The following is a 72,089-nucleotide window of genomic DNA, read 5'->3' on the forward strand; positions in this document are numbered from 1 at the left end:
ATCTAAGGTTTTGGTGGTAGATTTGGACATGAAAAAGAACGTTAACTCAAGACTTTCTATTGCTGCCTATTTTATCTTTAGATTTCAATTCTACAGAAAAAGCAGTCTGCCCCAGGGTGACGATCGCACTTTGCGCAGATATTACATTCTTCATTTCTAAACGATGTCTCATCGAAACGACACTAACGCATTGTTAATTAAACATAAAAGATGTGAAATACATCTGTAACAAATGTTGTAATGCGTGCTTTACTAAAGACTGGAGTCGTTCTCATCAGCAACATCTCCAACAATCGTATTTTTTTTTTTACCTCTTATTCTCTGAAGCGACTTGGTGAGATGCGCCGCTGTGGGAATACACAAATAGGACTGCAAATTACGGATTTTATTATTCTATTTTAATGTTATTAAGACCCGCGGCGCAGAAAATACACTTGTACGTTGTGTGTTCATTATACTTTTTCTGCGCATTTTTCCCGGTGTCTGCTCTTCTTGGGGAGCGTCAATGCTTTCTTCGAGACAGGTACCAAGTTCGCGCGGAGCTCAAAATCAGATAATCGACAGCCACGTCTACTGAAACGGAGAAAGCCCTGATGTTCGTCTTCTCTAAACTTAAAACAGTATGGCAGGTTTCATACAATTTCCAAGCGTCATTCATTAAAAAACCGAAAGTCAAACACACAGAAAGAGGTGCGTCAATTGTTGCCCAATGTACAAACATGACGCATGATCATAAATGAAAAGAGGTTACAAAGCCTATTGTTAAATGTTGAATGACAGAATATATTTAGATGACAACCAATATCGGATAAGAGACTAAAGAAGAGAGCAAATTTCTCTGATTAAAAGTGGTTTATTCTATATGGTTAGCAGACGTTACGTGTCCAAACATAAAAGTTTCGACAGTAGGCCTACTACGCCAAGTTACTTCTTGGTTACTTGAAAGAGGTTGTGTGGATGCAAAGTATACGTTAACTGATTGTCATTAAACATGAAAAGTAGAGGAGCTAACTTTGCATCCAAGTTTCGGTAATAGCCGTGGACATCATTCCAACATTGGTATTAGTGGCGTTACTTTTGTTTACGTCAGGATTTGTAATTTCCATACACATGTTCTACATTGACGTTATAAGACAAAAGTGCGACAAAAGTCGGGCCGATTCGGAAACATGTTGAACACTTACATCCAGGGAATAACGTTTACGATAATGTTGTGTTAATTCGTTACACTATTAAGGACACTGAATTAAAAGTTTTGTAGAATGCGCGTACAAAATTATGCTCGCTTTTTCCGATTGTCAGTAAGCGTCTTCAGCTTATACTACCAATCGTATCAACATTGACATGAAATAATAACAGTAAAAAGATTGCACAGCGACCCAGCGTGTATTGGAACATGTCTTTTTATCTGCCGGCAGGACTGCTCTTTTCTTACTGCAGAAATCATATGCAACTAACTGCAATATCTAAAAAGGACGTCCTATCAGCACATAGCAACATATCGGAGATATAATAAGACTTGGTGTACTGAAGATGTAAGTTTGCGAATTAGTCACAGCAGTCGAAAAAATTATCGGCATTTTTTCAGACGGGCTGTCAAGCTATATGCAGCGACTGTTATAGCTATTTATCATTTTGGCTCATGAGATGTTTGACTGCTTGTATCTAGCTACTCGCGTCTTAAGATGAAAAAAATTGGTCTAAAACTAAAAAGCAAAACAAGCAAAAATTAGGGAGTCAGTTTCTCACCCAGAATATCACGTTAAATCCAAATATGACATATTTCAGGCAACAGCTCACTTCACTTGTATCTCTTCTATATTTCCTAACGGGCATTTTGGCCACATTTAGAATACAAATAAGACACAATTTACGAAACAGTAACGATCAGCTGTTCACTTTCGCTAACAACGGCACTGCCATTGTCATCACACAACACTCACTCCGCACGTACACATACTGGGTACACAGCTACCACAAACAACACAAACTGGCGCTAGTTTAGCATTTCCACACCATATGCCGTGGCGCTGCAATCACCAAGCGCACTGAAAAAGGAAAAATGAAAATACGTCTGTGAATTTTACAGCGAAGATATTACAGTTCTTGTGGTAATGAGGTAACGGTGTTATTTTGATTCAGAAATAATAAGCTGAGGTCCCGGTCGTGTCCATAAACTCAGTTACGCGAGAAAACAGCACTGCAGGTGTTTGTGGTGAATGGTCACCTTTCTACTTAACTCAGCTGATTAGGAGGAATGTTACATCTTCGAGGTCAAAGAGTGTTGTGACTATGGCAGGGGCATATACAAAATGCGCTGATGTAAGATATATTCTGGAGTTATTATTTCTTCAGTGTCCGTTTAATTATTTTTCCCTGTAAATGTGTTTTATTGTAATGTCGTTAAGTATACTGTATGCAGCCAAGGCAGATATATGTTGACATAAATCTTAACCAACCTTTATTTCGATTTCTTAAAACTTAGTTCATCCGATTCTGAACTACGTTGTCGTAAACTGTGACGTTAGGTAATAGTTTTTAAGGTGACATATATACAGTAGAATTGTAGTGAATGCAGTTATTGACAGAAAAAGTTTTATGCCTTGGACGTTCCTTCCTAAGCATTGTTTTATGTAAACCGTTAGAGTGTATTGATATGAAAAGTAGTTGCATGTATAAGTCATTAATCAAAATCACGAGTGACGCGGGGAGAACGCCAATCACTTGTTTCATGATAATTCGTTACAGATTTTGAAGCCACGCCTAGTGGAAACGCTTGTACGCCAGACACAGTGTTATTTCCACATAACAGCAGCATGCGAAAGGGTGCAAGCAGGGCGATACAGAATTACACCAAAAAGAGACAGACCGTTGACCTACGAGATGGCCAATCCTCCGTATTACATTGGACATAGGAAGTCTTGGAATTCGTGGAACACTTGTGAGTGCAGTACTTCTGCTTGGCACTTATTTCAATGAAATTCCTAATTTCCTGTAGTGTGTTTCCTGTTTGCATTTGTCGTGTAGAAGTAGTATTTCTGCCTATTCACAACAGGATGTACTTGAAAGTAAGACTACTAATTTGAGATCTTGATAGTTATGTAAATTGTTCTCAGATAATTTCTAGCAAAACCTCATTCTCATATAGTAACCAGTACTAACATTGCTGTGTGTTGTATAAAATTACTGCTGATATTTAGGTCTGAGCTGTCCATGAAATAATTCAGAATAGGTGTAGATTTAAATTGCGTTACAGTGGGCTGGAAGTAGTGACCCATTCAGATGTGTTCAGTTTGGATTGGCATACATGGTGACAGTAGTAGGTGGGCATTGTAAAATCTATGTCACTTTATGCAAAACTCTAACACAAATTTCAGAAAATGCTACTGGGTTTTTTCTGTAGGGAGCAGTGAAGTACATTTCATATGTGTAATATGTTTGCTGTATTATGACTGTCGTGGTTGTTTGTCTGCTCTATTGTCTCTAGAAAAAGTGTTACCGGGAAACACCCCGTTTCTGTTGTTACTACTGAGCAGTGAGCAGTGGGGGTTAACTGAAACCACTGACAGTGCAGGCTTTGACCAATGACTTTGTGGGGACGAAGAACCCCTGGGTCTACCCTCCAATTGTATCGCTGCTCTACCACAGCAAGAACAATTGTATCTTTGCCAGATCAGTTCTCTGTAGTACGCACTCCATGCTAAATGCTTTGTGTCTACACTGCCAGAATAAAAGTATTCAAAAATTACAGTTATTTTCATAACACCACGTTCATTGGCTCCACCAGCTCTCACTAAACTGTCATCTTGCTAGCTACACTAGACCTTAGGCTGGACTACAAATTTGTTTGACAGCACAACTTGAGTTCCAGTCAATAACGTAGAAGCGAAGCAAATATTGTCAGTATTATTTTATTTCTTTCTGTGTACAATGACATCATATGTTGTACCCTATCATTATTTCGTGCTTCAAAGCAGTCATCTTGTATTGGTAGGTTCAGTTTACTTCCGCGAGGTGCCTGAAGAAACTGTTTAGACTCAATAGTACTTTAGTAATATTAGAATGCATGTTTCGGCTGAAGACATCTTAACTACTTTATACTACTTATGTCTTATGCTTGGGTTCAGTACATAGGCTATTTAGTCATCTTTTGAGAATTATTTGTAAGTTTGACACTATGACATGCGTACTAAATATGTGACAGCTTGTATATGTAAAATGTACTTCTGTAACATGCTTCTGGCATACGCACGCGCGCGCTCTCTCTCTCACACACACACATACACACACACACACACACACACACACACACACACACACACACACACACACACACACACATTTTGCACTATCAATGTTGACAAAATATATTAATGATTTTACCTCAAATGGAATGTGTGTTGCGATGACAGACTGATGTGTAGTGCAGCTGGAGGTCTAGATGTAAGGCGTTGGGTGTTGGTAACGATACAAATGTGAATGTGAAATGTAGGTTCTGGTGACACTGGTCTGTAGTGTAAAAAGCTGGTAGTTTCATTTTCCATTGTTTTCTGTTTACTTGCATTCAGAGTCCCGCAGTATAATCAAAAGTAGAAAAACAGCACAGCAGGAAACGAAAACTTCGTGTTCAACTGCTTACTATGTATGTTTTTGCCTCTACAAATGAAGTGTTTAACTCTAAAAATTCAGTTCAATCACATACTAGCACCCAGTGTGTTAAGATTGTTGATACATTAAATATTTCTTCAGCTGGCAACACAAAAATGTTTCGTCATTGACAATACAAATCTACATCTACATCTACATCTATACTCCGCGAGCCACCTTACGGTGTGTGGCGGAGGGTACTTATTGTACCACTATCTGATCCCCCCTTCCCTGTTCCATTCACGAATTGTGCGTGGAAAGAACGACTGCTTGTAAGTCTCCGTATTTGCTCTAATTTCTCGGATCTTTTCGTTGTGATCATTACGCGAGATATATGTGGGCGGTAGTAATATGTTGCCCATCTCTTCCCGGAATGTGCTCTCTCGTAATTTCGATAATAAACCTCTCCGTATTGCGTAACGCCTTTCTTGAAGTGTCCGCCACTGGAGCTTGTTCAGCATCTCCGTAACGCTCTCGCGCTGACTAAATGTCCCCATGACGAATCGCGCTGCTTTTCGCTGGATCATGTCTATCTCTTCTATTAATCCAACCTGGTAAGGGTCCCATACTGATGAGCAATACTCAAGAATCGGACGAACAAGCGTTTTGTAAGCTACTTCTTTCGTCGATGAGTCACATTTTCTTAGAATTCTTCCTATGAATCTCAACCTGGCGCCTGCTTTTCCCACTATTTGTTTTATGTGATCATTCCACTTCAGATCGCTCCGGATAGTAACTCCTAAGTATTTTACGGTCGTTACCGCTTCCAATGATTTACCACCTATGGCATAATCGTACTGGAATGGATTTCTGCCCCTATGTATGCGCATTATATTACATTTATCTACGTTTAGGGAAAGCTGCCAGCTGTCGCACCATGCATTAATCCTCTGCAGGTCCTCCTGGAGTACGTACGAGTCTTCTGATGTTGCTACTTTCTTGTAGACAACCGTGTCATCTGCAAATAGCCTCACGGAGCTACCGATGTTGTCAACTAAGTCATTTATGTATATTGTAAACAATAAAGGTCCTATCACGCTTCCCTGCGGTACTCCCGAAATTACCTCTACATCTGCAGATTTTGAACCGTTAAGAATGACATGTTGTGTTCTTTCTTCTAGGAAATCCTGAATCCAATCACAAACCTGGTCCGATATTCCGTAAGCTCGTATTTTTTTCACTAAACGTAAGTGCGGAACCGTATCAAATGCCTTCCTGAAGTCCAGGAATACGGCATCAATCTGCTCGCCAGTGTCTACGGCACTGTGAATTTCTTGGGCAAATAGGGCGAGCTGAGTTTCACATGATCTCTGTTTGCGGAATCCATGTTGGTTATGATGAAGGAGATTTGTATTATCTAAGAACGTCATAATACGAGAACACAAAACATGTTCCATTATTCTACAACAGATTGACGTAAGCGAAATAGGCCTATAATTATTCGCATCTGATTTATGACCCTTCTTGAAAATGGGAACGACCTGCGCTTTCTTCCAGTCGCTAGGTACTTTACGTTCTTCCAGCGATCTACGATAAATTGCTGATAGAAAGGGGGCAAGTTCTTTAGCATAATCACTGTAGAATCTTAAGGGTATCTCGTCTGGTCCGGATGCTTTTCCGCTACTAAGTGATAGCAGTTGTTTTTCAATTCCGATATCGTTTATTTCAATATTTTCCATTTTGGCGTCCGTGCGACGGCTGAAGTCAGGGACCGTGTTACGATTTTCCGCAGTGAAACAGTTTCGGAACACTGAATTCAGTATTTCTGCCTTTCTGCTCTCATAACTTTTAGTAATCCCACATGCATTACCAACATACACTTTCTTAGACAGTGAACAGCCCCTACTAAAGCTTGACCAACACAATTGTAAAGTTCCTGACAGGAAGTAGCATGCTGTGGTCAGATTGACCTGACCAGTTGTGATGTATGATACTAGGTTCTAGATGAGTGAGAGAACACATCACAGTTTCACTCTACAGTGAGTCTTCTCATTTCTCCAATTAAACAGAAATCAGTTTTTAGGAGCAAAATTAATTAATGTTACAAATAGATAAACTCTTCAGTAAATATAAACAAACAGGTGGTACACCAAACAACTAGAGCCGATATAAACTGACAGAGATACTGGACATTGAACGTAGCAAGAGGAAAGAACATAGTCTTTTCCACATCTGTTGCAGTTTTTGCATTTTCTTTATGATAATTTCCAATCACAGCTACTTCATTTCCATAGATGCAGAGTATCAGTACACGCCTTTGTATTTTAAGCCTGCTTTCTCCAGTACTCTGAATCTCTCGTGTCAGTTGTGTGCCTGGAGAGGCACATAGAGGTGTATTACACCCTACTTGTACTCCTTTTCTTTATTATTCTTTTAACTTTGGCAAATATTTGTCAGCATCTAAATAATCTTGATAGTACTACCACAAGAAGTCAATATTTTGTTTCGTCGGTTCAGCTCTGCCTGCGCTTCACTGCATATTCCGCATACCCCTCAAGAGGTGCTGTTTACCCCAATCTGTCTACTGTGCTTTACTTTGATAAATTTTTTTCCATCCAGCCTGCTGATAGATGATATAGGTAAATAGTAACTTACGGAGTGTCTTAAAGACAGTGACAATAACATGAGCCTTTCCAGTGGGGATGACATGGATGAGGATCCGTCATATATTGTGGAGGAATGTGACGTGGTGATGAAGAAGAAGCTGGACCAGTGCAAGTTTATCAGCCTAGAGGCTCTGGACTTCTGAATGTTTCAGTGAATTCATAGCAAATTAGAAATGGAGACATGTTGTTGTTGTTGTGGTGGTGGTCTTCAGTCCTGAGACTGGTTTGATGCAGCTCTCCATGCTACTCTATCCTGTGCAAGCTTCTTCATCTCCTAGTACTTACTGCAACCTACATCCTTCTGAATCTGCTTAGTGTATTCATCTCTTGGTCTCCCTCTACGATTTTTACCCTCCACACTGCCCTCCAATGCTAAATTTGTGATCCCTTGATGCCTCAGAACATGTCCTGCCAACCGGTCCCTTCTTCTAGTCAAGTTGTGCCAAAAGCTCCTCTTCTCCCCAATTCTATTCAATACCTCCTCATTAGTTATGTGATCTACCCATCTAATCTTCAGCATTCTTCTGTAGCACCACATTCCGAAAGCTTCTATTCTTGTCTAAACTGTTTATTGTCCATGTTTCACTTCCATACATGGCTACACTCCGTACAAATACCTTCAGAAAAGAAGTCCTGACACTAAATCTATACTCGATGTTAACAAATTTTTCTTCTTCAGAAACGATTTCCTTACCATTGCCAGTCTACATTTTATATCCTCTCTACTTCGACCATCATCAGTTATTTTACTCCCTAAATAGCAAAACTCCTTTACTACTTTAAGTGCCTCATTTCCTAATCTATTATCTTCAGCATCATCTGATTTACTTCGACTTCATTCCATTATACACGCTTTGCTTTTGTTGATGTTCATCTTATATCCTCCTTTAAGACACTGTCCATTCCATTCATTTGCTCTTCCAGGTCCTTTGCTGTCTCTGACAGAATTACAATGTTGTCAGTAAACCTCAAAGCTTTTATTTCTTCTCCATGGTCTTAAGTTCCTACTCCAAATTTTTCTTTATTTTCCTTTACTGCTTGCTGAATATACAAATTGAATAACATAGAGGATAGGCTACAACCCTGTCTCACTGCCTTCTCAACCGCTGCTTCCCTTTCATGCCCCTCGACCCTTACAACTGCCATCTGGTTTCTGTACAAATTGTAAATAGCCTTTCGCTCCCTGTATTTTACCCCTGCCACCTTTAGAATTTGATAAAGAGTATTCCAGTTAACATTGTCAAAAGCTTTCTCTAAGTCTACAAATGCTAGTAACGTAAGTTTGCCTTTCCGTAATCTATTTTCTAAGATAAGTCGTAGGGTCAGTATTGCCTCACGTGTTCCAACGTTTCCACGGAATCCAAACTGATCTTCCCCGAGGTTGGCTTCTACTAGTTTTTTCGTTAGTCTGTAAAGAATTCGAGTTGGTATTTTGCAGCTGTGACTTATTAAACTGATAGTTCGGTAAATTTCACATCTGTCAACACCTGCTTTCTTTGGGATTGGAATTATTATATTCTTCTTGAAGTCTGAGGGTATTTCGCCTGTCTCATACATCTTGCTCACCAGATGGTAGAGTTTTGTCAGGAGTGGCTCTCCCAAGGCCATCAGTAGTTCCAATGGAATATTGTCTACTCCCGGGGCCTTGTTTCTACTCAGGTCTTTCAGTGCTCTGTCAAACTCTTCACGCAATATCATATCTCCCATTTCATCTTCATCTACATCCTCTTCCATTTCCATAATATTGTCCTCAATTACATCGCCCTTGTATAGACCCTCTATATACTCCTTCCACCTTTCTGCCTTCCCTTCTTTGCTTGGAACTGGGTTTCCATCTGAGCTCTTGATATTCATACAACTGGCTGTCTTTCCTCCAAAGGTCTCTCTAATTTTCCTGTAGGCAGTATCTATCTTACCCCTAGCGAGAAATGCCTCTGCATCCTTACATTTGTCCTCTAGCCATCCCAGCTTAACCATCTTGCACTTCCTGTTGATCTCATTTTTGAGACGTTTGTATTCCTTTTTGCCTGCTTCATTTACTGCGTTTTTATATTTTCTCCTTTCATCAATAAAATTCAATATTTCTTCTGTTACCCAAGGATTTCTATTAGCCCTCACCTTTTTATCTTCTTGATCCTCTGCTGCCTTCACTACTTCATCCCTCAGAGCTACCCATTCTTCTTCTACTGTGTTTCTTTCCCCCATTCCTGTCAGGTGTTCCCTTATGCTCTCCCTGAAACTCTGTACAACCTCTGGTTCTTTCAGTTTATCCAGGTCCCATCTCCATAAATTCCCATCTTTTTGCAGTTTCTTCAGTTTTAATCTACAGTTCATAACCAGTAGATTGTGGTCAGAGTCCACAACTGCCCCTGGAAATGTCTTACAATTTAAAACCTGATTCCTAAATCTCTGTCTTACCATTATATAATCTATCTGAAATCTTCCAGTGTCTCCAGGCCTGTTCCACGTATACACCCTTCTTTCATGATTCTTAAACAAAGTGTTAGCTATGATTAAGTTATGCTATGTGCAAAATTCTACCAGGTGGCTTCCTCTTTCATTTCTTACCCCCAATCCATATTCACCTACTATGTTTCCTTCTCTCCCTTTTCCTACTCTCGAATTCCAGTCACCCATGACTATTAAATTTTTGTCTCCCTTCACTACCTGAATAATTTCTTTATCTCATCACACATTTCTTCAATTTCTTCGTCATCTGCAGAGCTAGTTTGCATATAAACTTGTACTACTGTAGTAGGCATTGGCTTCGTGTCTATCTTGGCCACAATAATGTGTTCACTATGCTGTTTGTAGTAGCTTACCAGCACTCCTATTTTTTTTATTCATTATTAAACCTACTCCTGCATTACCCCTATTTCATTTTGTATTTATAACCCTGTATTCACCTGACCAAAAGTCTTGTTCCTCCTGCCACTGAACTTCACTAATTCCCACTATATCTAACTTTAACCTGTCCAGTTTCCTTTTTAAATTTTCTAACCTACCTGCCCGATTAAGGGATCTGACATTCCACACTCCGATCTGTAGAACGCCAGTTTTCTTTCTCCTGATAACGACGTCCTCTTGAGTAGTCCGTGCCCGGAGATCCGAATGGGGGACTATTTTACCTTCGAAATATTTTACCCAAGAGGACGCCATCATCATTTAACCATACAGTAAAGCTGCATGCCCTCGGGAAAAATTACGGCTGTTGTTTCCCCTTGCTTTCAGCCGTTCGCAGTACCAGAACAGCAAGGCCGTTTTGGTTAGTGTCACAAGGCCAGATCAGTCAATCATCCAGACTGTTGCCCCTGCAACTACTGAAAAGGCTGCTGCCCCTCTTCAGGAACCACACATTTGTCTGGCCTCTGAACAGATACCCCTCCATTGTGGTTGCACCTATGTTACGGCCATCTGTATCGCTGAGGCACGCAAGCTTCCTCACAAACAGCAAGGTCCATGGCACATTGGGGGGAATGGAGACATATGGAGCAGAAAGTTGAGGCCAACCGTTAGCTAGGTATGTCGTAACTCATTTGCTAGGTGCCCAGAGACAGGGCAGAAATGTAGGTAGCCCATTTTAGTTATTGACCATACAGTTTTGCCAGCTATAGCAAGTGAAAGAAATGATGTAGCTGGAGTCCTTCAAGAAACTGGTGTCTGTCAAAGTTATCTTAATGACACTTCCGAAAGTGAGCTCTGACAGTCCTTAGCTTGATGTATTTGTCTTGAATGTAAAGAAACTTTCAAAGAAATTTAGAAGTTTCGGTCTGTCAGCTTCGGAAGTTCTATTTATGGAGCAACCATGTTGCTGAACAGATTAAAATTTTTAGGAGAATGTCTGAGATTCAATGACATGCAAACCAGCTAGGCTAGAAGAACCACAGCTTCAGTTTGTGATATTCAGGAAAAATTGAGAATTCAAAATACTTTCAAAGCTAATTCACACTGGCTATGTCACAGCAGAACGTTCAACAATACATTTCAAATGTCAGCATTCAAATAGAATGTCAACCGACCACCACACCATGTCGAAGTTTCTCTGGAAGAAAGTTTTGAAGGTGCTGTCATATGTGAAAATAAGGGGTTAACCAGTTTTAGCTGCTCTCACTCTTGTTATAGTAGTGGATTTTGTGTCTTCTTAATCTTTCTTTTATTATTATCATCATTATTTGCAGATAAACCCATTAGAACTATGCAAAGTAATTAGAGGCAGGCATTTGTCTTCCTTTTCTGCCCATATTTCAATCTCTTCCTGTGGGCTTTCTTCAGACCATGTGATCTCAGTTGTCTTCCTTTGTTTTTCCTCTTGGTCAGTTTGCCATTTGTGAATTTTGGACCTGAAGATTACTTGTTGTTTTTTTTTTTCATCTTGTGAATTAATTCCTGCCAGTTTCACATCAGTTGTGATCTCACCAATCCATTTTATTGTGTCCATTTTAGCTTTGCTCTTGTTGCCAAAAAAACTGAATATTTGTTTTATAACAATGAATATTGACAATGTAATTTAAGTAGATAGATAAAAAATCAACTCTCCAAGAAGCAGCAGCAGAGGAAAACACATCTCATCTCATCTGGTAAGTCTCCTTCATCTGGGGTTCTGGGTGACTTTTCTGCACTGTACCCCTTTCCCTACACTCCACTTCTTTCCCCTTTAACTCTTCTGCCAGAATAAGGAGCCAATGGCTTGCAAAAGTTAAACTCTTTTGTGTGTGTTCCCCTGCTGCTTCTGCTGCTGCTGCTTGGTGAGTAGATTTTTTATCTACCCATTTACATTGTATTGACTATTTGTTTCGTAAGTCTTTGTGAGTTCATTCTTATGATGTGTCCATGGAATCTTAAACCTGTGTTTACTAACGCCACTGTGGATGTTTGTGGATTGTATGATTTCCTGACTGCTTCAGAGTCAGTGTTGCTCACGTAAAATTTTCAATCTAGAATTTTTCTTCTGATTTTGTGTTTCTTTTACTCACTGTTTTTATTGTCAGTTTCCCTGTTAAAAATTAGTGATTCTGGTTTAATTATTGTATTGCAGTGTCGTAAATTTGTGTGCTTGGAATACATTTCTTGGTGTGCATATTTCATGCTGTTAAAAAAGTGCACTTTCATTCAAGAATGCGCTGAAATGTAGTTGCTACATCGGTTACTGCTGCTAAAATGGCAGTTTAACAAGATTTTAGTGAGTTTGAATGTTGTGTTATAGTTGGGACACAGCACCTCTGGGGTAGTGATGAAGTGGGGATTTTCCCGTACGACCATTTCACGAGTGTACCAGCAATATCAGAAATTCCATGAAACATCAAATCTCGGTGTGATCGGGAAAAGATCCTGTAAGAGCGGGACCAACGACAATTGAAGAGAAGTGTTTAGCATGACAGAAGTGAACACCTTCCTCAAATTTCTGCAGGTTTCAGTGCTGGGCCATCAACAAGTGTCAGTGTGTGAACCATTCAACGAAAAGTCATAGATATGGGCTTTCGAAGTCAAAAGCCCACTCGTGTACTTTTGATGACTGCACAACATAGATTTACACCTCGGCTGGGCCCGTCAACACCGACATTGGACTGTCGAGACAAGCTCATGAATCTGTGGACCTTGTATGTCAGCAGGGGACTGTTCAAGCTGGTGGAGGCTCTGCAGTTGTGTGGGGTGTGTGCAGTTGCAGTGATATGGGACCCCTGATAAGTCTGGATATGACATTGACAGGTGACACGTAAATAAGCTGCCTGTCTGGTCACCCGCACCCATTGAAGTCCATGCTTTCTGACAGATTTGGGCAATTCCAGCAGGACACCCCACACATCCAAAATTGTTAAAGAGTGGCTCTAGGAATGCTCTTTAGAGTTTAAACACTTCTGCTGGCCACCAAGCTCACGTGACATTAACATTATTGAGCATATCTGAGATGCCTTGCAAGGTCCTGTTCAGAAGAGATCTCCGCCCCCTGGTATTCTTCCAGAATTACGGAGTGCTCTGCAGATTTTGTTAGACATTAGTCGAGTAGAGCCCTATCAAGTTGTAGCACTTCTGCATGCTCACAGGGCCCTATATGAAACTAGGCAGATGTACCAGTTACTCTGGCTCTTCAGCGTATTTACAAAAGAAGTACATATCAAACTTTTCACTTTGATATTTTCTGGAATTTCTTATAGACATTTTATATGTTGTTTTGCAAGGTGCCTTGGTGGAGAAGAGTTTGTACCTCTTTAATTCTGGCGAACTCTGCGTGAGAACTGGACATGCACTCGACCCCCTCCTAACCTACCACCTTATTTATTATTTGCACAGTGGTAATGAAAGGAATTGATGGTGGACCCTGCTACTTGGTAAAATAAGGAATGCAGACTCACAATAATTTAATAAAAATCATTATCTACTCAGTAAAGGAAAAAAGAATTTTATCATAGTAAACGACAGAAAATTGGATTCTGCATCTATCTATTAAATAATATGCGGATTAAATATTACAATGTGATTTATTATAAGTCAAAACACAAAGGTGCTTCATTGTCAATACAAACAGTAGGCTAAAGGGTAGGTTATACTGAACTATTATGAGAATAAGAGTTGGCTCAAGAACAAGGGGCTCTTAATCTCTGTGATGCAATAGATCGACGATAATGACTGGAGGTCCTAATGAATCACATATTACTCTCTTGACTGTATTGCAGTATTGCGATTAGTAGTGAGAGCTCAAATGGGATCACATGGAGAAACAAGAAAGGTGGACTTGTATCAAAGCGAGCGTGCGTGCTACTGAGGACTTTAGTATAAAAATGATAGGTCCTACATTGCTGGAGCTGCAAAATGCTTTACTAGTCCTGAATCCTGCTGCATGTTGTCGGTAGGCAGCATTCTGATGATGTAGGCACCAACGTCTGCTTTGCAGCAACTGTTTCAACCCCTGGCCTCGAAGGCTGTCCGAGAATTCTAAGTTCTGGCAAAAAAGTGTGACTAAGTCACAAGACCGTCTGACTCCGACGAAGATCAGATCTTAGAATCATGAGAAGAGTCAGTCATTCAGTGCCAGCAGTCTTTGTTCCAGATGCGCCAGAATGGTAAACACACAAACTGCGGTGACGCTCAGATGGGCAGCATGTCATTTTGCCTTGCCTACAATAGGCGAAACTCAACTGAGGTCAGTCACTCGCCGGTCGCTCAAGACCATTGATGTATGACTCTCTCAGTATTCATGGAAGTGCAGCCCCCCACCGGAAACACAGTGTGCCGCGTCCTCTGCTACTCGCCTCGCGTGGGCCACCAAGGGAAGTAAGAGAGGAAACTGAAAGCAAGACCACGTACAGTTCCCAACATGCATAGCAATCAAGTGAAAAGTATTTTGAGCTCTCAGTATAAATACTCTCATTAGAATAACCTTATTCAGCCTGTTACCAGTGTGCAATGACATAAAACATTAATATAATTGATGAAAATGAGAGGCGACACGCAAAAGAGGGGATGGAACTTGTCAGTTTCTTTCAGAGTCTTTCTTGATTCCTTCTAGTTATGATTTTCATATTTCCTTTTATTCTTTAAGATTGATTTGGCTGTCTCTTTCCTCATTGTCAACAATATTTTGTAATTGTCTTCTATCTTATTGCTGTTCCTATTAGTGTTTGCACCTTATTGAGATTGAACTGTATAGTCACGTTCCTCATTCAACCGAAGGTGTTATTTTCTGTTTTGTAGAGGAATTAGTGTGTGTGCTGTTTCGTTCAATTTTCTTCTGTTGCCAATTGTTTGATTACTCTTTCTCTGGTTCTCCTGGTTGGATGCTGCTAGTGTCAAATTTAGAAATTTTTGTCTTCTTTTTTTGTGAACCTCTGAGGTTTGTTCTTGGCAGGCCATGGCCTAAGTCTGTGTTCGCATTCTGTAGATTGGTGCATTCATAATTTCTCTATGGTGTGATTAAGATATTGCTTCATCATCAATTTGAAATGCATCAGTAAGTGTGGTCGATGATCTCAATGTTGTGTGTTCTGATGGTTTCTTTTTGAAGTTTGTTGATGTGGCTAAAGATTGAATGTCTTGCAGAATTCAACTACTCTTCGTCCATTTCAGGTGGTCAGCTTATGTGCTAGATTTTTGGTGGTCTGTTTATGTGCTGGGAATTTTCCAGTTTTCCAGTCAATTTTTACATAGTTATAGTGCGTTGTTTTCCATGACAAATTCAAGATGTTCCACAAGTGTTTTTCTACAAGTGATGTCAGATATTTGAAAGCAAAAAATTATTTAGGTTTGACAATAACAGAACAGAGCTGATGCTTGCACTGTATGTAAATAAGAACATAAATTGATGAAGCAGTTTTCATTAAATAATATTTTAAGTGAAAAAGTCAGTTCTAATGAAGGAGAAAAATATAGCTGCATATGGCGCTATTAGTTATGTAAGGAAAAAGAAAAACAACTGGGAAAGGTAAACAGCCTCTATTTATTCCGTTATAAATATTGTTTGATATTGTGGGGTGTGCATATTTTTACTAGCAAGTAAAATGTCAGTGGGTTTGAAATGTTGTTTAAATTCTCACTATTTTGCCACAGAAAACTGACCAAGAATATATGGTACAACATTTGCTTTATCCATTAATAATCCTTATCGTTGTTAGTTCCACAATTCCAGTACTATACTCTGACTTTCTGTATCATGGATGGTAACTGATAACCTCACTTTTCATTGTTCGGTTCTGGGCTAAGTGAATTGACATAATGTGGACACCGTGAATGCACCCTGACTTTACATGATGCCCAGTGTGAATTGGCCTGATACTCCCTTGGAGTTCTGTGTATTGCCAAACAACTGCCGGGATCCGGGGTTTACGTGCGAAGTAAACATAAATATGGATAAAGATTGTTATAGTGAACGATTCGAAAACTTGCTTCATGCTTAATGCAGCACCATGTGCCAGTAATCTGAAACCATCTAATCATGGAACAAAATACTGTCATATTATCTGAGGACCTTGAGGTAACCAAGTCATGGCACCAATAGAAACATAAGTCAGTAATTGGCTTTCGTTGGTGCCCCTATACCACTAAATGGTTCAAGAGCATAAGATCAACAGTAGATGCTGTTCAGCAAAACAAGTGAGAATTGCCACATCCTTTATTGCCTAAAAGGCTGAAGACACTTCTTTGTTTTTGACACTCATTGTGTGTTAGTCTTGTACTCTCAAAAAAAAAAAAATAAAATGCTTTGATTGTATCCACAAGGCACTGCAGTTAGGAAGTGGAAAAAAAAAAGGCTACTTTGATGCTTTTGTGCAATGCAACTAAAAGATGATGATCATATTCAGTTGACACACACACACACACACACACACACACACACTCTGGTTGAGAAAAAACATAAAATTGCTGATCATTGTGAGTCTGGTGTGATATAATGAACCAAAGTGCTATAAATGAATGAAATTGTCATCTATAATATGAGGAATGAGAAACCAAAGATAAAAAGAAGAGCATTTCTGAAAGAATAGTTAGTGTCACTAGTGAAACCTTCTCTGCATGCACAAGTGAAAGTAGCTACTTTTAGATGTAGTCTTCGCACAATGATCTCAAATACATTGGTATCTTGCAATTAAACAGAACAAGCAGCAGAAGAAACAGGAAGCAAAGATGATGTGACTTCTGCCATCGCAACTGTGCCAGAAAAACATTGAATAGCTGCAATTCATGTCACAGAAGTGTACATAATGAACACAAGAGTTCAAATACACTTGAGTACATTGAGTGTAAAAAATTAGAATAAGAAACCATCTGGCTCAGACAGAGCTCTGTAAAAAGAACGAGTAAGACTTTTTGGTCATAAAATACTTTCATTTGTTGCTTGAGAATATAACAGTTTGCAAGGAATGCTATAAATCAGACTTAAACTGTCCACATAGACTTCAATAAAATATCCAACACATGAACTATATATAAGTGTAACTAACGATTATTTCAGTTTCTCCTTAAATTGAAGCAAAATTACTTTATGAAGCATAGCCTTACTGGTGAAAGTTAATGAATACAGTAATTAACTGATAAGACAGACTTTAGAAAATTACTTTATGAAGGCATAAAGCTTTCTGTAATGGAAAATCAACTAGTCTACTTTTAAAAAACTGGCCATTTTTTGAAAGAAATGTGTAATGTCCTGTCGTTCTCCACACAGCACTCTGCGTTCCGTTGCTTCATTGCAAAGATGATGATGAAACAGTAAGTCTGTTACTGACACACTATGGTGTTCAAAACATTGAAGGGCAGTTCTGAGAGCCTTTAGTCTCTCACTATGTGGTATTGTAGAGTCTTGTTGAACAGAATCCTCAATGTCAGCATCTTCATCATTTTTGTGAGTTTCCTTATTTATTGTGACAACATCGATAATTTTCCAATTGGACACATCTTGCTTGGCATCGTTCTGGAACCACTCTTTGACTTCATTTTCATTGGGTTCTTCATATCCAGGAACTTTGTTCTCGAGCTCGATGAAGTTCAAATTTTTTTCATCATAATGTTCAAGGAGCTTATTTCGCCGTGATCAAGTTTTTATCCCCCTGGAATGGACTAGTGTCAGTTCATTCCAGGAGTTCACCACACATCCATCAATATCTAACAGGTCAGATTTTTTTTACTTCTTGATCATCATCGGGAGCAGAAAGAAGAGATGATAACAGCTTGTGCCTGTATCTTCTGTTGAGACTAACCAAAACTTCTTGGTCCATGGGCTGGCATAAAGCTGTGATACTGCGTGGGAAAAACATTGCTTGTATGTTCTCATTTTTTAACTATTCAGTGAGCCGGTGCAAAGCCACATTGTTCAAGATCAGGATAAACTTCCTTGGCAGGTTTTTGGATGGTAAAATCTGCTCAACCAATGGAACAAATACTTCATGAAACTGTTCTTAAAAAAAATGCACTGCCCTTCCAGGGATCTACTGGTTTTTTGCACTAATTGGCATGCCCTTCTCTCTTTTTGGATTAAACATATGTCGTACTTTTTCTTTCTTTCAATGTTTCTGTGCAAATTTGCTTAAATGCACCAAGACTCAATTTCTGTCCATTTCCTCTTCCAGTCTCCAATTGTACTTTTGCCGACTCCCAAGTGCCTAGCCAATGCACCTACCTTTTCTCCCTTATCCAGTCACTTTAATGTGCTCAACCTTTGTTCTATAGCAAAAATTAATCTGCTTTCTTTTGACAGACAATGCCATCACAAGGTACTGTAAAGCACGCAGAAACTTTGAAAAAGCTCTGAACAGGAGTCTCTCGCATCAACTTGCGCATTTCATTTAAGAAACTGACTAACCATGGCAAAGGCTGCAGGTAGATTGAACAATTTCACACATTTGCCAGTATTCTTGATCAGTTTTGTGGGAACATTGTCATTTTATCTTCCGTTTTTAAACATTTAGTGTTCTGTTGTCTCTATCATCCTTCATTTCTCATATTTTCTATAGCTATGTCACTATTTCCTTCAGAAAGTTTTCTTTACTATTTTATCTTTGATATTGTTTCATAGTCTTCTGTAATTAACTTCCTCTTTTACATCAGTTGTGTGTTTTACATAGTCTGCTTTTTAATAAGCTGAACAACATTTCTCTTGTTTTTGGATTTAATTTTTCCAGGCTTCCACCTTCACTGCTTTGTATGTATCAAATTTGATTTGTTCTCATTTTCTTTTCTCTGCTCTGTGATAAATACATAGTGAAGTTGCCTGTTCTCTGTAGATAACTTTTGTAAACCACTTCTCTTTCAGCGTCTCTCTCCTCTGACGTGCATTGAAGTGGAACTATCGTGACTAATTTGTGACTTCTTTTTATATCTACAGCGGATAGCCCGCAGCATCCTTAACTGCGGGCACTTCATACACATGTTGAAAATAGCTGTCTTTGTGTTACCGAGGCAAACATATATTGAGCAGATACTTCCTGGCAGATTAAAACTGTGTGCCGGACCGAGACTCGAACTCGGGACCTTTGCCTTTCGCGGGCAAGTGCTCTACCGACTGAGCTACCCAAGCACGACTCACGCCCCGTCCTCACAGCTATACTTCTGCCAGTACCTCGTCTCCTACCTTCCAAACTTTACAGAAGCTCTCCTGCGAACCTTGCAGAACTAGTACTCCTGAAAGAAAGGATATTGTGGAGACATGGCTTAGCCACAGCCTGGGGGATGTTTCTAGAATGAAATTTTCACTCTACAGTGGAGTGTGCGCTGATATGAAACTTCCTTCCCCGCGAAAGGCAAAGGTCCCGAGTTCGAGTCTCGGTCCGGCACACAGTTTTAATCTGCCAGGAAGTTTCATATCAGTGCACACTCCGCTGTAGAGTGAAAATTTCATTCTAGATATATGAGCAGAATCACTATTTAATATTAGTTTAATTCAATGATGATAAAATAAACTTGCATTATATGAGCTAAACAATTTCAGTTAAACAGTTACGAAATAAACTCTATTGTATAACTCTCCGGCTGTTTGCAAGTATTACCCCATAGTAATGAATAACTCAACGAATTAAACAGCACAGTTGCTTCAGGTGACAACTCCTTATTTGATTACTAATTGTCTCATAGGCAACTGCCTCATTATGAGATTGTGCTGCTGGCTCGTAATCTGGGTTTCCTTCTCCCTTTTTCCCCTCTTGTGGTTCGCTGTTTATTTTGTTATTGCTACTCACTTGGACATATAACAATACAACTTACCACTGTGTTAGCTGACGCAGTAATGAAGCGAGTGGCATGGGCTCAAAATTGTTGAACAACAATGAAATGGAACAAGAAAATGTTATTTGTGGTTGGCACACTGTATACATTTAAGTTTCTGATGACAATCACGTTTTCATTTCCATTTGGGTATTTTATAACATGATAATGTGTGGAAAGTTGTGGTTGAGAGTTATGAATTATTTAAGAATAAAGGAGATAACTCACCGAAAGGCAGAAGTGCTGCATCATCGATAGGTACACAAACAAAAGCTACAAAGCTTGCTAGCTTTCGGAATGAATTTCCGCTTTCAAGCTTGTAGGACTCTCTCTCTCTCTCTCTCTCTCTCTCTCTCTCTCTCTCTCTCTCTCTCTCTCTCTCTCTTTTTCTCTTCATGTTTTGTCTACTGGGTTGGGGGGGGGGGGGGGGCAGCAAGTTACCTTGTTACCTTAGGTTTAGGCCAGGGATGTTACCAGAGTGTTGTAGGGATAGCTCCCATCTGTGTAGCTCAGAAAAGGTGGTGGTGGTGGTGGTGGTGGTGGTGGTGGTGGTGGTGGTGGCGGGGAGGGGAGGGGAGGGGAGGGGAGGGGAGGATCCAGATGGCTCGAGTTGTGAAGTAGCCATTGAAATCTTGCATGTTGTGCTCTGATGCATGTTGTGCTACCGGATGGTCCACCTTGTTTATGGCAACAGTTTGGCGATGGCCTTTCATCCCAGTTGACAGCTAATTGGTTGTCATACCACTATAAAATGCTGTGCAGTGATTGCAGCAGAGCCAGTATATAACGTGACTGCTTTCACGGGTGGCCTGGCCACTGGTGGGGTAGAATAAGCAGTGATGGAAGTGGAGTAAGTGCTGCTGGGTGGGTGTATTGGGCAGGTCTTGAATCTGGGTCTTCCACAAGGGTATGATCCCTGTGGTAGGGGATTGGGGATGGGAGGGGCATAGGGATGGACTAGGATTTTATGAAGGTTGGATGGGCAGCAGAACACCACTTCAGGAGGGGATGGAAGTATCTTGGGTAGGACTTATTTCTTTATGCAGTGCATAAAGCCACTCTTTTTTCTTGTGCACTTCTATTGTCACAGTGTTCTTCCCATTTAGTTAAGTTGAATTTATTTTACCCCAGAGCTAAATTGCATGCATCACTAACTGTGTTAGCCTATGTAGGCCTAGTTTCTTAAAGTAACTTCCACTTCTCCCAATCCCAGTTTCTGTTAAGCAGTTGTGGTGTGAATGGCTGCATTTTCCAAAGTATAAAGCTCCTGACTGGGGTCATAAAATCTTTAATAAGCCAAAGATGCACACTGCTGTTGTGAGACATTTCTTTGTGTTCCATTACTAGCAGCTGCAGTGGTAATTGTGGTGCAACTACTTTCTACAATATATCATTTGGCAGACTTCTGAATTTCTAGTTGCTCCATTTCAGATTTCTTATTTTGCTACAGTGTAGTGTGGGGTTCGAAGTGGCTTTTCTAAAATTGGACTCGATCATTTTCCTCATCTCATATTGCCTGCATCTTCAGCAGTCTCCACTTGGAAATGCAATAGGGTGTCTAGAGTAGCTCAGGAAAAGTTTCGCTGAAAATATGACAGATTCTTGGAGTATTAATGTATCTTTAATGTTGATATTTCTCCTTGCTCTCCATATCCTGTGCTACTCCACCTTCAAAAATTCTGTCATGCTGTGAGACACAACAGCATGGCCAAAATGAAACAAATTTTTCTGCTACATACAAGTGAATAGCAGTTGGGAAAGTAGGGACAAACATAGAAACCATCCAGGTACTGAAACGCCAGCCGTAGTGGCCAAGCGGTTCTAGGCACTACAGCCTGGAATCTCGCGATGGCTACAGTCGCAGGTTCGAATCCTGCCTCGGGCATGGATGTGGGTGATGTCCTTAAGTTAGTTAGGTTTCAGTAGTTCTAAGTTCTAGGGGACTCATGACCTTCGAAGTTAAGTCCCCTAGTGCTCAGAGCCATTTGAACCATTTTGAGGTACTGAAACAACAATATGTTGTTGACAATATGTATTAACACAATAGGAGAGTGCCTGCTACACTTTTCTTATAAGGAGGAGGACTCTAGTATACAGCAAAATGGATGCTTTGTCATGTGCACAAGTCGTGGCCTGCTGCAGTGACCCCTTGTGGTTGGGCTGCACAGGTGCTATTGGCCGAATATTCTAAGTGTAATGCACCAGGGGCCTGGTGCCACACCACATATTCAAGTACTACGTGCAGAGTTACAGCACCTTTCCCCTTTTGGGCAAAGGCTGCTCTCTCACCACAAAGTACCATAAGAGAAGACTGGTAACAAGGGCACAGGTTGTATGCTTGCGTCCAATTCCTGGATATGTTGGAACTGTGGTGATGGTGAAAGCACTGGCTGTTTGGTTGGGAATGCTGGGAATCCAGGTGTTGAAACATGCGAAGTCTCTGCCGCAGCCAGTGGTGGTGAATCATTGTAGGAAGGCCCAACAGCAGGCGCTGGGGGGGGGGGGGGGCTAGATCCTAGAGGAGAGGTAGAAGGTGGCAACATACGCAAGGAGAACCGGTCTGCCCCGCAGCATGGATGCTCCGTGAGGCCAGGACAGACACTAAGTTAGGAGATGGAGGTGGCAGTGGACTGCAGCCTCATCGCAGTGCAAGGCTACAACAGGTTGTGGTTTCGTGTCACCAGCCCATCACTGGTGCACACAATACAGAGATGACAGCCTTGGCAACTGTGGACCATGGACAGAATCCACTTCAGTCAGCTGTTAAACCCCAGCCCAGACTGTGGAGCCAGGAGCAAACCGTGATGAGGACTGAGCCGGTGAGTTTTGGAGGGGTGGTATGAACGTATGCAGGAGGTTGCGGAGAATGTTGGCCAGACTCTGAATCTCACTTGCATTATTCTGTATGAACTCGAGAAGCATGTTAGGATATCAAAATGTGGACTGTTGTCATAGGCATATAAGGCAGTCCTTGAATGGAAAAAATGTTGGAGCAAGCCAGAATCATAAGTGCAGCTGACGTCAAAGGACTAATGTATGGAAATTAAACCTGGGTGCGTGTAGCTCTTGCATGACTGTGGCTTCTGGCAGCTGAAGAGTCTTCCCTTTTCATAATACTGTTACAATTATGATTCCACTTGATCACACAAAGCCACTGGAATAGGGTGTGCAAGGAAAAAATGCGGACATGCCATAGCTTCCAGGGTAATGTAGGCTGCAAAATTAGTGGCACAACTTAACCCATCAGAGAAAAGAGACGAGAACTCGGAACACAGTGATTCCAACTGCTAGTAAGGGACCAAGTCAGAAACGAGGTGACCTGTATCTGAAATGGAAAAACCAAAACATTGACATCATCTACACCAGACACATTATCGCTGCCCACATCATCAACTAACAAAACAGTCAAGGAACAAACCACAGATTTATACATAGTGGGAGCTGTAAATTGACCCAAATTTGAAATATGCTGCTTGTTGTAACTCGCCAAACATGAGTCACTGGAGACATCACTGGAGATCCACATAAGTTTATAAATTCAGTAAGTCATGACTGCGCCCTTGTCCAGTTGTAGTCTGAGCGTTTTGCTCATCAAATCACACATCAGCAAACAATTTGATTCCTAACCACTAGACGGACAGTTAACATCCATGTTCATGTTCGAAGAAGGGGGTTGGGAATGACATGCAGATGCTGTATGTCCATCACTACAGTTGTTGCAAGTTGTCCAGTGCTTAGGAAATGTGGCCCTGTCTTGTTGTTGTTGGATCTGTCACTCTGCAGTGTGGCGCACAAAGTTTCAATTTGATCAGCAGCCACACGGAGACGTTGAAGAACTGAGAAATATTTATTGGTTCAGCCAAAAACAGATTCTCACACTATAATGTGTTGACGTGACTCCCTGTCAGAGTCATCCGAATGATGGTGTAACAGACTGTAGAATCAGGATAGGAAAGATGATGTATTGTGCCTGAGGCTGTGGAGTTCACCCACCCAAACCTGGCAGGACTGGCGGGGCTGTTCATGACAATGATAGAACTCCACACACTGCACTGACGTGTGTGCATTTACAGTGGTAATTTGACAACAAGTTAAACATTTTGTTGAAAGAAAGAGATGCAGGTTCCAGGAGTGGGACTAACTGGCACAACTGGCAGATCCGAGGAGAAATCCCAGAAAGAAACATGTTTCCATCAGTGACATGAACAGTGAGGGAGTGTTGCCAAAGCCATTTCTCGTAAGACTCCCCATCTTCGGGTGCATTTTCATAAGGGGGATTGGAGGACTGCCTCCGTGGACAGAAGAACTGAAGGATGAACAAAGTAGATTGAGCACATGGAACTGAATGACACACTGGTAGCCAGTTGTCGTACTGTAAGACATAAACAGCAAAAGACCACAATGAGCCAAACTTTATTCTTCTACATACAAGCAAACAATAGATGAGAATGTAGAGACAAACATAGAAACAATTCAGGTACTAATACAAGCAGATGCTGACAATAAGTACGATCACAGAGAGAGAGTGAGTGAGTGAGCGAGCGAGCGAGCATGCTGCAGTGTGCTTATAAAGGGGAGGGGTCCTCTAGAATGTTCAGATGATGCTGTGCCTTGTGCACAAGTCCTGTGGCCCCACCGTAGGTGGCCTCTGGTGGCTGGTCTGCGCAGATGCCATTGGCATAATATTAAAAATGTAGCACACTGGCAATCCTGTGCCGCGACGCATTATTATGTACAGAGGTAGAGCAGAAATGATTCCTTAGTTCCAAGGTGAGAAAGTGCCACCATAGTCACTCTTTGATTCATGTTTATGCTAGCCCTCAGATGAAGTGACATTGCCCATATCTACAGTGTGGAGATGTAGATCGAGATTGTAGAATCTCAATGGCATTTGATACATACCATTTACACCTTTAGAAGAATATGCCTAATACATGCTCCAGTATTCATTGTGGTATGGTATGGAAGCAAACAGGCACCGAATATCTTCACTGCCACATACAGGTAAGAATTCAGGGTCCCTTCAACAGTTAGAGATTGGAATCACTATTGTTTTCATATTAAATACCTCTCCACACCAGGGTTCCAAGTGCTGGAGAATTACGGCTCTCAAGAATGGCTGCTTCCTGCGATCTTTCATAAGGTCATCTATGGACAAGCTGGTGTCTGGGCTCACCACTGAACACCATTGAATGTGCTAGTTGGTTCTGACTCTACGGTCTACAAGTCTCTGTAGTCTGTGGTTTGATATTGGCAGTAAATGACACATGGCAACTCGAGATATCAACTTGGCTATTAGAAAACTGTTGCTAACTGTAGACACTCTGCCTCTAACCTCTGTCCAGATTTCAGCTGTTTTCATCTGTCAGCAGAGCCAACTGAACAAAGCTAAGACCTTCTCGTGGTGTAGTCATTCCAGAAGGACCTGTGTGTAGTCTTCTTGTCATATCGTCCCCGTGAGTCAGTCTCTGCAGTCAGTGCACAACGGCCCTCATGTGTCCTTATGGTGTGCTGATAGTAGAGATGGGCAATTAAAGAAGAAGAAGAAGAAGAAGAAGAACATACCAAAAAGCTTTTTTTAACAATATGTACACTTATACACTTAATAATTCAGATATACATATCTTTGAAGTGCTGTAGGTCATTTTGGTGCTAAGTTATATGCAATGACAGTAACGCTCTTAGTACAAAAAATTGTCTTGAGTGCAAATACAATGCGTTACATCTCTGACAGGTAGAAATACTTAATTGTGTCACGGCTATGTTGACATAATTTCTCTCAGCAGTTTCCTGCATTAAAGTTGACATTATTCTTTAGATACTGATTCTGGGCAAGGCTCTGCATGGGGCTGCTTAAAAATACATGCTGACCAGAGTCACAGGAAGTGAAATCATGAATTCAGCATTCTCTGGTGGCATGTATGCGTAGAACCCCTAATCACTGACAGTAGGCGATGGAAGCACAAATCAGCGGCACTCTGGTGGGAAGTTGATGCATAGGTGTGAGGGGTGCGGCATGCCAAGTGTGGTCGACGAAGAAGCCATTCATACTGCAGCTTAAGCCATCAACCTTCCTTGAAGTCAAAAAGTTAGCAATACACTGCATGTTCTTTTGTAATATTAACCTGAAATGTTGTACTAATGCTACACACACCATATAGCCATCATTTACTTACACCAGTCTCGATACGTGCCAATGTTTTTTTTTTTTTGTTTTTTTTTTTGTTTTTTTTTTACTGAAAATTAGCTCACATAAGGATGGAATTTTAATCTGTTTATCTCACAGGCATGGAAATATTGGAATATAAGGTTGGTAGCGTTCATGCTATTTGTGTATGGTGCAAAAATCAGGTGAATTTAATGTACACATTTGTGTACAACAGGTCCTTAATGGTGTAGAATAGGAAACGTAACCTAAAATTTGCCTCAGATGTATTTGCATGGCGATGGTAGTTATGTGTGGTATTTTTATCAGTAATTTCAATACTCTGAAAGCTATAATTGTGTGAATCTTTTTGTAGTGCCTATCGTGACTCAGCATCTCTGCTATATGGTGAGTACCAACTTTCCTTCTCAATATTATTACATTCCCTCCAGGATTTTCCACAGAGAGACAACACCAGACAGTATATTTTACTATGTAGTTCACTGACTGCTCGCAAGAGAGCAGCAGCTGCTGGAGCATGGCTAAAATAAACCTACACAAATGTGCACAGTGAGTTTTGATGCACCTGACATTTCTTGTCAGCGAATATTAGTGAACAAACTTTATGTACACAATTGTGACCACCAGGTCTGAAAGGGTTAAGGATGCATCTACTATTTTCATCATCCTATGACAGCAATGACACCCCAATCAGAGAGGTTCATATGGATTTCTGGCCTTGGTCAGACCATCGAGCAGCCTGGTGTAAGTAACACCACAAGATGAATTCAGTGTGTAATTGGGACTTGATTATGGACATAATTGAAAATGGTGACGTTTCTGACATTAGTTTGAGTGGAGATGAGGATGGCAGTGTACCACTTGTTGAAAGGCAAGCTCCACAAATAGTGAAACGTGTTGGAGCAGATAAAGTGGGAGTGAATGATGTGTGTAGAAACACCATATTTGAAGATGAAGATGACTGAGACGTGGTGGATGCTGAAATGAACTTTTCATGCAATGAAAACAACCCAGAATTGAGTAACCTGTGCGACAACATAATGGTGACACCTAAAGAATCAATAAAATGGAAATTCAAGCCTCTAAGTACCATGGCAGAAACATACAAAGCTCCAAATTTTGAAGAATCTGTCTTGTGTTCTCCAATACAATACTTCAAAAGATATATACCAGCTGATTTGTTCACTAGCATGACAGCACATACTAATATTTATGCATTCCAACAAGGCAAATCCTCATTCAAGCAGACAACTCAAGAACTAGAGGCGCTATTTGGTTTGCATATACTGACTGGCGCTTTGAAATTTCCCAGATTACGAATGTATTGGGATACAAGCGTGAAGGTAAATGTGGTTTGGAAAAACATGTCACGATACAGATCTTTAAAATTACGAACAAATTTACACTTGGTGAACAATCTGGAGAAGCCACCTGAAAATAAAGATAAACTTTGCAAAGTCAGGCCAATTTACACAGCCATTCAAAGTCGCTGCAGTGAACTTCCTATAGAAGAGAATGTTTGTGTGGATGAAGGAATTATCCCTTTCACTGGGAAGTTTTCTCCAAAGCAGTATGTCAAGGGGAAACAAGTTCATGGGGAATCAAAGTCTTCATGTTGTGTGGAAAGAGTGGAATAGGGCATGATTTCCTTTTGTATCAAGGTGATACAACTGAACTAAATACCACATGCTGTAAAAAATTTGGATTAGGTCCTGCTGTTGTTTTAGGATTTTCTGTTCCACTCTCAAAAGGTAAAGGTCATAAATTACACTTTTCATCTTATCATCTGTTTCAAGTTCTGAAATCTCAAGGCATCAATGCACGAGGTACTGTCCGTCAAAACAGATTTGGAAAGAACTTGCCTTTTTTAGATGATAAAACAATAATGAAACAAACCAGAGGTTACCGTGAAGAAATCACTGGTGCTGATGACATTACCATGTGTAAGTGGTTAGACAACTGGCCAGTTGTATTGTGTTCAAACTTTGTTGGTAAAGGCTCAGTGGATGAAGTATAGCGATGGGACAAAAAGCACCAGAAATATGTGAAAGTAGAAAGACCTGAAATAGTGAGAAGATATAATCATGCAATGGGTGGTGTGGAGCTATTTGATCAATTGATAAGCTACTACAAAGTTTTCATCAGATCTTGAAAATGGCCTTTGCGTATGACTTTTCACACTGTTGACTTTGCCATCGTGCAAAGTTGGTTGGAATACAGACGAGATGCAGACAACCTGTCTATCCCAAAGAAGAAGCAAATGGACCTTCTTTCCTTTCGTATCAGGGCAGCAGATGGATTGACACTGTGCCAAAAGAAAGTGACTGGAAAGAAGAGGGGGCATCCGTATGATGAAGGACTGGCTTCAGACATGAGAGTCATACAAAGAAAAAGAGGAGAATTACGACCAGCTACAGAGATACAGGTTGATTCCATTTCCAAAATTTACAGGACGTTCAAGAGTTCAGTGCAGAAAATGTAAAGTACATTTGTGTCTCCAAAAGGACAGAAATTGTTTTTTGCAGTTTCATACTAAACTTTAAAATCAAGTGTTGACCATTGTTGTTTAAACAAGAATGTAATATGGAATTATTTTTATTGTTTCCTCTGTTTTAAAGTGAAGTAAAGAGTGGCATAATTGATCCGTGCCGTTAACCTCCTTAATGTATGACATGAAGCTCGACACCTGATGAACACATTTGTGTACATTAAATATCTAGAAAAGTAGAGATCATACGAAATTTTTTCTTAGAAAAATGTTGCCAGGAGACTCACTGGAATGTAAAAATGATGTCAGACTTTTTTTTTTTTTTTTTACAAGTAAATAAAAAATCAGGTCGGAAAGGGTTAATGCCCATACGCTCACTTTTGATAGAGTGGTGCTTCCGTCCAAGATCAAAGCAGGCCCTGAAGTTATCACAGTCCGACCGTACATTTTGAACCCATTGTGCTGCTACCAGTTAATTATTTCGCCCACTCGAATGTCTTGGGAGCACCCAGCCAAATGTGTAATCTGTGGTAGGGATGCACCCGAGGGCGATCGTCTGCCTCCTTCTCAACACCGTATCAACTATCAACTGCGATGGCAACCATGCCACCCCCTCTCGAGATTGTTCCATGTATGTCGTTGAGTCGGCTATCAAGGAGATCTGGGTAAAGGAAAAAGTGCCTTAACTGGTCATTCGCAAGTTATTGGCTAGTATCAAACCCTGAATTCTACTGTCTGGCACTTGCAGTACTGTTCTTGCTACATCTCATTCAATGAAGGACATGGCCACGCACACATGCAACCTCAAATTCAGCACTCGGGTTGTGAAATCGCCCAGTGTCATGATAACATCACAGTCTCCTTGTCCAGCTATGCAACAAGCCACAAAACATTCACTTTAGGGGGTGAAGTCACCTGTTACACAACTGGCAAGCCAGAAAGGACAGAAGGAATAGTCTTGTGAAGACTTCCTTCATCCCTCCATCCAACAAACATCTGAGTCTTCCTCTGCCAACCGGAAAGAATCCAACAAGTCAAACAAAGGCAAACGGTCTTCTCCTTCATCAAATTGGAGATCCTCTTCAATGCTGTCACCACGCTATACCCTCGCCCAGCCGACCTCTGTGTCGCTGGAGCGCACCGCCAACCATATCCGTATACCAACAGAGGGAGAATGCTGATGCCTCTGTAGATATCATGGAGCAGGATTCCATGCTCTGCCCTTAGAAGCAGTGAGCCTTCAGAAAATGGCACTTGGCAGTCACCGAGATGACAACCCTGCATTTTTTTCCCTCCCCCTTTCTCCTCATCATGACTTCCTCCAATGGAATGTTCATGGTCTTAGATCCAAAAAAGAGAAATAATGTCTGCCTCCAGGAAACAAAATTGTATCCTCACGGCCACTTTGACCTCCTGCATTTCATTCTGGTCCGCTTTGACCTTTCCCCTGAGGACAGCATTCCATCTCCCGGGGGAGACATGCTTCTCAACTGGAAAATGACTTTCATAGTCAGACCATCTCCCTGACTACCCAGATTGAAGCTGTTGCAGTCCCCATTTTCCTTCCTCACTTCACCTTTTCAATTTTTATTGTTTACATTCCTCCATCATTCGGCGTCACCAGAGCAGACTTCTTCCAGCTTGTTGGGCAACTCCCTCACCCCTTTCTGCTGCTCGGTGACTTTCATGCGCACCATCCCCTTTGGGGTTCTCCCAGAACTTGTGCAAGAGGTGCCCTTTTGGCTGACCTTCTTAACCAACTTAACCTCTTCTGCTTTAACACAGAAGCACCCATGTTCCTTTCAAACGCCTTGCACACCTCTTCTTATTTGGACCTATCCTTCTGCATAGCCCAGCTTGTCCATCATCGTGAGTGGACCATTCTCTCTGGTGCATACTCGACCACCATTTCCCATGTGCTGTCTGTTTGCTGACTCCTACCTCACCTACGTGCACACACAAATGTCACCTACATGCACACGCAAATGGCAGCTTACTAAGGCCGACTGGAGACTTTACTCCTCCCTGGCAACCTTCAATGAACACCATTTCCCCAGTTGTAATGACCAGGTAGAATATCTTACAAACGTTCCTTACCACTGCAGAACATTCCATTCCGTGCATTTCCTCTTTACCTCACGGTGTCCTGGCCCCTTGGTGGACTGAGGCATGCCGTAATGCAATTCGCGTGAGGAGATGTGCTCTCCTCATTTTTAATCATCATCCTCATCCTATGATGGCAAACTGCATACATGATAAACAGTTAGTGCATAGTGTAGTTGTGTTCTTCGAGATAGCAAAAAAGGTAGCTGGAGTTCATTCATTAGTTCTTTTAACAGATTATGTCATGTGGGCCATCTCTGATGGCTCTCTGGGACCAAGTTCCATTCCCCAATTTCTAGCCTGACAGTGGCATAGGAAGCTTGGATGATACCCTTCTCTTCTCAGCATAGCGAGTGCTACAATGCCACCTGTACTGTAAGGGAGCATGGATCATGCTCTCACGTCATCCCAGTCTTCTGCCCCGGGGCCAGACAATGTTAACATTCAGGTGTTGCCGCACATTTCTCTTGGTGACAAGCACTTCTGCTTCATACGTTACCCAGATGCTGGTGTGAAGCCACCATTATACCCACACCTAAGCCTGGTAAGGACAAATGCGTTTCTTCTAGCTGCTACCCCATTTCTCTCACCAGCTGTGTTTGCAAGGTGATGGAATGTATGATTCTTGCCCAGCCGGTATGGTTGCTCAAATCTCGCAATTTACTAACCACTGCACCGTTTGGATTTCGACCTCTCCGTTCTGCAGTTGACCATCTCGTCACTTTGTCTACCATGCGATGAATGGTTTTCTGTGGAAATCCCAGACTGTGGCCATGTTTTCGATTTGGAGAAAGGCTGCGACACCTGCTGGAGGACTGGTATCCTCTGTACTCTCTACACATGCGCCTTCCATGGCCAACTGCCCTGTTCCCTTCACGAATTTTTAAAAGATCAAGTTTTCAGTGTACATGAGGGTTCTGCATTGTCAGACACCTCCATCCAGGAAAACTGTGCCTCAGGGTCCCATTCTGGGCGTCGTCTTCGTAGATATCGCCATTAACCCTATAATGGCCTGTCTCCCTCCAAGCATCTCGGACTCCCTTTTCGGTGGTGATTTTTGCAATCTATTGTAGTTCTTCACGTTGCCTTGATTGTCCTTGCTTGTGGAGCGTTGACGGGGGCTTTTGCTTTTCAATTGACCAAGCATTTTTTATGAGTTTCTGGTGCCACAATTTGTTCCTTCCACCATTGTTACATCTTTGGCCTGTTGCTCTTCCGTTTGTTGAATCTATAAAATTGATTTGACTCAGTTTCAGTAGGAAACTTCCTTGGTCACCCCCTCCCCCTCCCCAAACGTCTTACCTGGCAGCCTTCTGTATGTGGTCCCTTAATGTTCTGTGTGTCCTCAGTGGTACTTCCTGGGGAGCAGAACGTACTACCCTCCTCCGTTTGTACCAGTCAACTGTCCATTCTTAATTCGACTGAGTGTTTTGTTTAAGCATCTGCAAGTCTGTCCCTCTTACACCCTCTTAATACCATCCATTATCAGGGCATCCATTGGGCACTGAGAATCTGTATGAAGAAGCTGTTGAACAACTGCTGCCCTACCGCCATGACTTTCTCCTTGGCAGATGTGCATGCTGGTTGTCCGGCCGTGCCTCCTTCTTCAATGAGTCCTTTGACCACCAGTATGGGGCGCATCTCTCTTCTCTGTTACCTGCTGGAATTCACTTTTGGCTATTGCTTCAGTGGCTTAACCTGCCACTTTCCCAATGGGTGTGAACCCTTCCCCAACTTGGCTTCATATGCCAGCCAGTGTTCACTTTGGACTTCACTCTCCTTCTAAGGACACTACTCCAGTCTTGCTCTATCACTGTAAGGTTCTTGCCCCTCGCATGAAACTTCACGATAATGCCTTTGCGTACATTGATGGCTCTCGGACTGACCGTGGTGTCGGGTGTGCCTTCATCGATGTCACAGATGCTTTTTGGTATCAGTTTCCAGTCCACTGTTCAGTATTTACAGCGGAGCTCTTTGCCCTGTATCAGGCCATGCGATACATCTGGTGACACAGGCTTTTAAATTGTCATTTGCTCCAACTCTCTGTGTCATTCAGAGCCTCTGTATGCTGTACACTGTCCCCCCTTTAGTGCAATGGGTCCAGGAAAGCTATCACTTGCTCACTCTTGATGGAGCTCCTGTGATGCGTATGTGGGTCCATGGTCATGCTGGTCTGGCAGGCAGTGAGGCCGCTGACACTGCTGCCAAGGCTGCAGTCCTAGAACCTCGGCCTGCTAGTTCTTCCATTCCCTGAGATGACCTCAATAGCACACCTTAATTTAGGACATCCTAGGCCAGGTATGGAACTTATATACCATTTAGGTAATCTCTGTGCTACAGACGACACACACATTGAAGGTGACCATCCATCCCCCTTTTTTTTCATGACAATAAATATTTTTCTAGCTCTGTCCTGAATTTTTTCAAAAGTAATTTGGGACACCTATTTGTCCCGGATTTAACAATTATGAAACCATTTATCCTGAATTGTATGTTCATTTCACCTGTATCTGCATGCTCTTACTGAAAGGGTATTTTCCCAAATGAGGAGTTTATGGCGCAGTGACAAAACAGTTTGTTGTAGAAACTAAAAAAGCAATGTTAGTGACCACTGGGAATTATTATGAAGCTTGAGTTGAATGTTTTTGTAAGGCTGATGAAGAATAGAGACACACTGAAGAAAATTTACTGCACTGATAAATATTGTATACCTGCCTGCACTCCTACATCTTAGAAGGTACTAATAAAATATAAATTAATGTACTGTTTGTAGCAAATTAAAGTGATAGTTTGCATTTATTACATTCAGTTCGGACTTCTTTGTAATATCAAAATTATTTAATGTGTCCCAAACTTGACTTTAGAAAATATGGTCCCCCTTCACACAATGAACTCTATTAAGTGACTACTAGAACCTTATGTATGTATGAACATTATACCACAAACTGCACTTTTCTACATATCCCCATTTCTGAAATACATGTGTTAAAAGCTGTAAAGACAATTTTGGAACACCTTGTATTTTCCATACTTCTGTACTGAGACAATGAGAAACCACCGACAATGGTCAATTGCACAGACTGCAATGTCGCCCCATGCGCCATTCAGTTGAATTTCTTAAATGTCATTTGCCTTCTACTTACTGAGTTGTATAAAACTCATTTCGTTTACATTCATTTTCTGTACGGCAAATTAGTACTGTGTCTGAATATGAACATCTCTGTAAGGCATTTTAACAAATCCTTGTTAATCTCGCGTATGATTCATGTTAGCTGATCGGTAGGTGGTGCACGGTTGCTGCCATTGTTAGCACTGAAACACAAGTGAGGAAATACCCCCCCCCCCCCCCCCCCCCCTCTCATGTTTCCACTTCCCATGGCATGTCGTGACCATTGGCCAACTTATGTCTACAGAATTTTTGTGTCCAGGAAAATAATGATTTGACCCGCTCCAGGCGTTTTCAAAGTTTTTGTGTGGGGTTAGCAATTTAAGTGATGGTAGGCGTATCAGAATGATATGTCAGGCTAGTTAATTATGTGTTAATGGCACCTGGAACAATTTAATCCACAACAGTATAAGAATCAGTTTTAAATGATGAAAAGAAAAATTATTCCATTCAGCTCATAATTAAATGAACACGTATACTGCTTATGTTAACTTTGGCATACTCCTGAGATACTTCACTTACAACCACCCAGTGTCAGTACACTGTAGCACTGCTTTAGTTCAGCTGATTAAAGTATTGCAGGCTGGTTTCATTCAGAATAATGAATGAATAGCTAGATCATGTAAAACACTACAAGTAGTTTCAGTTAAAAGAATGAGTACGTGGTTCAACCGACGGAAGAACTACAGACTTGTTTTCACTTGAAAAGAAGGCATGAATATTTCAGTCAATACACAAAGTTACAATGATGTTGAATCTTTTCAGTCAGTTGTTCCCACTGTCTGTTATCACTCAAAAAAAAAAATCCAATCAACAGATAAAACTATAACTGACTGACATGATAATTTTCATTTGGTTGCTCTCACAAACTGGTCTCACTCAAAACAACGAATGACTTGTCTAGCTGATATGAGTGACCTGCTGTTCCTTTCTAACCTTTCCCGATGTATACCCTTTCCTCCGAGAGGAAGGAATTACTATTTCGAAAAACTATGATTAGTGCTCTCTTAACACAAAAAAAGAAAGATGCACCATGAAAGAATTATCCAAATGGGATGAAATTCATTAGATGTGTGCACATATACAGACAATCAAATGATGAGAATTTCAGAAAAATTTGATGGTCATTTGTTTGTCTGAACATGTAAATCACATCTACTGTTCAGTCTTGTTTGGGTAATTCCTTTGTGATGGTTTTTAGTAATTTTTGATTTTATTTTTTAAATTGTATTTCGACAATTAAGTGTGTGTGTGTGTGTGTGTGTGTGTGTGTGTGTGTGTGTGTGTGTGTCAGTAACTTGGCCAAATATTTAAATTTTCCTCTTTTTTTTTTGATAACACCTAATATTTCTCCAGTCGCATTCAATAATTTGACACCTATGTTTTTTATGGAACTAGTTATTTCTTAGTTTTATTTTGTGCTTTTGTCAGTAGTGGAGCACCATTTGTGATGTTGTTCTCACAAGTTCAGTTGATACCGTGCATTGTCGTAAGTTCTGGAGGGGGGGGGGGGGGGAATTAATCTATCTTCTTACAATTGGTAATTTTTGGTTTGAACTAAGCAATACCCCAAAGGGTTATGGAAATACATCCCAGCAATTGTTGCAGTAATACTGCGGATTAAGTGCAGTCTTCTAAATTAATTCAAATGTGACAGATTTTATTCGATTTGTGGGAGAGAAAACCTTGCAGTTTGATGTATTTTGGAAACTGCATAGTTTTTGGCATTTTATGCCTTTCTGTGTGAAGACTACACTTGTCCCCAATTTTCAAGTTTAGTACATGTTGCATATTGATGGATGCCAAATAATATGAAACTACGGTTATACCATTGGTAGGCAAGTTAGGACATGTGTGAGAAAAAAAATGGGAAGTTTTGTACCTTTGCATGGAGAGAAAGATAGAGATCACATAATTTGCACTTTTATTGCCACTTATCTTTGAAGCAGTGATACAAAACCTTCCATGTGGCACGAGTGTAAGAATTCCTCAGTTTCTCTCTCTATCACAGCAGTCACCTTATTATTGCTGGTGAAATGTAGTCCATCCAATGGTTCCTTTGGTTCTTGAAAGGTGAAGAAATTGCTATATCTTGTAAGAGGGATGTGGTAAGATTTCGTAGCTTAGGTGTGAATAAAGAGTCATGCATGATAATTCCTCAAGTGATGTGAGTGGGAACATTGTCGTGCAGGAGACAAACATCTTTCATAAGTATTAGTCACCTCTTCTGCTTGCTCAGACTGTGAATTGGTCAGATGATTCTGATAATAGTGCACCACAATGGTCTCATTTCTCTGGCTTAGTCAGTGAGGATGACTCCTTCATAATACCAAAAGGCAGATAGCATAAATCTTCCTAGAAGAAGATTGTTTCTTTGGGGAGGTGAATCTATGTTATATCAAAGGTTTGTTTCTTTCTTTCGTTAAAGGTTCTTAATGGTGGACCCAGCAGGTCATTGCTTATGTTATTGACACTGAGCCTACTCTAAATCTGACCCCTCTGACATTGGTTGGTAACGCACGTGCTGGTCAATACCAAAGCTTCCACCTATGTAATGAAGCATGATTACTCTAGTGGACATGGCCTTCTGCTTTAAGTGCATCTTCCAGATCTGTGTGATCTTGGTGAAAGTCTTTTGCACCTTTTCAGTTTCATATGCTGCTGTTGTTATCTTCCTTTGTGGAATTATTTCATAGATTTCCACTGCAAATGCAAATGATGAATTACTGCATATGCAGCTATGTTGCTGAACACCGTAGCAATCTGGGGTTTTTTAGCCACCAATGTGTCTCCAAAAGACACAACTTGGAAGGAATTGCTGCAGCAACAGAATAACAAACTGTGGTTCCAATGCATATAAGCAAAAAGAAATGTGCATACTAATTGCATAATATGAATGCAGCATCTGTTTATAGTAGCTTAATATATCCTTAGTAGTGTAATGAGTAAATGAAGAACTTTAGCAGTCATATTTTCTGAAAACAGTAGTTTGTTTAGAAACTGAGAATAAATGTAGGTTTTTATGACAGTATACTACTGTATTGATAATGTTGTGTGGACAAGACTAGGTAGTGCAGTCGTAAGAGATGGGACTCAGTTTTTTGTTTATGGCCATGAAAATCCCCATCCAGCCACACTGTTTTCCATGATTGCTTCTGAGTCATTTAAAGGCAAAATGCTAGGATGATTACTTTGAAAGGGTGCAATCTATTTCCTTCCCAGCTTGACTGTGTAGTCCATCTCCAATGACATCTTGGTCACTGACACGTTAAATCATAGTTTTCATTGCTTATTTGTAACACTGCAATTGATGTTAATTAATTGTTTCATAATAACATTCTTGTACTTTAGTATTCCTCATAGATGGTTACCATGAAAATTAAATAAATATCTTTGGCAGTTTACATTGATTAATTACTGTATTGATTTTTCCTGTTTGGCACTTCAGTGTGTCAATACAAAAGAAACATAGAATTTCATTGAAAAAGTAATGGAACACTATATTTATATGGAATTTTCTTCTGTGCAGCAAGCTTACTTGGAGGATTGCGTCCAGCAGAAACAGTTGTTGAAGATATGTTTATTCGAAGATTTGTGACTGGAACATGGCATAGTCTCTTTGTATCGGAAGTGATTATAAAACGACAACACAATTTGATTCGGATTGCTGGCATAGTACGTCAAGCAATTAGTCCTAGGAAGATGTACTTCCTTATTGGCTACACAGAGGAACTGCTAAGTTACTGGTTACAGTGCCCTGTAAAATTAGAACTGCAGTCAGTTGCTGATGCTAAAGACGTTGTACACAAATATATTTAAGCAGCATTGTGTGTGTTCGATAATAAAATTTTCATATTGTCAGTAATTTACTAATAAACCACCTCATTGTCTCAAACTTAGTGTGAGTCATTGGTAGGGTGATGTGAAACTGTCAAGTGTTAAGTTTTCTCCATTATGCATGAAAGACAAATTTTTGACTTGATAACGTTTATTACTGTGGCAACTAAGATTCAGCTCTTATTTGACAGCAATCAGTAACAGTTAAATATCAACAGTAAGTATAATGCTAAAAGGAAGCAAGACTTACACAATACCTTACCCACCATAGTAAAGCACAGGACAAGGTGAAGTATGCAACTGTAAGGATATTAGTCCATTTATGCAGAAATCTGATTAGCTTGACATAACAAAAATTATTTGAAGAAACCTGAGCAGAATGTTGTTCAAAACTGTGCCTGAACACTAGGGGTCATCCCTATATCGTCAGCATGGTGTGGCCAATGCCATACCTGTGGAGGGTACTTAAAGATTTGGAGAGTGAGCTGTTTGTGGAACCACACACCCAAGAAACGGGTCTCTTGGGCAAATCCTGTAACTCTCTAACAAATAAAGGGCTGACACTGTTGCTCTCAAACACTTCACCTTTTATGGATTTTATTGGCTACTATGTCTCATCTGCACGTAATATTCCTTGGAAAGGCCTCCATTATAGTTTTGTGATCAATTGTTTCTTCATAGACTGTGTATCTGCACGTTTAATTGGTTACTCTCAGTTTCGTATTATGCAATTGTACAGGCATTCCACACAGACTTGTTTCAGTAGAGGTTGGGTAATCTCACTGTTACTTTATTTGCTTGTCTTTTAAGTAAGTTCACAATAAATGAGTTGAACACTGATACAATGTTTGTTTGTGTGCGGGGAGGGGGAGGGGGGGGAGAAGAGAGAGAGAGAGAGAGAGAGAGAGAGAGAGAGAGAGAGAGAGAGAGAGAGAGAGGGGGGGGGGGGGAAGGAGGAGGGGGTTTCACAGGCAGTTTACTGTGTGACTCTCTGCAATGTTAAGCCTTGTAGCTGCTGAGTGGGGCAGTGGTCCACAGCAGCTGTGCCTCGCGCATCCCACAGCTGCCGCAGTCAAACTTGCTGTGTGGCTTTCATATGGCGGAGAGGTCTACCGCCTCATGACAAAGGGATTTTGAAGCGCTCTGCTCAAACAGGTGAGATGATGGTGCTGCTGTTTGTGCATGGCAAAAATGAACAACAAAATATGTCTTGACCTGATAGAGCTCTTTAAAGTAGAAGTGTTGTGGAACCCATGAACAAAATCTATCGCAACAAAAATACGCATGAAGATGCATGGAAAGATGTTAGCGGTAAATAGAGATGCCAATTGAAGAACTGAAAGAAAACTTATCCATTTCCTACAGAAGAGAGAAGTCCCAAATCAAGAACAATTGCAAGTCAGGTTTTGGTATGTACACATTTATTGTATTTCTAGAGTGTATACAGCTAGTATTATTTGCAGTTACATAATTGTGAAAATACACTTATAAGCACTGCAAACATATTTCTTCTACAAACTATTTACCCGAATTCAGTGAACATGGAATTTTTCCATCCAAACCTTTCTACACATCTGTGGGTACTTGTCTAAGTAATCTGTATAAAACCACCCAATAAAAGTTTGAATTCTATGCAGTTTTGTTGTTACAGTGTTTCATTACACGTACCTTCATATATTACTTCAGAGCCTCGATAATCGCATCACAAACCTCGTGCTCTATTTGTGATATAATTTGTTTGGAGACATGGAAAAGGTATAGCTAGCTTTAATAGGAGTCTCATGTGGGTAAGAATATCAAAGTAACTGTGAACCTCTCCCTCACAGTAATAACTACTCGAAACTGGGTGTTTATTTTTATTAATTTTGCTTTGATTATTTTGTTTAATTGTTCAAAATTATGTAACAACCACCAAGCAACATCAACATTTTTAATTTTTTTCTCCCACCAATTTGAAAGTCATGTGTTGCGAAATTCTGTTTCCATAGCTTATTCTTTGGGGCTACAACACTTCCATCTGCCATGCTCTTTTGATTTCATTGTTCACAATGTTAGACATCATTATGAAGGCAGCAGCTGCACATGAATTGTTCGTGGTGTCTTGCATGCACTGATTAACCAACAATCAGCAGTGAACATCCACCAAGGAGTGAAGTCACATATCGACTGAGCCTGACTGCCATATGTGAACATACACAGATTTGCCAACGCTTGAACTGTTACAGGTGGCACCTGTGCTCAATGAACAAGCAGCTTTATTTAGAATTAAGTTCATTTATCATCATCTGACAGCAGGTAGGTTTAAAGACAGTTGTATAAAAAGACAGCATGTGGCCGTGGAAGCACTAGGAATATTGCCTAATGTATTGACTGTGCAACATGCTAATACATTGCGTATAATAACGACCTTTGTGTGTGGTATATGGAATAACCAACATTTCCAGGATTGTGTCTGCACAGTTATGCAATTTGAATAAAAAAGTGGTAAAACAATTATGATTAGAATTGAAAAGAATAAGATAGTGTTTCACTTTAACCATTATCACAGATTGATAACTGTTTAATTATTTGATGTAGAAAGGAGGAAGGTAAGGGAACATAAAAGGTAAAGTATGAAAGAAGAATCGGTTAAAATCAAAGTATTGTAGGAAGTACCACATGAGACACCACATAGGGAGATCATCTAGTAAATGAGGCAGATTAGGCTCTGAGATGGGGTTGTGTAGAAAAACACAAAATTGGAATTTCTTTTGTCACTTTTCCTCTCATTGAGTAATGTTTGATTTGCCTGTAGCATTAGTGTTTTTTCTTTATAACCATTTCATTATTATGGTTATGAAAACTTATTTGATAACAAGAGTTTTCTCGAAATTTTAGAATCTGATGTACACATCTAGCCTCACTTGGAAGTGAATCCTACCAAAAATGCTTCTACTTCTGTTATATTTCCAGCAAGAAATTTCTAAAGGACAGGCTGATGACATTGATGAATGTATAAGTATCAGTCGTTTGCCATCTTACATAGAACTGATCAAATACTTGGGATAGTGCAGTAGAAAGATTTGGATAACAGCTCCTAGTGCTGATGCTGTCTCTGATGTTTCGTTCATTATTCTTGGTCTTCCTAAAAATTTTGCATGTGGTTCAAAATGGCAGTAACTTAGGGAGATCTTCAGGACACATAATCAGATTAGTTTTGTTTTCATTGTATGTAAAATTCTGCCGACAATGGAAGGCATGAAATTAGATTGTTTGTGGCTGGTGCTGTTGTGCACAGTAAAGTATCATTGTGAAACATCTCTAAGAAAATTTAAAACTCATTCTGCATGATTTCTTTTTGATGCAATAATAGTGAATAGTATTAAATTTGAATAACTGTGCACACTTAGAAAAAAGTCAGTCTGGCCATATGTTCTGAAGCCGATGTGCTGCTACCAGTGTCATCATTACAGTTATACTCGAATGTCCTGTCGAAACCTGGTCAAGTGTGTAATCTGTGGTAGAGATGCTCACTAGGAAGATGGTCCGCTTCCTTCTCCCCACTGCATCAGTTGCAATGTCAACCATGCAGCCTTCTTCCGAGGTTGCCCCGTGTATCTCGATGAGTGGGTTGTCCAGCAGATCCAGGTGAAGGAAAAGGTGCCTTATCCTATTGCTCGCAAGTTGTTGGATAGCCAGAAACCCTACGTTTTACCATCTCACACTTACAGTACTGTTCTTGCTACATCTCGCTCCATGAAGGACATGGCGAGGCACACATACACTCTCAAATCCAGCACAGCAGTTCTAAGATCTCCCAGTGTCACAGTAAAATTCCCATCTCCTTCTCCTCCAGCTGTGCAACAAATCACCAAACTTTCACCTCACAAGCCAAAGTCACCTGCTACACCACCAGATGGCTGGAAAGGACAAAAGGAATACTCCCACTATGACTTCTAATGTCCCTCCAGCCAACAAACATCTGAATCTTCCTCTGCCAACCAGAATGAATCCAAGAAGGCAAACAAAGGCAAACAGTCTTCTCCTTCACCAACTCGGAGATCCTCTTCAATGCTGTCACCACGCTATAGCATCACCCGGCCAACCTCCGTGTCGCCGGAGCGCACTGCCAACCATTTTTCTGCCCTGGGCTGCAGACTGACAGAGGGAGAATGCTGATGCCTCTGTAGATGTCATGGAGCAGGATTCTCCACCCTTCACCCTCTGCCCTCGGAAGCAGTGAGCCTTCAAAGACTGGCACTCGGCAGTCGCTGAGGTGACACCCCTCCATTTTTTTCCCTCCCCCTATTTTCTTCTCGTGACTCTCCTCCAATGGAATGTACATGGCCGTAGATCCAAGAAAAGGATAAAGTATGTCTTCTTTTGGAATCACAGTTTCAACATGTCCTCTGTCTCCAGGAAACAAAATTGTGTCCTCAAGGCCACTTTGATCCCCTGCATTTCATTCCGGTTTGCTTTGACCTTACCCCTGAGGATGGCATTCCATCTTCAGGGGAGACATGCTGCTCAACTGGAATGACTTTCATAGTCAGAGCATTTCCCTGACTACCCAGCTTAAACCTGTTGCAGTCCCCATTTTCCTTCCTCACTTCACCTTTTCACTTTGTACTATTCACATCTCTCCTTCATTTGGTGTGACCAGGGCTGATTTCATCCAGCTCTTTGGGCAACTACCTCACCCTTTTCTGCTGCACAGTGACCTTTATGTGCACTGTCCCCTTTGGGGTTCTCCCAGAACCTGTCCAAGAGGTGCCCTCTTGGCTGATCTTCTGTTCCTTTCAGACTCCATTCACACCTACTCCTATTTGGACCACTCCTGCACTGCCCAGCTTGCCCATCATCTTGAGTGGTCCATTCTCTCTGACACATACCTGAACGACAGTTTGTGTGCTGTCCGTTTGCGGACTCAACCCCACCTATGTGCACACCTAAATCAAAATTTTCTAAGGCCAACTGGAGACTTAACCCCTCCCTGGCGACCTTTGATGAACAACATTTCCCCACCTGTGATGACCAGATAGAATACTCATATCTTACAAACATTATCCTTGGTGCTGCGGAACGTTCCATTCTTTGCACTTCATTTTTACCTCACCATGTCCTGTTCCCTTGGTGGACTGAGGCAAGCTGTGACAATTTGGGGGCGGAGATGTGCTCTCCACATTTTTAACTGTCATCCTACAATGGCAAACTGCATTCATTATAAACAGTTGTTTGCTCAGTACCATTGCATTCTTTGGGATAGCAGAAAAGCTAGCTGGATGTAATTTAATAGTTCTTTTGACAGTTCCTCTCCCTCTTCCATCATGTGGGCCAACCTCTAGATATGGGCCAAGGTCCATTACCCAACTTCCGGCCTCACTGTAGCAGATGATATAGTGGATGCCTTCCTCCATTGGAAAAGAGTGGATGAGGCTCGGGTGCCACCCTTGTCTTCACAGAATCGTGACTGCTACAGTGCTGCTTTTACTATGAGGGAGCTAGATCATGCTTTCACTTCATCCCTATCCTCCATTCCAGGGCCAGACGATGTTAACATTCAGATGTTCCAGAAATGTTCTTCTGCAAGCAAGCACTTTCTCCTTCATGTGTACAATCACACCTTGGCAGAGGGCAGGTTTTCCAGATGCTGGCATGAAGCCACTGTCATACCCATACCTAAACCTGGTAAGTACAAACACCTTCATTGTAGCTACTGCCCCATTTCTGTCACCAGCTGTGCGTGCAAGGTGATACAACGTATGATACATGCCTGGCTGGTATGGTGGCTTGAGTCCCGCAATTTTCTGTCCATTGCACAATGTGGATTTAGGGCACACTGTTCAGCAGTTGACCATCTTGTCACTTTGTCAACCCATGTCATTAATGGTTTTCTGCAGAAATATCAGACTGTGGCAGTGTTTTATGGTTTGGAGAAAAAAATCCTGCAACACCTGGTGGAGGACTGGTATCCTCCGTACTACCTACATGTGGGTCTTTGATGGTCGACTGCCCTGTTTCCTTCATTGAATTAAAAAAAAAAAACCCAGAGCTTTTCAATGTATGTGAGGGTTCTACCTTGTCGGACACCTTCATCTGGTGTGCCTCAGGGTTCCGTTCTGAGAGTCGTCATCTTTGCTATTGCCATTAACCATAAAATGGCCTGCCTCCCATTGGACATTTCCAGCTCACTTTTCATTGACGATTTTGCCCTTTTTTTTTTTTTCTTTTTTTTTCCAGTTCTCTGTGGACTTGTCTCATTGAGCGACATCTTCAGCAATGTCTCGATCATCTTTACTCATCGAGCATAGACAATGGCTTTTGGTTTTCCACTGATAAATCTGTCTGTATGAATTTTTAGTGGCGCAGTTGGTTTCTTCCACTGTCTTTACATTGTGGGCCTGTTCATATTCCGTTCATTGAAACTATGAAATTTCTGGGGCTCATGTTCAATTGTCCTCCGATTGTGACTTTCTCCTTAGCAGATATGCATGTTGTTCGTCTGCCATGTGTGGCCACCCACCCTACGCCTCCTTCTTTGACAATTCCTTATGCGGCATGTGCCTTTTCTCTGTTACCTCCTGGAGTTCTGGGACTTCACTCACTTGCTAAGGACACTTCTCCAGCTTTGATCTATTGCTGTAATTTTCTCAACCTACGCACAGAACTTCGAGATAATGCCTTTGCTCCCACTGATTGCTCTCGGACTAACTGTGGTGTCGGGTGTGCCTTTGTCATTGGCACCGATGCCTTTTGGTATCTGCTTTTGGACCACTGCTCAGTATTTAGAGTGGAGCTCTGTGCCTTGTATGAGGCCTGCAGTAAATCCGGTGACACAGACTTTTAAATCGTGTTATTTGTGCTGACTCTCTCAGTGCCATTCAGACCATCTGTGTGCTGTACACTGTCCAACCCTTAGTGCAAAGGATCCAGGGAAGCTTTCACTTGCTCACTCTTGATGGAGCTGCTGTGATGTGTATGTGGGTCCTTGGTTATGCTGGTCTGATGGGCAATGAGGTCACTGACACTGCTGCCAAGGCTGCAGTCCGTGTACCTTGACCCACTAGATCTCTCATTTCCTCGAATGATGTCTGTGTTGCTCTCTGTCAGCAGGTGGTGTCACTTTGGCATCACAACTGGTCTTCCCTCCATTCGAGCAATCTCTGGGGATTTAAACCTCTTCCAGTGGCTTGGCTGATCTCCTTTTGACCCACTCGCTGTGAGGATGCCGCTGTCAACCACGTTTAGCAATATGGCGAAGAACATTTAATCTTTAGTTTAGGACCTTCATTGTCTCTGTGGAGTTTGGACCTTTCTCTGAGTCAGTGTTTGTAGCTGCCTTTCCTTCCATTGATTGGGCTTAATGTGTAGTCGTTTTTAACCTCTTTCTCATCTTTGTGTTCTACCATTCTGACATGGGTGTGTATGACCCTAGTTGTTTTTGTGCCCCAAAACAAAACAAAAAGAAATTTGTGTTTCAATATTGTAAAGAGTTTTATTAATTTATTCTGTAAGAACTGCCAGTGTGGATTGTGCAATTAATTTGCTGCTGTGGGTAGAACAGACCTCCGTGTTTTTGACATGTTGCCATCTGAATGTTTGTCAAATGCAGAACACAGTGTTGTAAAAGTTTTAGTTTATTAAAATATGTAATATAAAATGAAACTGATATTATTTTGAATGATACATGTGCGGAGAGAGCCAGCAATAGGGAAGTAAGAAGAGGATGAAATTTACATACGTATAGTGGCTGAGAGTAATTGGACAACCTACACATTGCTGTGACTTTCTGATGCTGCTGACGCCAGTTAATAAAATTGTAATTCCAATAAAGCATGCCTTTGACACAGTCTGTAGGTAGACTAAATCTCTTTGGCGAATGGGAATTAACAAATGGGAGGGGGGGTGGGAGCAGGGGAAGACATGCACAGCAGTTGTAAACTGGACCACTTTTTGCAATAATATGCTTTGTAACTCCTTATAAATTAAAATGTGAGTTTTGTCATTCATGGTTTATTCCACACCAATGAATATAATTATTACAACATTGAAATGCTGAAAATATTAAGAAAAAAAAGGGTGTTCCACATAAGGGGAAAATGTTTCTCTGAAATCAACAGGCAGACATGAGCCCAAATAATGTGACTGAGAGTGATATGTTCGCCGATGGCAGCACAAAAAATATCCAGGTAGCAATTACTGAAAAAGTTTGTTTATCAAAGATTGATGGAAGTCTACTCCAATATGGATTCACACAAAACATAAAATAGTTACTTCCTGATATAGGAAAGTAATACTTCTGGTGGCTGAAGGCTGGTTAGGTTGTCACCTAGTCTAGGTTCATTAAACACACACGTAATAAAAGTCCCATAGGATTGTCTTAGCTAAAGTACAGATTAAATGAACAAAATTAGTCCCTTAGGGAGCAAAATTGTCGAAGTGAAGTGTGTAATCATTTGAAAGAAAACAGTCTACTGTGACAACAGAGTCCTGGTTTTATCCAGGGAGGAGGCCACAAATACACTAAGTCCATAGATGATAGCTCCATGGTTCGCGAAGTCGGATGTGAAAGGCAGAGATGTCATAGAGGTGGCTTTCAAGTGATAATCCTGATTGATGGAATCATTGTGGAATCGGCGCCTGGTCCGTGCTGGCATAAATACCATTTGTTGCTAGGATACAGCTAGGCTTATTTTCGATCACATGCTGTAGGGGAAAGAATAGGTCCATGTGATCCATGACATCTATTGGCGTTAGGATCACCTGATGGACGGTCGAAGCATGGCTGTCTGTCTTACAGGAAAATTGTCCTCTGTGTGTTAGGCATCTTCGCAGTATTGATGTGATGGTGAGCTGCTGACACCATAGCCGTTACACCTCGGTGCAGCATGTAGTATTATTTGTTCTCTAGTTGCACACTGAACTGGCTCATTAACTAATCATACTTTGTTGGATTCAAGTGACACAGAAAAATTTAATGTCTATTTGCTTAAAAACTACAGTTTGCTAAGCTAGAAGTTGAAATTCCTGTTAATGAAGGACATAATCAAGAAATCATGGCCAAGACCATGGCTCACATTGTTGATTATCTGCAGAGCATGTAGCATGCAAGATGCTAATGAGTCATGTTCTGGAATATTTGTCTAGAGATCCTCGTTAGGGTAGGTGAAATGAGGAAAGAGGAAATTCAGAGCTGTGCAGCTAGATTTGTAACTTCCCAAATTAGTTAGTAGAACAGTGTTACCAAGCTTCTCAGGGATCTTTCTGGGAATGGCTGGAAGACAGCCAGCCTTTTTATTGAATGTTGTAGGAGGAGGCTAGAGAAGTGGTATTTGAGGCAGGCTAGAAAATGGTTGTATCACATCTGTCTTCCATTTTGCAGGGCTATAGTAACAACATGGAAGAGATTAAGTCACTTATAGGTGCATATGTGTAGTAATTTCTAGTCTCCTTCAATGGCTAATGGAGCAGGAAATAGAGACAAAAGACAGTATGAAGCACCATCTTTCATGCACTGTTCTCAGATTTCCTAGCAAGATCACAATGGTCATGAGGTAAAATAAATGTAATCTGCCATTTACACTATTTCTCTGCTGTCTGCTTTCTATAGATGGATGTTTTTCCTCACAGCAGTTCTTTGAGAATCATTTAGCCAACTATTTGATCAGTCTAAGACCAAGAATGTTAATTGCTGTGGATATGGAATGATCGATCGTAAGTTATCACCTTTTTCCAGAGAATCAATTCAGTGTTAGTATAGTTCATAAATGGAAAAAAGGTTCTACATTTTAAAGAAGTCAAGTGCTTTGTACTGTTTTGCAATCAATTTTGGGCTGATGAATGATCGACTGAGTCTCATTTTCACAGGCAATGAAGATACTTATTCTAACCTGTAGCATGTGCATCAGGTCCAAGACAGAGTGCTCTTCATAAATGAGGTGGTAGATGCAGGCATATTTGAGAGGAATAGGATCCACTGAAAATGCTGACAAGATCATTGATAGTTATTATCTGCAGGTAGCCAGCAAAGCAGAACATGGACACATCTTCCTGTATCATTGTGATACAAGGGTTATGTTATTTTAAATGTGTGAGTAAGTATTACCTCTCTACTTAAAAGCTATGTCAGACATGTATGGGAGAAGTAGTTTGTTAAATAGACTTCTTTCATAGGTGTGCTCTTGCAATTTCATTACAACCCAAACATGATATACAACTTCAAGGTAAGTGGCAAAGGTCAGATGATACAGATGGAAGATAAAAATTAATATTCTCTTGCTTAAGGTGTGATTTACAACTTTGGCTCTTAATTGTGTGACATTAATCTAAATTATTAATGATATGTTCAAGTTTTATTGGGGGAGACTGTAGTTTGACTAATTGTCGAGGGAATCACTTAAGCAAGGGGTGAAGACTTTAGTTGCACACCTAAGTTAATCAGCACTCAGAGAAGACACTTGTCCCAGTACTCCTCTACATCTAAATCTGTACTCTGCAAGCCACCTCACATTGAGTGTTGGAGGGTAAGACTGGTACAACTGTAATTTTCCTGTTTTTCTGTTCCATTTGCAAATGGTGTGTGGTAAGAACAACTGTGGAAAAAGTGTGCTATGAGTTCTGATTTTGCCATTGTGACCATTCCATGAGACAGGTATGGGAAGAAGTAATTTGTTAATCAGTTTCTTCTTCAGAGGTATGCTGTTGGAATTTCACAATAACTCAACTATGATAAAAATGCCAGTCTCTCTCTCTCTCTCTCTCTCTCTCTCTCTCTCTCTCTCTCTCTCTCTGTAAGGTTTCCAGACTGATGAACAGTGTTTTGTAAGCCAGTTATTTCATGCCTGAAATACATTTTCGTAAACAATAGAAAGTCCAGTTGGCATCCCATCAATATTATGAAAAGGACAGATTCCTACTCGCCATAAAGATGGCACTTTGAGTTGCAAAGAGACAAAATGTAAAGACTTAATCATTTAGTTTTTTGGCCAGAGCCCTCAATGGAAAAGCGCATGTGCATGCATGCCCCCCCCCCCCCACCCACCCACCAACCCACCTACCCACCCCCCCCCCACCCCCCCCCCACCCCACACACACACACACACACACACACACACACACACACACACACACACACACACACACACACACACACACACAGACCTCTATTGCTGGCTGCTCTGGTTGGAATGCAGTGGTGTCACGTCAAACACAAGCAGCAATGCAGCAATCCACAGTTGGGCGGGAGAGTGAGGGTGAGGGGGATAGGCATAGAAGGGTATGGGGTGGGGGTGAGGGGGGAGGAGTCAGTGTTGCATGGTGGAGCATACAGGGACTAGATGGCACCTGGAGAAGTTGCCAGGTGCAGTGACATGACACTGTTGGAAAGGGAGGTGGAGGGATGGCAAACAGAAAAGGACTGGTGGCTGCATTGACAGAGGGTGGTGCACAATGAGGGTGAGGAGACTTAAATTGGGAGGAAGTGTAGGACAGAGGGCGTGAAAACTGTTGGATGGAGGTTGTGGGGACAGTAGATTACCATAGGTTGAGGCTGGCCCATGGTCTTGAACACCACCTCTCCCAATATCCCCTGTGGACTCCAAACCTGCTACCTCATTCCTCTCACACCTTAATTTGCAACTACTACTGCATTGAAGGAAGGTATACAAATAAATCTGTGGCACAGCCATGGATACCTGCATGGCACCCCACTGTGTCAATCTATGGGCCATCTAGAGGAAACCTCTCCCATCTGTTTCACATGGTCCTTCGCAAACTAGTGTGCACGTGGCACCTTCCTGGACATTGATTTCTTCCTCTCTGATGGCTTCATCCACACCTCTGTCCACAGTAAACCCACCAACCATGAACAGTACCTGCATTTTGAAAACTGACTTACCTTTCACACCAAAAAATCCATTCCATAAAGCCTGTCCACCTGGGGATGGCACATCTGCGGTGACAAGAACTGCCTTGCCCAGTATGCTGCAGGTCTAACAAACCCCTCTACAGACAAACACTAAAACCTAGACCTAGTCTGCAAGCAGATTTCCTGTGCCATATACTGCCCCATGCCCCAAATCCTCCCACCGTCCCAAGAACCGGGTACAAAGGAGCACCTCCTTTTGTCACCAAATATGACCTCAGACTTGAACAACTGAACCACATCCTTCATCAGGGCTTTGATCATGCATCAGATGCCCTGAAGTGAGTGACATTACCCAAGGTCATTCACACAGTTCGTTAAGTGACATTTCATTGCCCACACCTGTGCCACTCCCAAACCCAACCCCAACCCCTTCCCTCAGGGATCATGTCCCTTTGGAAGATGAAGGTGCATGACCTGCCCAATCCACCCACCCAGCACTTCCTGTTCCAGTCCTGTCACAGGTTTATCCTACTACATCCAGTGCTACCTGTGAAAGAAGCCATGTCATATAACAGTTTTGCTGCAATCATTGCAAAGCTTTTTATATTGGTATGACTGCCAAACTGTGCCCAAGAGCACAGAGGACCATCCTGTGGCACAACATGCAACTGAAAAAATATGCTTGATTTCGATAACTGCTTTATAACCCAGGCCATGTGGATCCTCCCCTCCACTACCAGCTTTTGTGAACTGAGCAAATTATCATACCTTAACCTGTGATAATCTACTGTTCCCACACCCTCCACCCAACAGTTTTAGCCCTTTCTATTCTACACCTCCTCCCAATTCACATTCCCTTACCCTCATTGTATGCTGTTCTCTGCCAATGCACCCACCATTCTGTTTCCTCTTCTCTGACCCTCTCCTTTTGTCACCCTCCATCCCTCCCTCCCCCACTGCCTCTCAATGGTGTAACTTGCAGATGTGTTTGGCTAATCTTAATGTTTAATAGTCTTTTTGTTGTGCTTGGAACTCACTTTCATATCTTTATGGTGAGTGGCAATCTGTCCTTTTCATAATATTGTTTATATTTTCTTAAGATTCTTCCAATGAATTACAACCTTGCATGTGCTTTTCCTGTAATTAGTTTTATGTGGTCCTTCTACTTTAGATTCATGTGGACAGATTGTCCTACTTCTTTTACAGTAGTTACTGTTTCCAGTGATTTAAGTTCAGGCTCAACTGCTAGCTCCTCTATCAATTGTTGATCCTCCAACAGATCTTTCTGCTTTTCGCTACAGTCTTTTGGTGTTACAGCCTTCGTATAGACAGCAGCATTGTCTGCAAAAAATGTCATGGAGTTTCTAATGTTATCCGCAGGGTAATGTATACATAAGCTGTAAACACCACCTTCCAGAAGGCGGTAACATGGTACCAACCTGCATCCCCTTCTCTGGTACTCTAGATTTCATGGACAAAGAGAGTGATGAGTGTTCCACAAGAGCCTTGTTTACAGAGCCCACATTAGTTTTTGTGGAGGAGATTTTATTTGTTTTGTCCAAAAATGTCATAAGGTTGAGCATAGAACATCTCCTATAATTCTATAACAAATTGATGTCTGCTGTATATGCCCACATAATCTCCCATGGTTTCTTGATATGATTGAGTAATGGTGTACTTCTGGGTGTACAGCCGAGTTGTTCAATTTTATTCACAATAATTAGATGACAGATCCAGTCATCATCTTTATGCTGTTATATGTACTTGCTGTCCAGACTCTAACCGGATTGTGAACTATTATCAGTCTCTTGCTGCTATTTATAGCAGACTGTCAGGTTTGGATGCTGACACCAACTACACTCTTTGGGGTTTCTTTTTTTCCTTCAATGCCTGCAACAATGTTCTCTCAGCTTTCTATTGCATAACATTCATCAGGGCTGGGGAACACAGAGAATATTGTCCCTCAATGTGCTACATGTCCTCAGTGGTATTTCCTGGGGTCCAGACTGCACCATCCCCCTCAATTTGTACCAGTCCCTTGTCCGTTTTAAACTAGAGTATTATTATAATAACATTATAACTATCGACCTGCCAGCGCTTTCGTTCGGTAAGTCACCTCATCTTTGTTTTTAAACTAGAGTATGGTTGTTTTATTTATGCATCTGCACATCCATCCCTCTTATGCAGTCTCAATACCATCCACCATCATGGCATCCGTTTGGCCACTGACCTTTTACACTAACCCGGTTGAGAGTCTGTATGTAGAAGCTACCGAATTACCCCTGTCCTCTCACAGTGACTTTCTCCTCAGCAGATATCCATGCTGTTTACCTGCCATATGTGGCCACATATCCTTTATTCTTTCTTTATTGACTCCTTTGATCACCAGTGTGGGCTGCGTCCCACTTATCTGTTACCTCCTGGAGATCATTTTCGGCTCTTGCTCTGGCAGCTTAACTTCATCCTACCTGCAACTTTTCTGGTGGATGTGAACCCTTCACCACATTGGCTTTGTGTGGTGGCCCATGTTCATTTTGGCCTTCATTCGCTTCCTAAGGACACTACTCCAGCCTCACTCTATTGCATTCAGTTTCATGACCTTTGCATGGAATTTCGTGACAGTACCTTTGTATACACTGACGGTTCTCGGACTGACTGTGGTGTTGGGTGTACACTGACATTTTTCAGTGTTGGCTTTTGGAATTCTGCTTAGTAGAACCCTTTGCCGTGTATCAGGCCACGCAGTACGTAGGGCGAATCAGGCTTTTCTATTGCGGGATCTGCTCAGACTCTAGGTGCACTTCAAAGCCTCTGTTTGTTGCATAACATACAACCCTTAGTGCAACGGGTCCAGCATAGCTGTCACTTGTTCACTCTTGATGGAGCCACTGCAATGTTTATGTGAGTTCCAGGTCATGCTGGTCTGACAGGAAATGAGGCAACTGACGCTGCTGCCAAGTCTGCAGTCTTTGTACCTCAGCCCACTAGTTCTTGTATTCCCTCCGATGATCTGTGCGTAGCTATCGGTCAGCAGTTGGTGTCACTCACTTTGGCATCACCTCTGGTCCTCACTTAACGGGAACAAGCTCTGAAATATTAAGCCTCTCCCAGTGGCTTGGACGTCCTCCACTTGGCCCTCTCGCCACGAGATCATTTTAACTAGATTGTGTATTGGGCAATGTCTCTTTAGCCCTCACCATTAGCTGAGTGGTTCTCCCCCACCACTTTGTGCACATTTCGCCCAACTTGTGACTGTTAGCCATTTCCTGAATGCCCTTTCTTTTTAACCACTTACGTTCTTATTTGTGTTTGCCATTGAGTTATCAGCCGTTTTAGCAAATGACGTGCGGACCGTTGACCAAGTTTTAGTTTTTATCCATCATGGCAATATGGCAAAGACCATTTAATTTTTAGTTCTGGACCTCCGTTTCTCTGTGGTGTATTTTATAGACCTTTCTGTGTCCCTATTTTTAGCTGTCTTTTTTCCCGTTGACTGCGGTTAACGTGTAGTCATTTTTAACTCCTCTCTTTATCTTTGTGTTCTACAGTTCTGACATGGGCATGTATGACCCTAGTTGCTTTTGTACCCTAAAACAAAACAAATGATTTGACAACCATTATTGAAAATGCTTTTATCAAATTGCTTGGTGATCTTGGTTTTTCCAGCAACCTACAGTAAAATATTGACAGAAGGGGCAAAGTTCTTTTGCATTATCATTATAGAATTTCCCAGTTATATCATCATTCCAGATGCCTTTCCACAATTGTTTATCTTAGTAGATGGTGTTTTGGCATTTGTGCAATGACTGAAGGGAGGAATAATGTTAGTCTATGACAGTGAAACTATTTTCCAATATTGAGTTAAGCATTTCATTGTTCCTTGTGTTATCTTCCATTTTGGTGCCATTGTAGTCACTGAGGGACTGAGTAGATGATTTTGGTCTTGTTAGCGACATTATGAAAGATCAACATTCGTGGGGATTTTAATCCGATCAGTTGGCAAAATTTTACTTTCAAATTCATTGAATGCCTCTCGTATTGTTCTTCTTACACACATTTTGACTTTATGCAGCTTTCGTTTATCAGTTTGACTTTAACTCTCTCTTTTATTTCATAGTAATTTTCTTATATGGTTATTCTATCACAGTGTGCCTTTACCATCCCTCACAAAGTCACCATACCTGCAGGTCTAGGCCCCCCCCCCCCCCCTTTCCCTACAAACTATCATACAGAAGCCCTTGCCAGCATCCCCATTTGAAATGAACAAAATTAAAATGCTTGCACTATACTTCCTGTTTGCAAGTGGATTGCTGAATTTGTTACTTCTGAAATGGCAGGAATTGGAAGACTTCAGGCTGCCAATGCTTTATGTCTTACCACTGCAACTATAGTAGTAGTAGTAGTAGTAGTAGTAGTAGTAATGACAACAAAAGTGACAACAATAATACTGTGTTGCGCTGTCACTTAGCTTGTTTGCTGTTGTGAAGCAAGGAAGCAATTTTTGGCCTCTTACTGGAACTACCCACAAGTCACTTTCATGAGATAATTAAGCATTTGTGATACACAGGATGTGTTTCTTTGACCCTGGAACTCGATTTTCTGGGCCACTTTTATTTGCCCCACCCTGTATGTGAAACAATTTTACTGTTACAGTGAAGATGTTCATACACTGGTTCCACAACTTGTGATGATCTCCACGACATTGTGTGATGCATTAATGCTAATATTTAAAAAAATGTAATTATTCATAATTGATGTGATTAATATTAAAGTATAACAAAATAGTGATGATGATGATGATGATGATGATGATGATGATGATGATAATGATGATAATAATCTTTCAAAAACAATTGAGTTTCATTACGAAAACACATTTCAGCCCTTCTCTTAGTACCCTTTACAAAATATCAGTTCAGCACTCAGGAGGTAATTACCATAGGTTGGGAGCCATTGCTCTAATCCAAAAAATACTCATTTGCATGCCACATGTTCTCCATGACTCTAGTATCTGCTTCCTGCATGTAGTGTACATTTTTATCTATTGAGGAGACAACAGCTCTTCATTTGATTTGTGTAGGAAATCAATTTAATCCTCCCACTCGTCTCCAAAGTCAGTTATGCATCTGTCGCACAGGCGAGGCTAGTAATCCTCACCAGTTCAGTTAACTGTTCAAAGGAACTGAAGGTGGCTCCAGAACCCAGGCAGCAAGCCCATTCACACTGGTATGAGCTAGTACTGACAGTCAGTTGCACCCAGTAGCCGCCATCTGTACATTGGCCTGTTTCCATGACAGCTCCATTACCCTCCCCCCCCCCCCCCCCTCCCCCAAACTTAATTCTGGAAGCTCCCAATGACCAATAAACATATTCTCACTGATTGGACTTGACAGAAAAATTGGCGTTTTTATTGTGTTAAGTTGTCTACTGATACAGATATTTAGATGATATTCTTTGAACGTGGAAAGGTTCCAACAGACAACTTCATAAATTTGTCAAAACCAACTAAAATAAAGGTGTCCTCCCCCCCTCCCCCCTCCCTCCAACATAAATTTCCTTGTTAACATTAGCTTAAAGATAGATGACAGTAACCATAAATCTAAAATTTACCGAAAAGATTCCTTCACCGACACTTTCATCCCGGCTTCCTCCCAACATCCTACAACCTACAAACTTGCAGCATTCAGTCACACGATCCACCAACTCCTTTCTGTCCCTATGTCCCAAAGACTTTGACCAGGAACTTAACACAATAAAAACAATAGCCATAAATAATGAATTTGACCACAACACCATTGACAAAATTGTAGGCAAAAAGATGAAGAAGCAAGTTAGGTCCCTACTGTTCCCAGAGAAAAACACAAACAGGAAAGAAAATGATGCAGATTACCTTTCATAGGGAAAAAAAAAGCATAAGTAACATCTTGAAGGCAAAGGGTTTCTCTGTGGTTTTCTATATCCTCAGACAAGTCGTTTCTTGTTCAATGCAGAATAAAAACAACCAGCTGTCACAAAAATTTTAGAAATTAATAACAGATGTGGGGATATACACATGTTTTTTAAACAAGTAAACCCAATTCAATTATTCACCTCTTTTTAGACGAGATCACAACCCCAGGACAGAAGCAAAACTTTGGGCCCCAGTCCATCGTAGTTAAAAATATTTTAGCTGATGCATAACTTTAGTCCAGTCATTGTAGTATAATTGGTAAATATGTAATAATGGATGTAATTGTACATTAAGCTATGGATCGATACCTAAGAAGTTGAGAGTATCTGTGCCTCGTCATCATGTGTTTATTGATGTATTATCAGCTTTGGTAATCAATAAAGTACTTGAAAATGGGCTTATAACCTTAAACCTACGTTGTGCAATAACATTAATAATAAATTGTGAAACAAAGCTAAAAACAGTGTTTGTTTAGTTACTCTTCTACCTTAGTTACATACTGTCATGCAGTGTGATACAGTTAACAGCAACAAACATAATAATAAGCAATTTAGTTGCTCCAAGATGAACGACCTTGTTACATCTTGCTTATAATGGTGTATTTCATTATCGAAGTAAATGCAATTGGTATTGTGATCACTTATAACAGTGTTAATATTTTCCATTATCAGTTTATTTATCTTCTTGCAAAAACACTTCTTTGCAATTCATTAACCTTTCCGCATTATGGTCAAAATTGGTAAGAAACAAAAAATGTCAAAAATAAATTCTGATAACACATTTTCAGAATGAGTAAGTAACAAAGTAGAAAGTAATCCAAATGTGGAGAATATTAATGCTGCAATGTGTGAAACCAACACACAATTAGAAATTGACACATTTCAGTCAGATAGTCTATCATCACAACTAATGAACAGATTGCAACTTCTTGGTTGAACCTTCAGCTATCCTTGCATTTCCACCCAAATCAGGTTGCCACCCGTCCCAATATATCGGGAACGTGACTGTTATGGACTTCCTTGTCCTGACCTCCTGACGAGACCCAGCTCTGTCCCCAATTTTGCAAAATACTGTTACAAGTGTGGCTCAAGTACTGAAGTAATGCCATTTGTTAGCAACTTCAGTTTTATTTGTCAAAAATTTTATATTGACAAGGTCATCTCACAGATGGCATTGCATGTTGCATATCCTGTATCGATGATGCGAGCACCTTCCATCTACCGCCATTATTCGAGAAAATAACAGACTTCTCCAGTAGTACGAGGCTGGAACTATTGAAACAGTCACGTGGAAGAATCGGACAGTTCCCATTTGAATAGTGGTCCGATAAGACGATTTTTATAAACGTGACCCGAACAAAGACTGCAAGGTAGTAATGTGCAAAGTGGTTACAGTTAGTACATAGGGCGTGACGTGTATAATGACGTGTAATTTGATGACTCAAGTGTTATTGTAGACTGTTTTCCATTTAATAAACTTTATCATAGCTTACAGAAGTACCTCAGGATGGAAAGAGAAAGTGTTACTTTTCAGATGATTACACAAAAGAGTGGACTCCAGCAAAAGCTGTTGAAGTTCTATTCCCTGAATAACGAAACGAAACATTGGAGACGGTTGAAAAGTTTTATCTTGACACTTTAAGACAACTGTAAATTCCATTACATAAATCAGTCGCTTTCTGTGAAGACAGTACCAATACCAACTTTGGAGGGCTTCAATAACACGGTCAGAGGAATGTTTTTCATCAAATTAAAGAAATAGGGGAAAAAAGTAGAAGGAATTGGATGCCCTGCCCATATTCTCCACAATACTATATCAAGCCCTCCTGGAATCCTAACTGTCAATACTGAAATAATCGTCATGAAAATATTTAATTATTTTTTAGTTATACAATAAGGATGGAGAAGGTGAAGTAATTCTGCTTATATGCTGATGGCAATCATCGGACTTTTCTCACTCAGAAACAAGATGACTGTCGTTAATGTTTGCAATTGAGAGAATTTTTGAGCTTCGGTTTCTATTAAAACAATTTTTTTGACACCGAAGGCAGGTCATGTACAATAATTTCAGATTTTTTTTCAGTAGTCCGATCAGTGAAATTTAATTCATGTTTCTGCAGTCAAACTTGGCTCTGTTAGTACATAAACATACATATGTCGGGGCAGTTAGCAGACCTGCAACCGAGTGCCTCCCCAGGTTGCGGATAGGGGAATGCCTCCTAGATATAGGTGGTACTGAGGAAATGAAACACTCAGGGCGGACCAAAGCTATAGTAGCGTCTGTACCTACAGTGGGTGGCTACAAAAGACGTCTGTTCCACATGTCAATGGCGGCCTCAACCAACCTCCTGGTCAGGTTGTACTCGGCAGCATGCCATATATCCAACCATTAAACATCACGATGGCACAACGAGAAAAATCTCATTATCCCGGGCCCCAGTCAATATTCCAGGGGCTCACGGACATCATGAGAAGAACAGGAGCTTCTCAAACTCCCTCAAGACCAAACTCAAACACTATATTGGCACACTCAACGTGATCACACTGATATGAAGACAGAAAAGATGAAACAACTCACAGACACTCTCGAAAAATTTCAAATTAAAATATGTGCACTGCAAGAAACACGATTCACAGACAAAGACCATTTCAACATGGAGAACTTCAGAATATACAAAGGAAAACCATCGAGACAACTGAAAAACCTATGGCTTTTTGGCACAGGATTTGCAGTACACAGGTCCATCACGGACATCATAATCGACTTTTGGTCACCAAACGAAAGAATCAGCACCATCACTGTGAAATCGGCCTACAAATCCTGCACAATAATCTATGGAGATGCACCAACTAACGACTACAACCGGGAAAACCCGGATGAAATTGATGACTTCTGGATGACAATGGAAGTAAATATCAGGAAAATTCCTGCACATAGAGCCTTCAATGCCAAACTCGGAAAAGAAAAGGAATTCAGACATACCACAGGTAAACGTACTCCACACAAGGACACACACACAAAAATGGAAAACACCTGATAGACTTTTGCAAAAGCCACAACCTCGCCATTATGTCAACAAAATACAAGAAATCAACACGGAAACTTACCACTTGGATATCACCAGCGGAAAGCAAGAACTACAAATCGAGCACGTAATAGTCCAGAAAGACTCACAAAAAGAAATTTCGAACATACACACGCAAAGGCTACTTCGAATCACACCACCACCTACTACAGATCAGGATTTGGCTTTTTCCCAAGAAAAAGTACCAGAAGAACAAAACTGTTAAACCAAATCCAGGATACCTTACTTAAACCAGACACAAATATTAGACAAAATTAAAATTGAGAAAACGATTGAGAGGACACAACTTTCAGGAAGAATCCGAGATGTCATGAAACTAGCACAAGCACGACGAAACGAGGAAACCACACGTGACCAAGATATTTACCAATGAGTCAGTGCTTGGAAAAAATTTAGTAGCCATAAATCTCCTGAGAATAGCTTAAACTTTCTGAAAACACAGAAACAAGCAGGATCATTTGCAGTGAAAAACGACAGTGTGATAAATGGCGACTGACGGAGATAGAAGCAGACTTCACGAAGAATGATACAAGAAACTTATACAGAACGTTCAGAGAAAATATGACTTGATATCAGCCATCCAACATGTGCTTCAGAAGACCGGATGGAACCCTAGAAACCAACACCAAAAACAATTGTGACATTCTGGCAAAGCACTTTGAAAAACTCCTCAACACGGATCCCCCTATAGAAGAACTGATGACAGAAATGAGAACCTACAGTCCAGATAGTGAACCTCCAACTCTAGAAGAAGTTAATGAAATAATCAAGTCACTCAAGAATCATAGAGCACCAGGAGAAGACGGCATCATTGCGGAAATTTGAAAGTTACAAGACCCAGACATCTACAGGATCCTGGAAGATATCTGGGAGACCATGAAAATTCATGATGACTGGAAAACTCCCTGATACACCCACTACACAAAAAAGGTGACAAGACTGAACAAACAACTTCAGAGGAATATCCCTACTACTGGTCACATACAAGATCCTCTCTAAAGCTTTACTAAACAGACTAGAATGCCAGACCAACCACTTGACTGGGGAATCACAAGCTGGCTTCCGTAAAGGGCGGTCTTGCGCGGAACAAATTTGGAACCTGAAAATGATTTTACAACACAAACAGAACCTGATCATTACCTTTGTCGACTTGAAAAAGGTGTACAACTCTATCAAACGGAAAACTCTCTTCAAAATTCTAGCTGAATACAAAGTACACAATAAAACACGGAATATCATAGAGCAAACCTTGACCAACACGAACTCCAAAACAAAGTTCTGTGGGGAACTATCAGAGCCCTTTGCAATCCCCACAGTTGTCTGACAAGGCGATGGCCCCTCACCTCTCCTTTTCAATCTAGTGTTAGATAAGGTAATAAAAGAATGGGAAATATCACGACAGGGGAGAACCTTAGGAAACCTACAGATTAAATGCCTAGCTTTTGCAGACGATTTGGCGATTGTCACGAAAGGTACAAACGAAACAAAAGAAGCTACTGAAAAACTACACGAAATCGTTTTCAAACCTGGACTACAGACCTCTTACAAAAAGACACAGTTTATGAACACAAAGAAAATCTCATCTCTGAACACAAAGTATGGCACGATTTACAAAAACGGCAAACTTCACATACCTTGGTGAAACAATACAAATGAGCGGACATAACAGAGACTCAAACGAAGAAAGAAAAATTAAACTGGACAATGGATACACAGTAGTCTGAAATCATTACAACATGAAGTCTATCTCACAAAAAGCCAAATTATGCCACTACAACATGGTGGTGCTCCCTGAAGCACTGTATGCAGCAGAGACCACACTAATCCTAGGGCGCACACGTATCAGACAACTAGAAAAAGTAGAGTGGAAAATACTTAGATAAATATATGGCGCAACTAACAGCAATGGAATATGTATCAAGAAACCTACATTGGAACTATACAAATATGCAGAGACAATTACAGAAATGATTAGAAAACGCAGACTACAATTATATGGACACCAATACAGAATGCCATCACACAGGCTGACCAAACGGATCTTTGACTGGTCAACCACTAGAAACAACAAATGGGTGGCAGAGGTAAAAAACGACCTGAATCAACTCAACATCACACCGGACACAATAAACGACAGAATAAAATTCAGAAACATCATTAAGAAAAGTAAACTACATGGGATACACTGTGACAAACGGATAGGCAAAATGGAGCTAAGAACACAAACAAGAATACAGCCGGAAGATGAAAGAAATATGGGCAACCAAAAAGGCAACCAAGATGAAGCCGAAGACATGAAGGCAACAAGAAGTATGGACAGAGGGCCGGAAACAGAAAAACAGTGAGCAACGAGGGAAGTTTGGGCAGCAAGGAAGGCAGCAAAAGGAATTGACCATGTAGTTTAGTCCATTTTCGCTCTTTAAGGGCAAAACACCAATAATAATAATAATAATAATATACAAACAAAAAAAATTGTATCACCGAGAGTTCCAGAACCTGCACAAAAAATTAGAATAAAGATCAACATAAATATAATTTCCACCCTTTTTATTGCTCATGAAAACCACACATTCCATGTTGTACCACCATACAGCGAGACCTTCAGAGGTGGCGGTCCAGATTACTATACACACCAGTACCTCTAATATCCAGTAGCACGTCCTCTTGCATTGATGCATACCTGTATTCGTCGTGGCATACTATCCACAAGTTCAAGGCACTGTTTGTCCAGATTGTCCCACTCCTCAATGGCGATGTGGCATAGATCCCTCAGAGTGGTTGGTGGGTCACATCATCCATAAACAGCCCGTTTCAATCTATCCCAGGCATGTTCAATAGGGTTCATGCCTGGAGAACAAGCTAACCACTCTAGACGAGCGATGTCGTTCGTGAAGGAAGTCATTCACAAGAAGTGCACTATGGGGGCACGAATTATAGTCCATGAAGACGAATGCCTCACAAATGTGCTACCGATATGTTTGCACTATTGGTCAGAGGATGGCTTTCACGTATCGTACAGCCATTACGGAGCCCTCCATGACCACCAGTGGCGTACGTCGGACCCACATAATGGCACCCCAAAATAGCAGGGAACCTCCACCTTGCTGCACTCGCTGCACAGTGTGTCTAAGGCGTTCATCCTGACCGGGTTGCCTCCAAACACGTCTCCGACGATTATCTGGTTGGAGGCATATGCGACACTCATCAGTGAAGAGAATGTGATGCCAGTCCTGAGCGGTCCATTTGGCATGTCGTTGGGCCCATCTGTACCGCGCTGCATGGTGTCATGGTTGCAAAGATGGACCTTGCCATGGACGTCGGGAGTGAAGTTGCACATCATGCAGCCTATTGCGCACAGTTTGAGTCATAACACGATGTCCTGTGGCTGCACGAAAAGCATTATTCAGCATGGTGGTGTTGCTGTCAGGGTTCCTCCAAGCCATAGTCCATAGGTAGCAGTCATCCACTGCAGTAGTAGCCCTTGGGCAGCCTGAGCGAGGCATGTCATCAACAGTTCCTGTCTCTTTTTATCTCCCTCATGTCCAAACAACATCTCTCTGGTTTACTCCGACACACCTGGACACTTCCATTGTTGAGAGCCCTTCCTGGCACAAAGTAACAATGTGGACATGATGAACCGTGGTATTGACCGTCTAGGCATGTTTGAACTACAGACAACATGAGCCGTGTACCCGCTTCGTGGTGGAACGACTGGAACTGATCAGCTGTCAGAACCCCTCCATCTAATAGGCGCTGCTCATGCATGGTTGTTTACATCTTTGGACAGGTTTAGTGAAATCTCTGAACAGTCAAAGGGACTGTGTCCGTGATACAATATCCACAGTCAATGTCAATCTTCAGGCATTCTGGGAACCAGGGTGGTGCAAAACTTTTTTTGATGTCTGTATGTAAAGCGTGGGGAAAAATAGTCTCGATAGCTGAAATAAGAAATATATTAATTGACGCTGAAAGATATCTGAATGAAAGGAATACCACCAGTTTTGTTGGCATGCCAACCAAGAGGAATGTGAACAAATTAAAGTATGAGAATGCTTACCAAGAAATGATTAATTTGATTTCGAAATTTGAGGAAGAGGCAATGGCTTTCTATACCATAGCATTTGATTACTTAGAGAAATGGGATATTTGTTTTAATAAATATTAAGTATTTGATTGGATGACCTGTCTGAAAACCCAGGTTGGCTGATGATTGAAAACGCTGTCATGTGCCTGACTAAAAATGGTGTGAAGATTTCAGGCAAAGTTTGTTTCCAGGAACATATGTATCTTTAGCGCTTTTTAAAAACTAAGTGTGGTTGGAATAATGGGAGTCTAAACACTTCATGGAAGAAAGGTGGATTTACTTCCTTAAGAAAACCGAAAATTCTGAACGCAAATGCCAACTGCTAAAATTATGCGAGAATTTTTTTTCTATTCCCACTCTCAGCTCCATTGTGGAAAGAGTATTTTCGTTCATGTCCCAGTTGAATGATGCAAGATATCGACTCCCACCAGATATTGTGGAAGCAATCTTTCAGTGCCAGTTTAACTGCAAGTTGACTTGCATGGAGTTTTATAAATACAGGGTGTTTGAAAAAGAACTCCCTAGTTTTAAGTATAAATTTAGTGGGGAAATTAATGAAAAATTACATCAGTGAGTACATATCATGAAAGAGAATTCCTTCAAGTTTTGTTTGATGTTAGTAGATTTCAACGTGGGATCCATTTGTTGCCCTGCACACGTCAAAACAATATTCCTCTTCTAGCCATGTATTCACCAACATTTCAGGTGTAACTATCCAAACTGCCGTGACGCTTCTTTCCCATAAATGATGTGTGTGATCTTTTCACCGTACAAAACATATTTTATGTGGCCCCAAAAGAAAAAGTCCATTGGGGTTAAGTCTGGGGTTCATGGTGGCCAAGGTATTGGGCCAGCCCTGCCTGTCCACCTTCCTGCAAAGCGAGTGTCAAGATCTGCACGCACATGGTTACTCTAATGAGATGGGGCGCCATCTTGTTGGAAAAACACAAGCCCCTTTTCCGCCTCAATATCGCCCATTTGGGGAAAAATTACTCTGTGAACATGTCACAGTAAACATCCCCATTTATTGTTTTTTCTACTAAAATGAAAGGACCAATCATACGATCTTCCATCAAACCACACCAGACATTAACTTTGGGAGAGTCATGTTGATGCTGAATAACTTCATATGGATATCTGCCCCACAAATTCTGCAGCTATGACGATTAATTGTCCACTGACATTAAATGTAGCCACATGAGAAAAAGAGATTTTTTTAAAAAAATTTACATCATCATCAATCCTGTGTAGAAAGGCAACAGAAAACTCATATCTTTTCATTTTATCAGTAGGTTTTATTTCATGTAACAGCTGCAATTTGTAGGTATGCAACTTACGTCTTTTACGCACAACATCATACACAGTACCTTTAGGCACTCCTAATCGAAGACTAAGTCTGGCCAATGACTTCTTTGGGCAACGAACACACGAAACATGGATCAGTTCAATATCATGTCCAGAAATTCTTGGTATACTTGGTGATTTTGCTTTTAAAACGCTACTGGCTCCTTGAGAGACTGGCCAATGACGGATAGTTTTTGCTGTAGGTGGTTCACCACCACACTGACATCTGAAATTACTTTGCACTGTTATAACTGATTCGGTTTTCACAAGCCAAATAACACACTGCGCCTTCTGTTGTGAAATGCACATTGTTGCTGAGTTGCTCTGCACTGCACACATCGCCTGGATTGAACTCAGGGAACGGAGTAAAAAAGCGGCACTGGTGCCTTCTCAAGGTCAAGCAGACCTGCCAACTGCAGGGGAGCCAAACTTGGAGAGTTGATGAATCAAACACCACAAACTAGGGTAGTGTATGTCACTTTGTACAGATTCTAGGCTACATTAAAACTAGGGAGTTCTTTTTCAAACACATAGTAGTACGTAGAAGGGAAGACAGACATGCTGAAAAAGGTTAAAACTTCTGAAAAATATTTTGTACCAATTACTTGTGCCACAACAAGTTCCATGTACTTGCGTTCTACGTAAAAGAAGTGATTTACATAAAATAATGGTTTTACTTCATTTCTACACTCTCATCTGAGTGTGTCCTGACGTGGTCCCAGTTAGATATGGCACATCCATACAAGCTTCTAGTGAACTCGATATGTGACAAATATTGCAAAAGATGTTAACTAATGTGATGGTTAAACCTTAAATGACCACGTTTACTTCCAAGTTCGATGAAACGACGAAAAATATCACAACACCAATTTTAGAGCTCTCATTGGCTGTATCTGATTTGCAGTGAAACATATGGGGCAAATAGTCCAAGAAACTTTAGCTAGCAATGTAAAAACGTTATATAGTGTTTGGCTACGGATTCAGGTAAGCTCACTGGTGAAAATACCACACTCCATGACACTGTACATACTCTGCAGTCTAAAGTAGAACATTTCACGTTTGTGACTATTACAGCGCCATCTATCACAAAGCGAAAAAAGTGGTCCAACTAAAACATTCATATTTCTTTCCGTACTACACGAATATTTAATAAAAAATGGGGGTTCCTATTTTAAAAAAACGCAGTTGACATACGTTTGACCTATGGCAGTGCCATCTACTGGGCCAACCATAGCTCCTTCTGGTTTCCCACTTCAAGCTAGACAAGTTTCGTTCTTTATAGTTTTTCCGTTTGACGCTTATTTTGTGAGATGTTTGGCCCGGTCACGATCAGTGGACCACCCTGTATATGTATACCATCTGAATGCACAGATAAATTTATTTGGAATCCACATCTTGTCTGGAGCCACGATGGTACTATGAAGTGTGTTATGAAACTTAACCTATTTTGCTTCTTTCCCTATATGCGACGAAAAGTACCTCGATTACTAAATACTTGTGCCATCTGTCAGAAAGCAAAATTCGTCTACAAAACTAGTATGACTGAAGTGCACTCTATTTTGCATAGCAAACCACTTGATATCGTATTTGTTGATGTTACCAATGGAGGTATCAAATATGTTATTCATTTCATGACATTTTATCCAAGTTTGTAAAATTATATGCTTCTAAGTCCACTAAGCTACAGTAATTATCAAAAGAATTTCAAGTGATTACATTCTCACAGTAGGAAAACCCAAGACATTAGCAACGGACAATACACCGTATTTCACTGGCTATAATTGGACAGAGGTTTTGCGAGAAAACGGGATACAAATAATTTAACTATCATATTTTAACTCACAAGCAAACCCAGGCAAACGGGTGTTCTGCGAATTACAAAGATCTGTTCGTACTTATACACAGAATCAACACATTCGCTGGGTGCAGAATCTTGATTTGTTTGAGCAGTTAGTGAATCATCTTCATATTTATGACACAGTAAACACCTGTTGACTTGACGCTGAGTGTCAAACAAAGCACCCAGTGGGTAGATCCTCTTCTGAAATTTCCAGGACAGGCAGACTCCTATGAAGAAAAGGTATGATCCATGTTGATTGCACTCACTCGTCAAGTGCGTATTAGAAAACTGAAACATAACAAGAATCTCAAAAGCATGTAAAATTATGAAACAGGAAATTATGTTTTACTCAGGATCCACCGCAAATCTAACCACAGCTCAAAAGAAAAAAATGGCAAATGGGCGTTACTTTACGAAGGACCTTATATCACACCACGCAGTCCACAGCCGGGTATGTTATTTACCCAAAAATCCCAGAACCAATAACATTCAAGGCTTTTTCTCACACAAACGACTGAAGATATTTCAAGGTACACAAAACCAGTAAATGAACATTATAAAAAATAAGTACCAGTTATGAGCACCTTCGTCATGCTGATCGCCAAATGAACTCAAGCATATGAAATATCACGTATTCGGACATAGTTTTGGAATGAGCACTATATTTGCAACTTGCATTTGAGGTCTGTTCCAAAGATTCCGGAAATTTGTCCACAAAATTTTTCCATGCATGCCTTTTGCTTATTGCGCATGACCTTCGAAACACTCTCCTCCACAACATACACCGCTCCCAACGCCATTTCGACTTCCGGAAGCAGTCTTGGTATGCCTCTTGCTGGATCGCGCTAATCGCCGTCCGCGAATTTTCTTTGATATCGTCTATTGTTGCAAACCTTCGCCTTTCAACGGGGTTTTCCACTCTGTAAATAAAAAACGTCCGCAGGGGCCATATCTGCAGAAGCAGCACAGTGATTTCGTTTTTTGTGCGATTGTCATGCACCAACAGGGATGAATGAGCGGGTGCGTTATCGTGATTCTAGAGCCATGAATTATCTCGTCACTTTTCAGGCCGTTTCCACCTCACATTTTCTCGCAGGAGTCGCAACACGTCCCAATAGTACCATCGATTAACAAGTTGTTAATGTGGTATGAATTCATGACGAACTAATCCATCAAAGTCAAAGAAAACTATCAGCATGGCACTGACATTTGACGTGACCTGTTGTTGTTGTTGTGGTCTTCAGTCCAGAGACTGGTTTGATGCAGCTCTCCATGCTACTCTATCCTGTGCAAGCTTCTTCATCTCCCAGTACCTACTGCAACTTACATCCTTCTGAATCTGCTTAGTGTAATCATCTCTTGGTCTCCCTCTACGATTTTTACCCTCCACGCTGCCCTCCAATGCTAAATTTGTGATCCCTTGATGCCTCAGAACATGTCCTACCAACCGATCCCTTCTTCTAGTCAAGTTGTGCCACTAACTTCTCTTCTCCCCAATCCCATTTAATACCTCCTCATTAGTTACGTGATCTACCCACCTTATCTTCAGCATTCTTCTGTAGCACCACATTTCGAAAGCTTCTATTCTCTTCTTGTCCAAACTAGTTATCGTCCATGTTTCACTTCCATACATGGCTACACTCCATACAAATACTTTAAGAAACGACTTCCTGACAATTAAATCTATACTCGATGTTAACAAATTTCTCTTCTTCAGAAACGATTTCCTTGCCATTGCCAGTCTACATTTTATATCCTCTCTACTTCGACCATCATCAGTTATTTTACTCCCTAAATAGCAAAACTCCTTTACTACTTTAAGTGTCTCATTTCCTAATCTAATTCCCTCAGCATCACCCGATTTAATTTGACTACATTCCATTATCCTCGTTTTGCTTTTGTTGATGTTCATCTTATATCCTCCTTTCAAGACACTGTCGATTCCGTTCAACTGCTCATCCAAGTCCTTTGCTGTCTGACAGAATTACAATGTCATCGGCAAACCTCAAAGTTTTTGCTTCTTCTCCATGAATTTTAATACCTACTCCGAATTTTTCTTTTGTTTCCTTTACTGCTTGCTCAATATACAGATTGAATAACATCGGGGAGAGGCTACAACCCTGTCTCACTCCTTTCCCAACCACTGCTTCCCTTTCATGCCCCTCGACTCTTATAACTGCCATCTGGTTTCTGTACAAATTGTAAATAGCCTTTCGCTCCCTGTATTTTACCCCTGCCACCTTCAGAATTTAAAAGAGAGTATTCCAGTTAACATTGTCAAAAACTTTCTCTAAGTCTACAAATGCTAGAAATGTAGGTTTGCCTTTTCTTAATCTTTCTTCTAAGGTAAGTCGTAAGGTTAGTATTGCCTCACGTGTTCCAACATTTCTACGGAATCCAAACTGATCTTCCCCGAGGTCCGCTTCTACCAGTTTTTCCATTCGTCTGTAAAGAATTCGCGTTAGTATTTTGCAGCTGTGACTTATTAAACTGATAGTTCGGTAATTTTCACATCTGTCAACACCTGCTTTCTTTGGGATTGGAATTATTATATTCTTCTTGAAGTCTGAGGGTATTTCGCCTGTCTCATACATCTTGCTCACCAGATGGTAGAATTTTGTCATGACTGGCTCTCCCAAGGCCATCAGTAGTTCTAATGGAATGTTGTCTACTCCCGGGGCCTTGTTTCGACACAGGTCTTTGAATGCTCTGTCAAACTCTTCACGCAGTATCGTATCTCCCATTTCATCTTCGTCTACATCCTCTTCCATTTCCATAATATTGTCCTCAAGTACATCGCCCTTGTATAAACCCTTTATATACTCCTTCCACCTTTCTGCCTTCCCTTCTTTGCTTAGAACTGGGTTGCCATCTGAGCTCTTGATATTCATACAAGTGGTTCTCTTCTCTCCAAAGGTCTCTTTAATTTTCCTGTAGGCAGTATCTATCTTACCCCTAGTGAGACAAGCCTCTACATCCTTACATTTGTCCTCTAGCCATCCCTGCTTAGCCATTTTGCACTTCCTGTCGATCTCATTTTTGAGACGTTTGTATTCCTTTTTGCCTGCTTCATTCACTGCATTTTTATATTTTCTCCTTTCATCAATTAAATTCAGTATTTCTTCTGTTACCCAAGGATTTCTACTAGCCCTCGTCTTTTTACCTACTTGATCGTCTGCTGCCTTCACCACTTCATCCCTCAGAGATACCCATTGTTCTTCTACTGTATTTCTTTCCCCCATTCCTGTCAATCGTTCCCTTATGCTCTCCCTGAAACTCCGTACAACCTCTGGTTCTTTCAGTTTATCCAGGTCCCATCTCCTTAAATTCCCACCTTTTTGCAGTTTCTTCAGTTTCAATCTATAGTTCATAACCAATAGATTGTGGTCAGAATCCACATCTGCCCCTGGAAATGTCTTACAATTTAAAACCTGATTCCTAAATCTTTGTCTTACCATTATATAATCTATCTGATACTTTTTAGTATCTCCAGGATTCTTCCAGGTATACGACCTTCTTTTATGATTCTTGAACCAAGTGTTAGCTATGACTAAGTTATGCTCTGTGCAAAATTCTACAAGGCGGCTTCCTCTTTCATTTCTTCCCCCCAATCCATATTCACCTACTATGTTTCCGTCTTTCCCTTTTCCTACTGACGAATTCCAGTCACCCATGACTATTAAATTTTCGTTTCCCTTCACTACCTGAATAATTTCTTTTATCTCGTCATACATTTCATCAATTTCTTCATCATCTGCAGAGCTAGTTGGCATATAAACTTGTACTACTGTAGTAGGCATGGGCTTTGTGTCTATCTTGGCCACAATAATGCGTTCACTATGGTGTTTGTAGTAGCTAACCCGCACTCCTATTTTTTATTCATTATTAAACCTACTCCTGCATAACCCCTACTTGATTTTGTATTTGTAACCCTGTAATCACCTGACCAAAAGTCTTGTTCCTCCTGCCACTGAACTTCACTAATTCCCACTATATCTAACTTTAACCTATCCATTTCCCTTTTTAAATTTTCCAACCTACCTGCCCGATTAAGGGATCTGACATTCCACGCTCCGATCCGTAGAACGCCAGTTTTCTTTCTCCTGATAACGACGTCCCCTTGAGTATTCCCCGCCCGGAGATCCGAATGGGGGACTATTTTACCTCCGGAGTATTTTACCCAAGAGGACGCCATCATCATTTAATCATACAGTAAAGCTGCATGCCCTCGGGAAAAATTACGGCTGTTGTTTCCCCTTGCTTTCAGCCGTTCGCAGTACCAGCACAGCAAGGCCGTTTTGGTTAATGTTACAAGGCCAGATCAGTCAATCATCCAGACTGTTGCCCCTGCAACTACTGAAAAGGCTGCTGCCCCTCTTCAGGAACCACATGTTTGTCTGGCCTCTCAACAGATACCCCTCCGTTGTGGTTGCACCTACGGTACGGCCATCTGTATCGCTGAGGCACGCAAGCCTCCCCACCAACGGCAAGGTCCATGGTTCATGACCTGAGGAGCTTTTTTATGGTCTTAGAGAAACTTTCCCCACCAATTGTGAAGACTGAACCTCGGTCTCCACATCGTGATCTTAGATCAACGTCTCATTACCAGTTATGATTTTCTTAAGGAACATCTCGTCCTCATTTGCGCGATACAAAAGCTCTGCAAAGCTTGCGAGGCGAACGTCTTTCCGGTCTTGACTCATAAGCCGTGGGACGGACCTGGCGCCAACATGATGCATTCCACGATGCTGTGTTAAGATTTCGTGACATGATTCAACTGAAATGTTACATTCTTCTGCTATCTCTCGGACAGTCTTCGACTGACACGCACAGTTTCGTTGACGTTCCGGAGTCCTGACGTGAGCGTCGTCGGTAGATGTCAAAGAGCTTCCTGAACGAGAGACATTTATAACATCCGTCCGGCCATTTTTAAATTGTGTGAGCCATTCGTAACACCGAGTACGCATTCATCACCGTAGGCTTCCTGCATCATTTGGTGTGTCTGCAAAGGTTTTCTTGACTTTCAAGCAAAGTTTAATGCAAATGCGTTGCTCCTATAACTGTGCCATCTCGAAATTCGCAAACTGTGCGGCACAACGTTCTACTCAGTACCGCACTGTACAATAACAGACATACAACGACGAAACTTCCGGCAGTTCCACATTAAACACAGGCGTGTGCAGGGATGCCAATTGCCAACCGCATTTAGCGCCAACACACCTTTGGCGGGAAATTACGAATGTTCCGGAATTTTTTGAACAGGCCTAATATGTACCGGTGTTACAAGAGCTACACTAGCTGAAATTGTATTTATCCGGTTGTATACGTACACACGTATTAATTTGAAGAATATGCGTGGCAGCACCAATTCCCTTATAGACCTACGCATTGCTGAATACCCACTATACTGATTGCCTTCTTAATTCTGTGACGAGACCACGGCCGTGGAAATGAAACGCCTACAGCTGTCCTTATGATCTTATTTATTGTGTATCTACCAGTTTCGGCGCTTCAATGCGCCATCTTCAGGCCTTAGTTTATGCTGAAGATGTTATCACGATCCATATATACGATGCATCAGTGGCCAACAGAACTGGTTTACGCAGCATAAACTAAGGCCTGATGGCGCATTGAAGCGCCGAAACTGGTAGCTACACAATATATAAGATCATAACGACGGCTGAAGGTGTTTCATTTTCTTACAAGAGTGAAAGATGGTCATAAATCTAAAAAACTGAGCGAATAGTTAAATTCCAGAGAATAGTGTCCTGTAAATGAAAAAAAAACCATTTATACAGGTACATAGCACTGTGTGCTATGACCCACCTGAACACAACACGATCACAGGCAAATGCACAGTGTTCTAACCTGTCCTCAAAGTAAACATCAGTATTACACTTACACAAAATATTACCAAGCAACATGAATGGCAGTATGCTACTAATGGGAAATTCGTAACTAAGTACTTCATGCTATGCACTCACGAAATTTAGATATTGATGTGTTAAAGTTACTTTTCTCTTACTTAACGTTTATGTGTATAAAAGTAAACGCAATATTAAGTTCATAATATATGAATGATACACTCAGATTCTAAAACATGTTTTAAAGGCTGATATAAGCTAAGTGAAAATTGTAAAAGTGTGTGATTGGCTAGCCGAAAAAAAGAAAAATTAGTTGATAAAATGACTTGGACAGAGAATCTTTAAATAAAAAATTCCATAGTAAATATGAAACCTTGTAC

At 41.0% G+C, this 72,089-nt stretch overlaps 1 protein-coding gene across 1 annotated transcript; it reads left to right on the forward strand.

Moving 5' to 3' along the window:
* Positions 1 to 2,139: 2,139 nt before the first annotated feature.
* Positions 2,140 to 37,725, forward strand: LOC124802752 (28S ribosomal protein S24, mitochondrial). Its single transcript, XM_047263738.1, has 3 exons — positions 2,140 to 2,322; positions 2,749 to 2,941; positions 37,390 to 37,725. Exons 1-3 carry the CDS (start codon positions 2,293 to 2,295, stop codon positions 37,677 to 37,679), a joined length of 513 nt encoding a protein of 170 aa, XP_047119694.1. The 5' UTR covers positions 2,140 to 2,292; the 3' UTR covers positions 37,680 to 37,725.
* The last annotated feature ends 34,364 nt before the right edge of the window (positions 37,726 to 72,089 follow it).

Source organism: Schistocerca piceifrons, chromosome 6, assembly GCF_021461385.2.
Source record: "Schistocerca piceifrons isolate TAMUIC-IGC-003096 chromosome 6, iqSchPice1.1, whole genome shotgun sequence".
Lineage (NCBI taxonomy): Eukaryota > Metazoa > Arthropoda > Insecta > Orthoptera > Acrididae > Schistocerca > Schistocerca piceifrons.

What these genes read in the sequence shown, in the direction of transcription:
- LOC124802752 (XM_047263738.1), top strand. Translation starts at nt 2,293, where the DNA reads ATGGCAGGGGCATATACAAAATGCGCTGAT. An exon ending in CATATACAAAATGCGCTGAT is followed by an intron (nt 2,323 to 2,748) that starts GTAAGATATATT and finishes AATTCGTTACAG; the next exon opens with ATTTTGAAGCCACGCCTAGT. An exon ending in TTGGAATTCGTGGAACACTT is followed by an intron (nt 2,942 to 37,389) that starts GTGAGTGCAGTA and finishes TCTTCTGTGCAG; the next exon opens with CAAGCTTACTTGGAGGATTG.